At 33.5% G+C, this 72089-nt stretch overlaps 3 protein-coding genes and 3 pseudogenes across 4 annotated transcripts in view; 2 read left to right on the forward strand and 4 right to left on the reverse strand.

The window, feature by feature from the left end:
- Positions 1 to 16441: 16441 nt before the first annotated feature.
- Positions 16442 to 19503, forward strand: LOC120198206 (annotated as a pseudogene).
- A 46-nt stretch (positions 19504 to 19549) lies between these two features.
- On the reverse strand, positions 19550 to 32271 carry LOC120198593 (serine/threonine-protein kinase CTR1-like). 2 transcript variants are annotated; one of them, XM_039199901.1, is made up of 15 exons: positions 31182 to 32271; positions 30742 to 31040; positions 30509 to 30653; positions 23822 to 23937; positions 23381 to 23589; positions 22898 to 23296; positions 22750 to 22790; positions 22224 to 22292; positions 21745 to 21845; positions 21568 to 21652; positions 21388 to 21486; positions 21234 to 21302; positions 20774 to 20905; positions 20530 to 20624; positions 19550 to 19778 (listed from the first exon to the last, which is right to left on the reverse strand). In XM_039199901.1, the coding sequence occupies exons 1-15, from the start codon at positions 32022 to 32024 to the stop codon at positions 19667 to 19669; spliced, it is 2814 nt and encodes a 937-aa protein (XP_039055832.1). In that variant the 5' UTR covers positions 32025 to 32271; the 3' UTR covers positions 19550 to 19666. The 2 variants fall into 2 exon arrangements, with proteins under 2 accessions (XP_039055832.1, XP_039055833.1); XM_039199902.1 differs by lacking the exons at positions 19550 to 19778; positions 20530 to 20624 and having other exon boundaries at positions 20784 to 20905; positions 21234 to 21279.
- A 1468-nt stretch (positions 32272 to 33739) lies between these two features.
- Positions 33740 to 37015, reverse strand: LOC120198207 (annotated as a pseudogene).
- Positions 37016 to 46062: 9047 nt separating this feature from the next.
- On the reverse strand, positions 46063 to 49499 carry LOC120198240 (XIAP-associated factor 1-like). Its single transcript, XM_039199594.1, has 6 exons — positions 49423 to 49499; positions 49250 to 49311; positions 48094 to 48229; positions 47830 to 47967; positions 47613 to 47734; positions 46063 to 46375 (listed from the first exon to the last, which is right to left on the reverse strand). Exons 2-6 carry the CDS (start codon positions 49291 to 49293, stop codon positions 46207 to 46209), a joined length of 609 nt encoding a protein of 202 aa, XP_039055525.1. The 5' UTR covers positions 49294 to 49311; positions 49423 to 49499; the 3' UTR covers positions 46063 to 46206.
- Positions 49500 to 51251: 1752 nt separating this feature from the next.
- LOC120198601 lies at positions 51252 to 55341 on the reverse strand (annotated as a pseudogene).
- Positions 55342 to 60464: 5123 nt separating this feature from the next.
- Positions 60465 to 72089, forward strand: part of LOC120198599 (transcription factor bHLH93-like) — a 15212-nt gene continuing 3587 nt past the window's right edge. The window contains exon 1 of the mRNA XM_039199910.1: positions 60465 to 60469. The gene's annotated coding sequence lies outside the window, so the exon portion shown is untranslated. The remainder of the gene's footprint in view (positions 60470 to 72089) is intronic.

The raw sequence follows: 72089 nt of genomic DNA on the forward strand, positions 1-72089 counted from the left end.
AAATCGGTTGATCCTTTACCTTTTTCGACGAACCTTTTCGTCTTCCGGTGATCGTTTCCCTCTCGAGCCGAGATTGACGTTGCTCTTTAATTTTTTTTTTGGGCCTGAGAAAATGCTTTGCTTAGTTTTGTTTTGGTTATTTTGCTATTTGGTTGCATTCGGTTTTGGCCGAATATTGCTTATCTTTTTTCTGATGTTTTTTCGTGGATTAGATGGTATATTTGCCTATTTTTTCTTGTTGCTCCTTGGTTTCTTTGTTTTTTTTTTGGTTTTTTTCTCTGTGGTTGTTGTGTCCTGCTAGGCTTCACCGGAGGCTTTTTATAGCCTTCGAATCCTACTGTTGTAGCTCCAAAAGGGGTAGGATTTTATCTAATTTCTTCATTGGACATCTGATCGAGTGATGTTCTTGTGAGTTGTTACCCCGATCTTGAGATTTTTCGACCAAAAATATCGGTCGATTTTTTTAACCATGCTTTCGAGTGGCTTCCACGCACGCTGCTACTAGCAACTTGGTCCCTCTGTGAGGCCTAGTGCTAAAGTTTATAACCTAATTTAACTTGGGCTGGGTCAGACCCTATCCTCCCAACCAGGCCTTCTTTGTTGGGTCAAGCTGACATGGTTCGATTAAACTCCGTTTCTAGACCCATACCTCTAGATTTTTACTGGACCATTTGAATATGAAAAAGAAAATAAATAATATATATATATATATATATATATATATATTAAAAAATGAATAATATATTATATTTCAAAATCATATAATATGTTTTCAAAAAGTATATATATTACATATGTTTTTCAAAAACTATATATATTATATGTTTTCAAAACTATATAACAATATGTTTTTTTAAAAACTATACTATATATTTTCAAAAACTATATATTATTTTTTGACAAAACTATATATTATATATTATCCTGTTGAAAATATTTTGATATTTCGATATAACAAATTAAGATAAATGAATTTTAAGATTTTCCAATAAGGTTTTCTAAGTATATTCGATATAATTATTCAAATATCAAAATATTACTCCAAATCTTTTAAAAGTCATTTTTAATCCTTACTCAAGTGTAAAATTAAGTTTTAGTCTTAAAATAATTTCAAAACAATTTTACAAAATATTTCGAACCATTTCAAAGCCAAATATTCCAGATTGCTCAGAGGGAACCGATTCTCCCCTAAATGGTTCGGCTCCGAGAATTCCAGTATGCTCAGAGGGAACCGATTCCCCCCAGGGGGTACCGATTCCCCCCACTGTTCAACGGTTGAATATTTGAATTTTACACTTAGGGAACCGATTCCCCATAAGGGGTACCGATTCCCCCCACGCTCTAAGCTGTTGTATTAATTGTTTTTCACACTTAAACGGCTCCAATAACTTCATTAATGATCCCCAACTTTCAGAAGTGATTCAAGGTGTATTTAAGCAAGCTTAGAAGTCATTGATCAAAAACAAGAAACATCAAGCAACTAGAATCAAGAGAGAATCAAAGAGAAAGCATAAAACCTCAAGTTTGAGCATTTCAAGCCTATTTTTCATTCAATATTCATTTTGTTTTCAAGAACACTTATTGTGCTCAATTGTATTTATTCTTGAGTGTTCTTCTTTGTTCTAGAATTGTGCAAACATATTTTCCTTGTGAGGTTTTTTCTTGTAAGTTTGCAAATTTGTAATCTTCTCTTTGAGAAAAGAGTGTTCTCAAGAATTGGGGTATATTCTTGAGGGAGTTGTAAGGTTATCTCGTTGGCCTCAAAAGAAAGAACAAATTAGTGAATTTGTTGGAAAATTCTTAGCGTGGATAGCTAAGGTAGTGGACATAGACTTTGGTTGATAAAGTCAAACCACTCTAAATCGCTGTGCAATTACTTTCAATTTTCTGCAAAAGCTTCCACAAAATTTTAATTGCCAATTCACCCCCCTCTTGGTTGATTCCATCAATCGATTAACTCAACAATTGGCATCAGAGCCTAACTCATTTGAAGGTTTAATCGCCTCTTAAGTCGATTCGGGAAGAGTTACATCGATAATTAAAGTCATCAATGGCCTCTACTTCAAACTTCGACTCCGGTCTCAATTCGATGCCCGTCAACAAGCCTCCTTTCTTCAATGGGGCTAACTATGCCTATTGGAAAAATAGGATGATGTGCTTCATTCAAGCAAGTGACATGGGAGCATGGAATATCGTTGAAGAATGATACATCAAGCCTCTCACTCATCCAAGATTGTGGAGTGAAGGAGAGACAAAAATGTTCCAGCTCAACTCCAAAGCCATCCATATCATATTTTTTGCTCTTGGACCAGATAATACGGAAGAGTTCATCTTGTACAACTGCCAAAGAAATATGACAAACTTCAAGTCACTCATGAAGGTACCGATGAGGTAAAGAAATCTAAAATTAGTATCTAACGCATAGCTATGAAAATTTCAGGATGAAACCAAATGAAGATATCAAAGCTATGAAGGATGGATTCTCAACGATTGTCAATGGTCTCAAATCATATGGAGATATCATTTCAAATGAAAGCTTGTGAGGAAGTTAGTTTACTCCCTTCCAAATCATGGCAATCAAAGAAGACGACAATCATCGAGTCTAAGGACTTAACGTCCTTAACTCTTGAAGAACTAATCGGTTCCCTCCTCACTCATGAAATGATGCTTGAAGATGAGGTGGACCTCGATAAGATTGACGAAACACCGAAGGAGAAGGAGAAGAATAAAACATTGGAGTTGCTCTCAAATCCACAAAAGATGAGAGTGATTCTAATGAAGATGAAATGACATTATTTTCCAAATGATTCAGAAAGTTGATGACACCCAACCGAGGAAGAAAATTCAAACGTCACGAAGGCTTCAAAACTGAATCGAAGGAGAAATACCCGATCATTTGTTACGAATGCAAAAAGCCGGGGCATCAAATATGATTGCCCACAATTGAAGAAAAGAGTTAATCCAAAAAGAAGCACAAGGCTCATGTAGCTACATGGAGCGATGAAGAGGACAAGAAGTTGCAAACTTGTGCTTGATGGCTATCGGGGAAGATTCTAAGGTAACCTCTAACTCATTCGATTTGGATGAATTATCTTATGATGAGTTATTAGATGATTATAATGGGTTGGCTTCGGATTATAAGACTCTATTTTCAAGATACAAAAATGATATTTCAAAATTGAAAAACGAAATAGTCTTATATCCAAGACCAACAATGAGCTTGAAAGTAAGATCAAAGAATTGCAAATCAAAATTAATGATTTTGAAAAGAAAATACTGATTTGCATAACTTACTTTCAAAAGTTCATGATGATCATCAAAAGAAGATTGATGATTTTAAAACTTCTTTTAATAAGGTTGGAACAAAAAGTTTTGAAAAATGTGAGAATTCAAAATCCAACTTTGTTAAGAAAAGTTTTAGAAGTACAATCATAGAAGTCCTCAACGAACCTTGAATGGTAAAATTGTTAGGAGTATATGGGTTCCTAAAGAATTCATTACTACTAAAGATAAGGATGTCCTTTATAATGGATACCAAAGGGGACAAGGATTTTAGAAACTAATGAATATGGACCCAAAAATTTGGGTACCAAAAATTAGAAATTAATCTATGCTTGTAGGAAAAGAGCATTGCTACAAGCACGGGAAACAAATCCAAATTCATGGTACCTTGATAGTGGATGCTCGAGACACATGACCGAGGATAAAAATCGGTTCATAGAGCTTAACACTAAAAATGGAGGAGAAGTGATTTTTGGGGATGATTCAAAAGGTCACATTGAAGGTATAGGTACAATAGGTAATACCTCTTCTATACAAATTAAAAATGTTTTATGTGAATGGATTAAAGCATAATCTCTTGAGTATTAGTCAATTATGTGATAATGGATTCAATGTCATATTTGAAACTAATGGTTGTAAAGTCATTGATTATGCTTGTTGGTCATAGAATAGGAAACATATCCATGGTGCATTTAGACTCTATAGAAATGACTAATTTATGCCTAGTTGCTAAGGATGAGCATGATAGTTGGTTATGGCATAGGAGACTAGGACATGCTATCATGAGTGTTTTGCAACGGTTAGTTTAAGGAGAATTGGTTTGAGGCATGCCTAAACTAAAATTTGATAATGATAAAATCTGTGATGCTTGTGCTAAAGGAAAACAAAAGCGAGTTTCTTTTAAATCCATTAATGATGTGTCAACTAGAGTATTACAATTGATCTATATAGATCTTTTTGGGCCAACTAGGACTACTAGCTTGGGTGGAAAACAATATGATTTGTCTTGGTAGATGATATTCTAGATACTTGGGTTCTATTCTTAAGTACTAAAGATGAAGCATTAGAAAATTTCATCACATTTTCAAAAGTAATCCAAAACGAAAAAGGTTACTCTATCACTAGTGTTAGAAGTGATCATGACTGAATTTGAAAATCTTGGATTCAATGAGTTTTGTAATTCTAATGGTATTAGCCATAATTTTTCAGCACCTAGAACCCCTCAACAAAATGGAGTTGTTGAGAGGAAAAATCGAACTTTAGAAGAAATGGTAGAACCATGCTTTGTGAAAATAATTTGCCAAAATATTTTTCGGCGGACCACAAATATCGCTTGTTGTTGTAAATCGAGTAATGATTAGGCCAATTTTAAAGAAAACTCCATATGAAATTTTCAAAAATAAAAGCCTAACATTAGCTATTTTCATCCTTTTGGATATAATTGTTTTGTTTTAAACAACGGTAGAGAAAACCTTGGCAAATTTGATGCTAAAAGTGATGAAGGAATTTTTCTGTGTTATTCCTTAAATTCTAAAGCTTATCGAGTATTTAATAAAAGAACTTTGGTTGTAGAAGAGTCTATACATGTTGTTTTCGATGATAATCTCCTTCCGAGGAATGATTCTTGTTTGAATGATGATGTAGGTATTATAAATACAAATGACGTTAGACATGACGTTGGAGAATCATCATCAAAGAAGAAAGAAAAATGAGGAAACTCATGATCCTCTTGAGAATCCAATCATTGAAGAAAGGGAAGTATCTTATCCAAGAGAGTACAACTATGTCAAGGATGGTGAGATTATAGGTGATCCATCAAAAAGGGTAACAACTCGATCTTCTCTTAGAAATATTTGTAACTATGTTGCATTTATTTCATGCATAGAGCCTAAGAATATTAAAGAAGCATTAAATGATGAACATTGAATTATGGCTATGTAAGAAGAATTAAATCAATTTGAGAGAAGTAAAGTATGGACATTAGTTGAAAGGCCAGTAATAAATCTACTGTAGGTACTATATGGGTATTTAGGATTAAGCTTGATGAGAGTGGTAATAGTGAGAAACAAGCTAGACTTGTTGCTCAAGGGTATACTCAAGAAGAGGGCATAGACTATGATGAAACATACGCTCCCGTAGCTAGGATGGAAGCAATTAAAATGTTATTAGCATTTGCCTATTTTCATGAATTTAAACTATATCAAATGGATGCTAAAAGTGCATTTTTAAATGGTTTTATAAAAGAAGAAGTGTATATGGAACAACCTCCAGGTTTTGAAGATTCAAAATTTTCGGATCATGTTCTTAAATTGACAAAAGCACTTTATGGTTTAAAACAAGCTCCTAGAGCTTGGTATGAAATTGTCAAATTTTTTAATTAAAAAGGTTTTTCAAAAGGGAAGGTTGACACTACATTGTTTTTAAAGCATATAGGTAATATTTATTAGTAGTTCAAATTTTGATGATATAATATTTGGTTCTACTAATGATGTTCTTTGCCAAGAATTATCTAAGCTAATGCAAACGAATTCGAAATGAGCATGATGGGGGAGCTCTTATTTTTCTTGGACTCCAAATCAAGCAAAGAAAAGATGGCATCTTCATCAATCAAGCTAAGTACGTCAAAGATGCTCAAGAAGTTTGGATGGAAAATGGAAACCTCATGACACTCCAATGAGCTCTTCTACAAAGCTTGACTTGATGAAGGAGGTAAATGTGGATGTTAAATTATATAGGTCAATGATTGGTTCTTGCTCTATCTAACTGCAAGTAGACCAGACATTATGTTTAGTGTTTACTTATGTGCTAGATTTGAATCATGTCCTAAGGAATCACATTTACTAGCTATTAAGAGAATCTTTAGATACCTTAAGGACACTCCTAGTTTAGGACTTTGGTATCCTAGAGACTCTAGCTTTAGCTTGCATGCCTTTTCTGATGCGGATTATGGAGGATGCAAATTAGATAGGAAAAGCACCTCTGGTACTTGCCAATTCCTTCGAAATAGCTGATTTCTTGGTTTTCAAAGAAACAAATTGTGTTGTATTATCTACCACTGAAGCCGAATACATTTCAGCCGTAGTTGTTGTGCACAAGTTTTATGGATGAAACAACAATTTTTAATTATGAAATTGAAGTAGGTACCTTCCTATCAAGTGTGATAATAGTGCTATTTGTCTCACTAAAATTCCCATCCAACACTCTAGAACTAAGCACATTGAAATAAGACATCACTTCATTAGAGACCATGTCACTAAGGAAGATGTAGTTCTAGAATTTTTGATACTTTGCATCAATTAGCGGATATCTTTACAAAACCTTTGGACAAGGAACATTTTTGGACACTTAGAGAGAATTAGGTTTAACTGGCCTATCTTCACTTAGTGTTTAAAATAATTTTAGCACTTTTAAGACTAAATGAAAAAATGCTTATAATAGTAATTTCTGATTACATTCATTGCTATGAGTTAGGGAGTTTATGATTCTTGATGAAAAATTAACTTTGTTCAAATGTAGTTAAGGATTAATTTGATTGATTGAACATATTTAATTTTTGATATATGAGTTGCAATACCACTAGAAAAGGTTAATTTAGCATTTGAGTGTTTAAAATACAGATTTTTGAATTATAGGCAGAGGGAATCGATACCCCTTTAAGGGGAACCGATTCCCCCTTTGAATGGGAACCGATTCCCCCTAGGGGAATCGATACCCCCATGGGGTTCTGGTTTTTAACCGGGCAAAACACCAAAAAATGTTAAAACCCTCTCTCTTACCGCCGTTCCTCTCTCTACTCTCTCCTTATCTCCTTTTTCGCCTCAAATCAACGTTTCTTATCGGAATTACTTCAAATATCATCTTCTAAACTTGCTAGCATCATTAAAATCGTGCAAACAACATCAAAATCCACTCAATCTCATCTTTCAAGGTAAATTTTTCTAAACTCTCTATTTTATTCATTTTGAACATAGGACTAGTTTCAATTAGTTCTAAATAGAAATAGTGATCGGGCATTGCTTATTAGTTTTAGAAACTAAATTTTTACAACTAATTTCATCAAAAACACAAGATTTTTCTGAAATTTTTGAAATTTTTGAAAAAAAATATTTATTGTGTTTTGATTAAATTATGTTGTTATGAAAACTATACATATATTGATTTCAAAACCTTATTTTCAATAAGTTTTTCGAAAACTTTGCCATAGGATTAGTTTAAGAGAACCTTGAAATATTGAGAACTCAATTGAGTTTTGGGATTGATTGAATTGCATATATGTGTTTTCTAAATTGCAGGTTATCCATTCTATTCCGATTTCCTAAACATGTCCAATCCTAAACGTGCTAGGTCATCATCTGTCGTTCAAACCAACAACCAAATCCACCTCCAAATCCTCGTCCTATTCCTGAAATTCCTATTCCTAATCCGTTGATCCTAATATGACTATCCAAACTTGTGCTTCAATCATGGTCCTAGAAATCATCGTTTTTGGTATTATCAATATTTTGACTCTTACAAATTAGAGAAGAACGTATCCTTCTCGTCAAGCTATGATAGATATCGATTTTAGATATCTTCCTCTTTTACAAGAGTGGAAATTTGATAACTTTGTGACCTGAACCTATATTTTACCATCAACTTGTTCACATATTCTATTCTAACCGTTTGTATTAAAAACCGAGCTCAAACCAAAACCATAGCAGTTCGTTCCTATCTCCTAGGACAATTCATCCATCTTGACTCGGCTTACATAGCTAATGAATTAGGATTAGATAATGATGGTATATCAAATGAAAAATAGTTTTAGGTTCTCGTTATAAAAGAAGGATAGTGCGAGTAGGTCTAGATGTCGTCTTTCCTCTCAAAAATAAATTAATCTTCTTTCCTTAACGAGAGCGGGATGGATAAAGAATAAGGACACCGTGAATGGGTTCGATCTTCTGAAAATACTCGGAGCTAGCTCTTCTCAAGCTCACAGAAGCTGACGTCGATCCCGAGCTTGAACAATGCAAGATATTGACGAAGCCGACGATGAGCCGTAACACACGAGGAAAAGCTCAACAAGAAGATCATGTGCCTCCATATTTTCAATATTTATGGAGACATTTGATTTCCATTATGCATCCTTGGATTCTCGCTTCACTTCCATAGAATCTCACTTCTCGACTATGGAAGCTCAAAAATTGGAAATTCTCCGGGAGATGCGTGCAAACAATGAAGCAACCAACACTCGTATTAATGAACTCACTCATGAATGGAGCTATGCGAGCTCATTTCCCACCTCCCGATCCTACGGATGCTTGAACTTTAATCTTTGCTTTGCTTGTTTGGATTGAACTTGGATATTTGCATTATTATTAAAACATTTTGAATGCTTTTGGATTGTTTATTTTTTTGTTCGAACTTATGTTTAATACATTTGATTTGGATTCGTTTTATTTTGCATCTTTAGACATATATGACCAATTATCCATACATGTTTATGAATATTGAATTATGGAACTAATGGCTAACGTTTCTCTTGATTGTGATCTTAGCAGCTTAAGCTATATATAATCAATTGGCTAAATGATTTCAAAACCTTATTTAAAATCTTTTAAAATGTCTTTTTGATTTAACAAAAAGGGGGAGAAGTGTTTTAAAGGAGAGAAGTGTTAAAGTAAGGGGGAGTAATTTTTCAAAAACGTCGTTTTTGATTTCAAAATCTTAAAATTACTAAAATGTTTTGTTATATCAAAAAGGGGGAGATTGTTGAAAACATTTTGATATTTCGATATAACAAATTAAGATAAATGAATTTTAAGATTTTCCAATAAGGTTTTCTAAGTATTCGATATAATTATTCGAATATCAAAATATTACTCCAAATCTTTTAAAAGTCATTTTTAATCCTTACTCAAGTGTAAAATTAAGTTTTAGTCTTAAAATAATTTCAAAACAATTTTACAAAATATTTCGAACCATTTCAACGCCAAAAATTCCAGATTGCTCAGAGGGAACCGATTCCCCCTGAATGGTTTGACTCCGAGAATTCCAGTATACTCGGAGGGAACCGATTCCCTCCAGGGGGTATCGATTCCCCCCACTGTTCAACGGTCGAATATTTGAATTTTACACTTAGGGAACTGATTCCCCCCACGCTCCAAGCTGTTGTATTAATTGTTTTCACACTTAAACGGCTCCAATAACTTCATTAATGATCCCCAACGTTCAGAAGTGATTCAAGGTGTATTTAAGCAAGCTTAGAAGCCATGATCAAAACAAGAACATCAAGCACTAGAATCAAGAGAGAATCAAAGAGAAAGCATAAAACCTCAAGTTTGAGCATTTCAAGCCTATTTTTCATTCAATATTCATTTGCTTTCAAGAACACTTATTGTGTCAATTGTATTTATTCTTGAGTGTTCTTTCTTTTCTAGAATTGTGCAAACATATTGCCTTGTGAGGTTTTTCTTGTAAGTTGCAAATTTGTAATCTTCTCTTTGAGAAAAGAGTGTTCTCAAGAATTGGGGTATATTCTTGAGGGAGTTGTAAGGTTATCTCTTTGGCCTCAAAAGAAAGAACAAATTAGTGAATTTGTTGGAAAATCCTTAGTGTGGATAGCTAAGGTAGTGGACGTAGACTTTGGTTGATAAAGTCAACCACTCTAAATCGCTGTGCAATTACTTTCAATTTTCTGCAAAAGCTTCCACAAAATTTTAATTGCCAATTCATCCCCCTCTTGTCCGATTCCGTCAATCGATTAACTCAACATATCCTATATTCTATATAATATAAATATAAAAAATCATAAAGTCTCGGACGACTACAAATATAAAATTAGAATATTTGGTTATGAAAATCAAATTATCCAAAAATAAAAATTGATCAATTTTTTTATGATATATTTATTTTAATATGTTACACTTTGACATTAAATTAAAAATATTTAGATAAAATTTAGAATTATTTTCGCCACAGAATCTTTTTTTAAAAAAAACTTTATTTTTATCATATTATTAATATAATTAATATTAAACATTTTTTAATTATACTTTATATTACATACCCTCGTGTCACTCTTTAAAATATTTTATTGTGAATTATTAAATACTAAACATTTAATGTTTATTTTCTATTTTTTATTATTTATGATATTTTTAAAATAAATTATATAAATAATAAAATTAATATAAAAACAGTAAAATATAATAAAAATATAGATCATGAATTTAATCTATTGAATAACTTTTTTAATATTAGAAACATGTTATAAATTGAATAATAAAATTAATAATATTAGCTCTTAACTCATTCATTCTAAAAACATAGTATATTTAATAACATATTTATCATTAAGGATAGACACATGAATTTATGTCAATGGATGTGAACTTAAAAAGTTATATTAAAAATTGTAGGGTGAAGTTAAAAATTATTAGGAAGTGCAAAATTAGATAATAAATGAAAAATACAAAGAAAAAAATTCTAAAATACAAGAGAATTTAAATTTTTTAGGGTAAGACCACACTCCCAACACCCCTCTATCCATCCATGTTTATCACGATATTTTAAGTTTAAGTTGGAGTGCGAAAGCGGAGGTATCGACGTTAGAGAAAATGACCTACAATAAAAATATGTTTGAGTGAATTTAGGGTTAAGTATCTTAGGGTCAGAACAATAAACTGAAACAATGAGAATGACGTTTGAATTGAATTAGAGTCAAATGGAGTATAACGATCATATTAGGTTTATACAACATGCTTTTATAACCTAACATCATTGTAATATCTCTTAAGACATATAACATGATTTGACACACACATTACGTATACCTTAGATTCTTACACACTTAGTCAATACCTCTTAAGAGATGATCGCAAACGAACTTAATAGTACCAAATTATTAATCACAAATTTGACAAATTATTAATAAATCAAATCAAATAGGTTATCACACTCAAAGTTAAATTATTCATAAAATGGTTGTTGTTTTTATGGATAATTGCATAAACACAAATTATAAATACCAACACAAGTTAATACTATTTAGAAAATCAAATTAGATAATCATAATCAAATTTATTAGTGTTAAGGTGACTTTAAGCCTTTCCACTGTAGGCAGTAAAAATATATTTTTATAAAATAAATTATGAATATTTAGAATTTTAAAAAATTATGATTTTTATTTTTTAATAAAAATTTAAAAGTATTAATATAATATTTTAATTATAATTTAAAAATCAAATAAAATACTAAATTTATATAATATTGAGTTAAAAGAGTCTCGTCATCAATTCATTACTAAATTAATTGATGAACGGGGGGAAAACAATCTCAATAATGTTACTGATGATTTTGTGAGATTTTAATGACATTAGTGATCATATTTAACATTTCATAATTGATTGACCAAAACAAAAATATACTAATAGTTCAAGACTAATATGAGTTTATCATTTCTATTTTTATTTTGTTTTATTCAGGTTCGTATAATCTATTTAAGGGTTTAAATAATGTTTTGACGCCTACAGTTACTTAAAGTTTGTTTTATTCAATTTGACCCCGAAGTTACAAAACATCTCCCACGTCAATCAAACAACAACAACAACAACAACAAAACCCAATTCCCATATGTATGGGGTAAGGGGGAGGTAGGGTAGTAGGCTGCCCCCAACGCCAGGTTGAGAATAGCTTCCGTGAAAGACCTCCGGCAGTCAGAAAATTAAAAATATAGATAAAATGCAATGCATGTATAAATAATTACATAAATACATAGCTAAACAATCTTCATATGCAGTCATTAATATCATATGTGCTTCTGTAATGGGGAGTAATCCCTGCAAAATAATCCCTGCGAAAGAGTCTCTGCATATAGACAGAAACCTAAGACCCGGCTAAAATTAACAGAGGAAACATGATGAGAATGATACACATGAGACAACGATAGCAAGCCCAGTTCTAATCTTTCATAAATACCAATAACAGAAAAGTATAAAAAGTAAAAGTCAAGGAAATAACTACAAATGAATTTAAAAGAAGACAAAGATGATACACCCTATAGATGTGACTCACACTACTCGACTACCCTAGTCTTAAGCCTCCATAATTTCCTATCATAGGTCATGTCTTCGGTAAGGCCTAAATCCCTCAAATCAGATCTCAAGCAGTCATCCCACTTCCGCCTTGGTCGTCCTTTCCTTCTGGCACCGTCGACTGTAATCGACTCTACCCTCCTGACCGCATCCGACGGTAGTCGCCTAAGGACGTGCCCAAACCACCGTAGTCTTCCCTCCCTCATTTTTCCGGAAACAGACATCACCCCTAAGGACATCCTAATAGCAGAGTTTGTCGTCATATCCCACAGAGTCCTACCACATGTCCATCGAAGCATTCTCATTTCTGCGGCCTCTATCCTCCTTACGTGATCCTTCTTGGGTGCCCAACATTCTGATCCATACAACAGCGCTGGTCTTATTGCCATTCTATAAAATTTTCCCTTAAGTTTTAGAGGCACCTTCTTGTCACACAAAACTCCAGTAGCAGCCCTCCACTTTAGCCATCCCGCCTTTATACGGTGTGTAACGTCATCATCTACACCCCCATCTTTATGTATCATAGACCCTAAGTACTTGAAACAATCCTTTGAGGGAAGAACGTGTCCTTCTGTGCATACTTCTACATCTTCATCATTTTGGTTCCCACTGAAGTTTGAACATAAATACTCTGTCTTTTCAATATTGATCCTTAAACCTTTTTCTTCCAAAGCAGTCTTCCAGGTAGCCAGTCTGCTATTCAACTCAGATTTTGTTTCAGCCACTAAGACAATGTCGTCAGCGAAAAGCATACACCAAGGTACACCGTCTGGTGTCGCACAATAGATGTCGTCCATAATCAAGGCGAAGATGTAAGGGCTAAGAGCCGACCCCTGGTGGAGTCCGATTTCCACCGGGAATGCCTCGGTGTCGCCAACTGTAGTCCTGACGTAAGTAGTAGATCTACAGTACATATCACGAATCGTCCGGATATAGCAGTTGGTATCCGTCTCGTTTCCAAAGTCTTCCAGATCGTATCGCGAGGAACGCTATCATAAGCCTTCTCAAGGTCAATGAACGCCATGTGAAGATCTCTAGACTTTTCCCTATATTTCTCCATAAGCCGTCGAAGTAGATGAATCGCCTCCGTGGTAGACCTGTTTGGCATAAAGCCAAATTGGTTTTCCGAAACCCTAGTGACTTGTCTCAACCTAGCCTCTATCACCCTTTCCCATAGCTTCATGGTATGGCTGAGTAGTTTAATACCTCTGTAGTTACCACAACGTTGGGGATCTCCTTTATTTTTATAAATTGGTATCACCGTAGACTCTCTCCACTCCTCTGGCATCTTGGCAGTCTCTAAAATAATATTAAAGATGTTGGTCAACCACTTAACTCCCTCATCTCCTAGGGCTAACCACACAGTGATAGGAATTTGATCAGGACCGACAGCTTTCTCCCTTCCCATCTTTCTAAGAGCCATTTTGACTTCCTCAAACCCAATCCTACTTGTAGGGCAGTCATTGGCCGTAGTATGATGGTCGGTTGACCCAACAACGATATTATCTCTACATGGAGAGGCACCGTCATTAAATAAGCCAAAGAAATAACTACCCCAAACCCTCTTAATATCCTGTTCTTTCGTTAAAAGAACACTATTGTTGTCCTTTATAAACCTAATGTTACCTAGATCTTTTTCCTAGTCTCCCTAGATTTTGCAAGTCTGAAGATGCCATTTTGTCCTTCCTTAGTGTCTAATCTCTTGTACATTTCCTCATATGCCTAATCCTTTGCTTTAGCTACCGTTTTCTTGGCTTCCCGCTTTGCCTCCTGGTATCTTTGTTTAGCTCCCGACCTTTCTTCGTCGTCATTGCATTGAAGAAACTCCTTGAAGCAAGTTTGTTTTGTCTTCACCTTAGTTTGGACTTCGTCGTTCCACCACCACGATTCTTTATGTTCCTTGGCCTTCCCCGTCGACAACCCAAGGGTTTTTTTGCCCACCTCTCTGATGGAATTTGCCATATTTTTCCATAACATATCTGCGTTATTTGAGTTTGTAGTTTCAAAACCTGTATTAGACAAAAGCTTACTCCTAAAGTCATCAGTTGTCGCTCCATGTAAGTTCTTCCAGAGGATCCTAGGTTTACCCAGTTTAGCCCTCCTATGCGTGCTCCGCCCGTTGGGAGCGCGGAACACCAAAACCAACAATTTGTGTTGTGATGCACATGCCTCTTCAGGGAACACCTTACAGTCAATGTAAGCCCATCGTTCCCGATTTCTAACCAAGATGTAGTCGATTTGGGTACAATGTCCCCCGCTGTGAAACGTAATCAAGTTCGCATCTCTTTTATTAAATAAGGAGTTAGTGATCACCAAATCGTGAGCAGTAGCAAAATCAAGCAACGTACGCCCCTCATCATTCCTGTTACCATAACCGAAACCCCCATAAACACCGTCATACCCGTCGATTGCACTACCTATATGGCCATTGAAGTCTCCCCCTATGAAAACTCTTTGGTCCTCCGGAATGCTCCTAAGTACAAAATCTAACTGATCCCAGAAGCAACGTTTCTCCCCCTCCCCTAGGCCAACGTGTGGAGCGTACACTGAAAGGACATTCACCACTTCCGCTTCTATAATAGCCTTAATCATCATGATCCTATCCCGGTATCTACAAACTTCAACAACATTTTCCTTGAGACTAGAGGATACCAAGATACCCACCCCATTTCTAGCGTTATCTACTCCTGAATACCACAACTTGTACCCATTACACTCTCTGGCGCGAGCCCCTTTCCACCTAGTCTCCTGAATACATGCAAAATCTATTTTCCTATTACTAAGTACGTCGGTCAGCTCCAGCAGCCTAGCATTTAATGTGCCTACATTTAACGAACAAACTCTAAGTCTAGTCTCCTTGACACCACTCCGTTGAGCCCTCCCCCTATACGCCCTATGGGATCTAAAAGAATGACATGACCTCAAGTAATCATCTATAATCGAAGCTATGAGGGACTATGAAAAAGAAGATCCAAAGAAGAAACCTTTCTGAAAATCCTCAGACCCGAGAATGCAACACCCAAAAAGCAAAAACAGTTTATAAATATTTATAACAGATATACTCAATTTGAAATATAAATAATGATATAAGATACTAGAGGTATAGGACAATGAAAAAAAAAATGATCTAGTAACTCCTACTCAGAGCAATATAGCAAAATATAGATCCAGTAGTGCCTTAAAGGTGAAGAATGAAGATAAAAGGAAATCCCTTGATAACCATCAATTACCAGTAGTGTATTAGCATGAACTTCACTTGGATTATTCTAGAGTACAAGACAAATAATTAAACTACGCAGAGTCAAATATTATCCTCCGAAATTAAGCAGCAAAAGGCACGAAAATTTGAACCAAGTAACTACAGAACTGAAGATTAAAAATAACTAAATTGAGATCACAACTCGAGAGAAAGAACAATAAAACCCCAATAAAGAAAATAACGTGTAGACCTAAAAATAATTGAAAATAATTCAAAAAGGAAAGAAAAAACCCAAATTCAAATCCCAGAAACCAGATCTAATCCAATTCACCAAAACGAAAAATCAAATCATACTAGCACTTGAACAAAGAAATATGATTCATTCAACTCAAAAATAATCAGGGGAAAACTGGATCGAGTGAGGAAATTTGGTACCTTTCTCGAGGATTCCAATGGAGGGGATTTGGAAATAACTAGAAAAGGATGTTAAAATCAAGCTTACCAGCAAGAAAATCCAAGCTGAAACTGAAAATCCTGTGAGCAAAAGCAGATCCAAGCTGCCGAATCACTCACAAATTCTCAGATTTTTCTCTCTTCCTTCTCCTGTATCGCACGGCTTTCTTTAGGAACTGTAAATTTCCGTCACAAAAAAGTTACGTGGTGCACTAGGATCTAGGAATGTACAACTTCGTACAGTATATATAATTTAAAATGAGACAAATTCTTCAAAAAGTATAAAAAAGGATTATAATATTGGGACTAAATTGAAGTAAAAACACATTTAGATACCAAAATAGCATTAGGTTCAAAATATCATTTCAAAAGAAAAGAGAAAAGAGGAACAGAGCAATTTTGCCGTAGGCAACACACAGAGGAAAGCCAAAGAAGAATGCATGGTCGTTCTCGCAAAGCAATCAACCCGGAAGACGAAGCAACTTCTGCTGCGAAAGCCCAGAGCTTCGCGATCTCCAAACTCAATTCTTCTCTTATCACCGCGATAAAATGTACCCTTTTATTTTATTTTTAGGTTTTTTTTTTCTAATAATCTTCTTTAACATTTTCTCTGATTTGTTTTATATTAATTTTGTCTCCAAAGAGAACGTCTTGCCAGAGGAGTACGAGTTTATACACCAAGCTATATTTACCGACCCTGATGATCAAAGTGGATGGTTTTATCATCTCTGGCTTCTAGATCAGACTGTTACAACTGACTCTTCTCTCCTTGTTTCTTCTTGGCCTCCTCATGGTTCTGATGTTCTTTTACTGGGAAATGGGTGCCATAACAGTTCTAATTTTTCTCCATTCACAACTTTGCGCTCTGATTCAGGGTCATTTCCAATTGTTCTTTATTTTAATCAACATGTTGCGGGTGTAAGCTCATCTACTGTTGTTTTTGAATACGGGTTTAATAAAAGTGAAGATATTGTTTGGAAACCACTTTCACTGAGCCACTCACAGACCGCACAAGTTTGGGTTGCACATTTAAAATTTCCGAGTTCAGAGCTTCATTCTTCGGTTAAAGTTTGTGTTGGGCATTCTGAGGGAATCACTTCAAAAAGAGGGCCTCAATATAGCTGTCCTTCAGTATTTTCATTTAAAGTACATGCACAACCTACACAAAGAGATTCCCCTCAAGGTTCCGTTTCAGAAAGTATTTTATGGAGAGAAGATAATTTCAAGGTGTATGGAACACAATCTGAGGAAGCAAGCCCTACTTTCTCCTTTGATCAACTAAATATTAGGACTGATCATGAACCGACTGCATCAAATTGGCAGGCAGAGGCTTTAACCAAAGAGATCGACTGCTTCCGTGAATTATTATCATTGACGGACTGGTAAACCTATTTAATTTAATAAGTACCTTATTGAACTTCTTAGGAAGTAAACATTGTTAATACGACTCCTCATTTTTCTTTGTCCTGTTTTTTAGTAAAATCGGAAAGCTTACACTTTCAAGATTGTTGATGGCTCGTGATGCAATATCATATTCACATGCTAACAAACCGGTTCATTCCGAAGTCCTTGAATTGTATAGTGATTTGATGACGTTGGATTGATCACATTACCAAACTAATGTAGTTACTTCCAATAATTTTAAAATGAAAGTGTATCCTATCAAGTGAAACCCTAGAAATCTGAGCAGGCCTAAAATTTGAGAATGAGAGAAAAAGAAATATTCGTCAATTTAAATTCGTCGAGAAAAGATTGTTAGAACTTATAAAAGATCCGATCTCGACGTCTTTAAATAATCGAACATCCTACTTCTTTCTAAAAGGATTGGTAATTTTTAATTTAATTTGTTTTATTTTATTTTATCATCATTCATGCATTTGAATTAATAATGAATTTTAGAATGAAATAGTAATATTTCTTTATTTCGATTGGAGTAAGAACTAATTGCTTTAAGGAATGAGAGGTCTTTTCTTCTCGATAGAAAATAATTAAATATTTTCGTTTTTCGTCCTAAAATTCAAGGGTGTTATTTAAGGGATCTCAAATTGAATTAAACTCGAACTTGTAAATTCCATTGCAAAGACAATTAGTTAATCGACTAGATACCGATTTAAGGCGCTGTGGGGGTGCTAACCATTCCCCATGCATAATCGACTCATGAACTTAATTCTTTGGAATATAGACCTATAAACGTTGTTTTAATAAAATTAAAATTATTATTTTTATTAAAATGACAACAGTTTTGGGTGTCAATCACACCCTAATCAAATATCGGTGGAGACTCCTCGAACCGTTTATGTAATTTTAAAAAAGATACACCAAATTAATCGACACGAGACTTTAAACCACACTTAATTAAATTTATTAAAGAAAACGTTTCGACAACTACAAGGATGAACATAGTTTAGTTTTACTACAGCAGGTGGGTACATTATTTCTCTGTAATTTTGTCACCAAAAGCATCAGCATTTAAGTTTTTAGTTTCGGAGTATTATTATTTCTAAGGCCTTGTATAAGTAGCCAGATGTTCTATACAACTTTGATTATATTTGTTTTACCTGTAAGGTTATTTCATCTGGAAAAATAATCCCGAGGAACTGTTAAATATATGTATATTTGATTTGTAGTTTCTTGAGAAAAACTTCTCCAGATGGCTAAACTTAGGTATTAGAAAATTTCTGCTAATGTCGGTCCTTCCGTAGTTATGATAAGATGTATTTTCCCACTCTTGCTGTAACTTTTGGTATAAGTTTGTTAGATTTACATGGAGGCTAACAGCACGCCTTTTGTCTATCTATTCTGTAGGTGACTTCTAAGCGGGAGTCTTTGCTGAAACATTGCTATCAGTTTATGGAATCACTTTCATCAATTATTTACAGTCCTATCTGTCTCCGGTTGAATAATTTATCGCTATCACGAATAGGAGCTTTCGAGAAATTATTGTGGGTCCAAGTACTAGATCTCAGCCACAATGAACTTCATTCAATTGAAGGTATGGTATTGACAATAATGTTCAAAATATTGTTTGTCGAGTTGGATATTGTTCAATCATTTCCTTGATCTTCTCGTAACCATTGGTGTTTCTTATATATTCATGTCTTCACAGTCCCTTACCCTACTCTTCTTCATCCCCTTTTATGCTTAAAATTACAAAAGAAAAAACCCTTGAATTCGTATTTGTAAACTATGCTGAAGTCGTTAAGAGTATTGGATATATCATACAATCAGATCGGCAAACATTCTAATGACAGAACAAGTTACTTGTCCTCTTCTCCTTTGTCTCGTTCAATTGGAAACGAATTGAACAACGAAGAAACCGTGATCGGTGATGCTGCTCTAATTAACCAATGGGAGGCATTTTTCGTTTTTAAAGAGTTGAAGCAATTAGATATCATGGGGAATGCAATTGCTGATGAGAAATTTAAGTCGTTTCTGACCAAGGTTATGCCGTCGCTTAAGCAACTGGATGTTGAACTATTGCAAAAGTTTTCAATTTGATTTCTTGGTAAGTTCACATTATTGGAGACATCTTTTCTAACTTCGCTATATATACACACTTTTTTGGAAAATTGTTACAGAGCTCAATTTTTAATGGGATTAACCATCTTCCAACCGGGTTAAGATAGCACCTACGGTTGTGTAGGATCAAATAGGGCCACTCTCATGCGAGGGCCACTCTCATGCGTCCCATCTGTATCGACTGCAACGGCGACTTTAGCAACTTCCTTAGTGCTTCTACAATGTTAGCAAAAGATGGCCGTTGAGCAGGATCGCTGCAAATGTAGGCATCCGTAGTTAGAAAAATGCAACGTGGAAGAATAATATGAGATGCCCGTGAATCACTTCATAACACATATTAGAGCCTTTACTGACAAAAACCTCTTGTCGTCATATTTAGCACCCTTAGAACCTCTAGTGACGCAAGTCGCAACTATCCGTCACTATAGTGCACTTATATTGACAACAAAATATTATCTAGGTTTGTAGGGTTTAGATTATACGTTTGTCCAAATTTCACTAGTCGCAAACCCCAAATTAATCCCAAATTGACAGATTTCTTACCACTTCTCAGTTTTCATTTAAATGACACCATAAGTCATTGTACCATGAGTAAGTTTATAATTGGATCATTGTATTTCAAAAGATCATAATCAAATCAATCTATTTATTGATTGTAACAATCAGATTGTTACATGCTTAAATGAAAGTGACCTGATTGTTATAATCGATAAATATAGTGATATGATTACTCAGTTGCAAATTTACTCATAATACAGTGACGCGGTGTAATTTACCCTCTTTTTAGTTTTTTCTTTTCCCAAATGACTATGGTAACCTGTCAAGGAAACATCTAAAGCAAGGTGGCTGTACACCACCTACCCAAACACACCCACAAATAACCCCTTCCTGTCATTGTTTTTAAAGGGGAATGCTCGCTTGCAAAAGGTAGGTCTAGGCATTTACAGAATGTTTAAGCAAGTTGTCATATAAATGGAAGTGCAGTGAAGAAATAAAAGTACTCACTCAACCCAACAAGAATACATGAGAGAAGCCAACTTTGGGGAGATAGTAGGAGGAATGGCCAGCCTCCTGTTCTGGAAAGCTACAGCACCAACCACCTATAAAGAAAGGGGAGAATCAAGTTTACAGCAAGGAAATGCTCTTTCGTTGCATTTTATTTGCACAACTCTTTAAAAACAATAACAGTGACGTTTATGATTGTATAAGGCAAGAAAAGAAAACCCATAATGGAAAATGGAAACCCCACCTGGGCAGGACTGAGTCCACTCCATGGTTGTTGCATTGTCACAAGCTCCCACAGGATTACTCCGAAACTGTAAACATCGGATTTCTCATTGGAAGGCTCTCCACGAAGGACTTCCGGAGCCATCCATTCAGGCTGAAAATAAAACAAGACAATTTGCATGCTGATTGATGGAAATATCCAACTCTTAATAAAATCATAGTAAACTTGACAAGGAAAGGTTTATGATGGTCAATATGATTCTTAGTGTTCCAAAACAGATTCTTATGTCATGTTTTGACATAAACCAGATAGCATTTGGAAACAGTTGGTGAATAAAGTCATGTCAAATCAAATAATAAAGTTATTTGAAACAATTAGCTCTAGAACCAAGCTCAACGAACACCTATTGGTCTTGCAGACATTCTACTGCTCGTGTGTGCATCTGATTGTCTTTGTTAAAAGGCAGTTACGCGGTACTTACAGTTCCCGCAACAGGTTTTGATGATACAAAAGTGTCGGCTTTGAACCTGGACAATCCGAAATCACAGACCTACATAATGAAATCAGAAGATGAAGCTATGCGTTTAAAACAACAAAGACAGAATTCCTTGTGATGAAAAACCCTTTTATCATACTTTTACCGTCCAGTTCTTATCAACCAAGAGATTGGGTGATTTAAGGTCCCAGTGTACTATTGGAGGAGTGAGGCAATGAAGGTAGTTGATTCCCTTGGCCTGTTTTCAGTATGAAAACATAAATGTGTGCCGAAAGGAAGCAGAATTAGTAGATCAAATCAGTAAGTAAATAGTACGAACCACATCCAATGCCATGCGTAATCGCCTCCTCAGGTCGAGTGTTTCCCCTGCAGCAGGCCTGTGAATTATCCGGTATAAACTGCCCCTATTTGCCAAAAATCCAGGTCTTAGAGATGCATATTATTTCAGAAGAAAAAAAAGTTTAGTTCATTATCGAAGTGAAATTAGTTGATTTACCTTGGCAGATACTCTGTCACAATTGACAGATGAGGCCGCTTTAGAACAGCACCCATGAAAAGGACCACATTTGGATGTCGAACACGTTTCATTATAGCAACCTTAAGAAAATGCATCATAATATAAGCTATAGTTGTACCGGATGCCAATATATTCTCACTCAAAGATAGAAACGTAATAATTACATGACGACAATGTTTCATATGCTCCCTCAAAAAATGTACCACAAGGTAAGAGTTCTTCAAGCACAAGATATTTACAACCAGAGGTATGCTTTTGACCATAAATATATTTCCAACTCTTCATGTTTCTTGAAATCCTTGTATTTGGTACTCATGCCCTATGCATATTCGAACAAGGATGCATTGGGAAAGTGGAACCATTATCGAACATGGATACATTGGGAAAGTAAAACCAGCGAAAATAAACATGAAATTATAACACAATATGCAAAATAACATTTTTTATCCATTACAAACCTCTCTCAAAAACTCCTCCAACTGATTATCATGAAAATCTTCATCAGTGAAGACCTTGATTGCAACATCCTGCATTAGAACAGCAATTGCTATTGCTTAAGGCGATTAAACATTTTGTCAAAAGACAAAAATCTCAAAGATATAAGGTCTATCATGAAAGAAAATCAACACGTGAGCATGATATATAAACTAATCCTTCATGGTACCTTAAAATCATGTGTTACTCTATCAGTTGAAGACAATACTCTCAGTCTTTAATTTAACAAGATTTATGATCTTGAATGAACAAAGTCCTTTAGGTCAGGTTTAAATCTGAGTACTAGAAAGAAATTTACACACTTTATTAGACCTTAGAAAAATAAAAGAGATCAAATATTCAACAAGCTTAATTGGAAAATGATGGCAAATAATGCATAAGAGTACTGCAATTTACACCGAACTCATTAGTTAAAAAGAAAGATGAATATCAGAATCATCATGAAATTAGGACATAAATGATATTTAATTGCAATAAATAAATACTAACCGATCCATGCCACACAGCACGATGTACCGTTCCAAACGAGCCTGCAAAATGGGATTTGAAGCAGCAGTTAGTACCAGCTTCACCGAGGAGCCAAATGCTTAAATCAAAGATGAGGAAAATTATATTAATCAAGAAGAAGAAAAATTACCAGCACCAACATGTTCCTTAATATGCAATTCATCCCATGATATCTCAAGCCAATCCATTGCAAGAGAAGGTTCAAGATCTAGATAACTTGAGGTGGATACAGCAGAGAATCTTCCTTGATTATCAAGTTCAGCCCCTGACTCCTCCAAATCTGACTGACTAGGCAAGTTGATTTTTGATTGCTTCACACCATTTACCACTGAGCTTCCAGATACAACAATCTCTTTTCGAAGGGTTTGTTCTATGGCAACTTTTTCTCCATGGAGTCCAGAATGTTCATGTATTGTTGCTCCAGAAGCTGTTTCAGAAGGCATCAAAGATGATTCCTTTCCAAAACAGTCTTGATCAACTTGTTTCTTTTGACTTTCAAGCAAATCATTGTCCTTCAATTGTTGAACAACTGCAGGAGATTGATCACCACTGTGTAATTTGGTTTTGAAAAGTTTGGTTTATTTTGCTGAATTTGTGTCCAAACTTCACGTACCAGAATGTGGAGGATTCTCAGAAAGATAACTTGGATGCTTTGAATCTATAATCTGACCATATGATGCATTATCCAAGCAAGGTAGTTGGAATTCTTTTAGATGAGAAATTCGAAATGGTGAAGGCAATGATGAAAGAAATTCTCCATTGATAGAGGAATCTGGACCATGGATATTTCCAGGCTCCCCAACTAGATCAACAACATATTCCCTGTTTTAAAAATGTATTCGTCTCTGAGCAACAAAAGAAAAAGAAAAAAAAAGAGAAAAATTTGAAGACAGGACTGTGATGGTATCAAGTCTAAAAGATTTAGATTACTAAGAAAACATAAAACAAACTAGGTCAAAGAATAACTAATTTCTTAATGGAAGTTTTTTCGAGACAACATAAACTTATTCCTTATTTTCTTAACTCCCAACATTCTAAAAGTTAAGTATCTTACCTTGTTGACTGCCGGTCATCTTCAATTTTGACAAGGCATGAAGAACGGTGATCCGCTGCACAATAATTGCATCCTCGAGCAATCCTACATGGCAAACCTATATAGTCGGCTAATGTCTGCATATACAGTATATCACATTTGTTAAAGACTGCCAAAAGAAACATTTCTGCAACATCATTAAATATTACATCAACATTAGAAGGGTGATCAGGCCCTTAGTGAACAAATACATTTTACACATCAACATATACATAGAAAACTACAGTCAAAACACTCATCCTTCATCTGATATCCTGATCTAGCAGCATAAAGCCATAAATAAACAAATTTATGCTGCATAAATTCATCATATGGCACATGGTTTTAGAAGGCAAATCCATTAAAAAAGGTGAAACCATGTGACTAAGCAAGAAGGAAATTGGCCTGATTCTCATTGGAAAATCCCTTGAGAACTAAAAGGTTCACGAAACCTTGTCAATTCACCATAGCAGGCTACAAATACCTCATTGAATGATCATGGAATAGAGAATACTCATAATTGACTGCTATATAATTCTGGGAGTCACTGATGCTTTTAATTTTTAATTTAGTGGCAATACTGATGCTCCCTGTTAAGACATTCATATATGCTTTAAAAAATTATTGTACTTCAGGACATCATGGCCATTGCTACGGAAACTTATATAACAAAGCATTTAAAATAATATAGTAATAATCTTATCTAAATTGTATGTAACTGTTATATGCATAGCTTAGTAAATCATTCAAATTATAATTCATGTGATGCCTCCTGCGGCAAAGCGCTATAGAGAATAGGTTGAAGCCATTTTTATCAAGACCCGGGTTGGGTTTGTACACTAACTACACTGGATAAATGAAACTGTAGATATATATAAAAGCCCTTTCAAAAACCAAGGTTCTCAAAGAAAAATACCCAACCCTCTTTTCCAAACTTCCCAAAGGTAAACTGCGTGCCAACTGTTTAACATCCCAACACAGACTAAGCAACAATAGCTAATCTTCCATTTCAGCTCATTATACTAGCTCCGTTCAACCTACTACTTAAATTAAACTTTCTTTTGACAAAATTTATAAGGTGAACCTACAAAGAAGCCATTGCCAACACTAAAACAAGGAATACTTTTCAATTGTTATTCAAAGCCACATGACACTGGAAGCATAACCCAAGCGAGTATCCAACCACTGACTCAAAGTATACTAAGTACCTTTGCAAAACAATGGTTTGATTTTGAAGCAACAATGGTTTGATCAACAAAAAACGTTCTTTGTAATTTATAAAAATAAAAGTAGGGTTTGTATTTGATGCACTCAGTCTATACATAGTCAATGACCCTTATGTTGGGAAATAAACCAAGTACAAGTAATTTCTCTATAACCAGATTAGTGAGAATGCAAAATAAAAACGGAAAAATAATACTCGAAATTGATAACGAAGTTCAGCCAATTGTGCTTACGTCTCCGGACTGCTGCAGATCTTTTACTAAGAGAGAAAATTTACAGGTGTTTACAAAACACTCACTACTCACCAGAAAACTCTCTAGTATTAGGAGAAAGAAATGATTTTTGGGATGGTTTTGAAGCTAAATGAGCTAGGGTATTTATAGTTGCAACTTAAGGACTTAATCTTGTAAATACCCTAAAACCTAGGGATTAATTGTGATTATCCCATTATCATTTTTCAACAAACATCTACCAAACTTTGAAAAACTATTTTTCAAAGAAACATTTACCAAACTTTGAAAACCATTTTCAAAGAAACATTTACCAAACTTTGAAAACCATTTTTTCAAAGTTGGTTACCAAACTTGAAAACCATTTTAATACTTTCAACAATCTCCCACTTGAAGACTGATTTTAATCTATCTTCACACCTCGATCAATGCAACAGCTTTTCTAGTCTTGTTACTCTAGCATGCCAACTGAAGTTGAACACAACTTCAATTTGTCTGTAGTCACCGTCTTTGTCAACATATCTGCCGGATTTTGAGCTCCACTGATCTTTTCAAGTTTCAAAATCTCATCTTCCAGAAGAGACCGGATAAAATGATATCGCAATTGTATGTGCTTTGTCTTGGAATGAAAATACGGATTCTTTGCTAGATGTATAGCACTTTGACTGTCGCAATACAAGACATTGTTTTCTTGTTTCTTGCCTAACTCTTCCAAGAAACTTTGGAGCCAAACCATCTCCTTGCTAGCTTCCATAACAGCGACATATTCTGCTTCAGTTGTGAAGAGAGCAACTATCTTCTGTAGTTGAGAAACCCAACTTACTGCGGTTCCTCCTAGAGTATAGACATACCCTGTAGTGCTCCTTCTGATGTTAACATTTCCGGCTAAGTCAGCATCTACATAGCCTGTCAGTATCGTATCTCCACCTTTGAAACAAAGTGCTTTGTTTGTGGTACCCCGCAGATATCTGAGTATCCATTTGACTGCTTCCCAGTGTACCTTGCCCGGATTATTCATGTACCTGCTAACAGCTCCTACTGCTTGAGCAATATCTGGTCTGGTACAAACCATGACATACATCAGACTTCCAATCGCTGAGGCGTACGGCACCTTCACCATGTGTGCACGTTCTTCCTCCGTCTTTGGTGACTGTTCTTTGGAGAGTCTGAAATGAACACCTAAAGGTGTACTTACTGGTTTAGCATCTTGCATGTTGAACCTGGAGAGTACTTTGTTGATGTACTTAGCCTGTGATAATATCAAAGTCCCTGACTTTGTGTCTCTCTTGATCCTCATCCCAAGAATCTGCTTTGCAACACCCAGATCCTTCATAGCAAACTGCTTTGACAATTTTTGCTTCAAGTTTATAATCTCTTGCATGTCTGAGCCTGCAACGAGCATGTCATCAACGTACAACAATAAAATAATGAAGCTATTATCGAACCTCTTGATGTAGCAACAATGATCTGCTTGGCATCTGGTAAAACAACTGCTACTCATGAAACTATCGAACTTCTTGTACAACTGTCTAGGAGCTTGTTTTAAACCATACAAGCTCTTCTTCAACCTGCATATCAAGTTTTTCTTGTCTGCCTCTATGAAGCCTTCTGACTGCCTCATATAGATTTCTTCCTCCAAATCACCATGAAGGAAAGCTGTCTTTACATCTAACTGCTCAAGATGTAAATTCTCTGCAGCTACAATTTTCAACACCAATCTGATTGTAGACAGTTTCACGACTGGAGAGAAAATTTCATTGTAGTCAATACCTTCTTTTTGCTGAAAACCTTTGACAACCAATCTCGCTCTGTAGCGTTTGCTCCCATCGTGCTCTTCTTTGATCCTGTAAATCCACTTGTTGTGAAGCGCTTTCTTGCCTGGTGGTAATTCAGCTAATTCCCACGTCTGATTTGACAAAAGCGAGTCTATCTCATCTTTCATGGAAGACTCCCACTTGACTGAATCCTCCACTTGCATTGCTTCATCATAGCACTCTGGTTCACCATTGTCAGTCAGCAACAAGTAGTGCAAAGAAGGAGAATACCGTTGGGTTGGTTTAAGAATTCTGGAGGAGCGTCTTAGTTCCGGTGTGTCTGGTTCTTCTTGAACTGCTTCAGGACTGATCTGAACATCATTTCCAGAAATCTCTTCAAACTCAGTAAATTCCTTTGTTTCAACTTTGGTATTGGAGCTGCTTGATTCTACAGTTGACCTGTCTTTGTACATCACATTCTCATTGAAAATGACATCTCTGTTTCTAATGATCTTCCGATTTTCATAGTCCCAAAACCGGTAACCGAACTCATCACCGCCGTAACCAACAAAGGCACATTTGTTGGACTTAGCATCAAGTTTACTTCTTTCAGCAGAGTCTATGTGTACATAAGAAATACAACCAAACACTCTTAAGTGTGAAAGGTTTATTTCTTTCTTGCTCCAAACTTCCTCTGGTATTCTGCCATCCAAAGGAACTGAGGGCCCACGGTTGATCAGGTAAGTTGCAGTGTTAATAGCTTCAACCCATAGAAATTTGGGCAATCCGACATGTATCTTCATGCTTCTGACACGTTCATTCAGAGTTCTGTTCATGCGCTCTGCTACGCCATTCTGCTGCGGTGTCATGGGAACTGTTGTCTCCATCTTGATCCCATTGTTTGCGTAAAAATCTCTGAATCTCCTATTTATGTACTCTCCTCCATTGTCAAACCTCAACCGCTTGACTTTCATACCACTCTCATTTTCCACCATGGCCTTCCATTTTCTGAAGGTATCAAAGACTTCTGATTTTTTCTTCAGAAAATAAACCCATACCTTCCTTGTAAAATCATCGATGAAGGTGACATAATATAATGAGCCTGCAAGAGATGGAACTGGAGATGGTCCCCATACATCAGTATGAACTAACTCTAACTTTTCAACCTTGGGTGTCTTACCGATCTTTGCAAAGCTTACTTTTTTTTGTTTGCCAAAGATGCAATCCTCGCATAGTCCAACATCTACATTCTTTAGATCCGACAGCTTCCCCTTTGACAAAAGTGTCTTCATCCATTTCTCGCTCATATGGCCAAGCCTTTGGTGCCATAGGTTTGATTTTCCATCAGCATCTGCTACTGCAATGATATTCTCTAAATTTGAGGTTACATAGAGAGTACCAGTCTTCTTACCACGAGTAATGACGAGTGCTCCTTTGGTAATCTTCCATTCACAACCTGAAAAGGTTGTACTGTATCATTCTCCATCAAGCTGTCCTACAGAAATCAAATTTCTTTTGAGACCAGGAATATGTCTCACTCCTAAAAGCTTCCAGGTGGTTTGGTTTGGCAGCTTTAGTCGGATGTCTCCTTTTCCGACAATCTTCAAGGTTTCATCATCAGCAAGATGAACCTTCCCAAAATCACCACTGACATAGTTCTCCATGATTTCTTGGCATGGAGTGGAGTGGAGTGGAAAGATGCCCCTGAATCCAAAATCCATGATTCAATCGGACTGTTGACGCTTAAAATCATGGCATCACCTGTCTCCTCCGTCATGTTGGCAGATTCCTGTGCGCCGATATTTTTCTTCGGTGCTCGTCAATCTCTTTTTAAGTGGCCCTTCTTGCCGCAATTATAACAGGTAAAATCTTTATTTCCTGTTCTTGATTTTCCCCTTCTGGATTTCAATCTGCCACGATTTGAATTTCTTTCTGAAGTTCTCCCTCTGGACTCCGTGTGCAAGGCTGAGAAGGTTGATGCTTCACCCGATTCTCTCCGTCGAATTTCTTCGCTCAGTACTAGATCCCGAACATCGTCGAATTTTAATTTGTTGTTTCCCGAAGAACTGCTGACTGCTGTAACAGTAGCATTCCAACTGTCTGGTAAAGATGATAAGAGAATTAAAGCTCGAACTTCATCATCAAATTCAATTTCCACTGAACTCAACTGGGTTGTGATTGTGTTGAGTTCATTTAGGTGTTGTGCCAACGATGCCCCTTCCGTCATCCGCAAATTGAATAATCGCTTCATCAAATGAACTTTGTTTGAGGCCGATGGCTTCTCATACATACTGGAGAGAGCTGTCATAAGACCCGTCGTGGTCTTTTCTTTTGCTATGTTGAAAGCAACATTGCGGGATAACGTCAGTCGGATAACTCCGAGGACTTGTCTGTCGAGAAGAGCCCAGTCTTCATTCTTCATGCACTCTGGTTGTTTTCTTGAGAGGGGTTGATATAGATTTTTATGGTATAGAAAATCTTCAATTTGCATCTTTCAAAATCCAAAGTCCGCGCCATCGAACTTTTCAATTTTCACCTTCCCTTCGTCTGCAGCCATCGCTCCCACTCGAATCTGGCTTCGTTTGGATCGTTTCTGACAATTTTTGCGAACCGCCGTATATTAGAACACCTCCGTCGACAAACTCGTATCGCCGACCGAATTTCACTATTCACGAAATTCACTATTCACGTGAATAGTAACCCGAATAGTAACCTCACAAAAAATTGACAAAAATTCACAACCCAAAAGCTCTGATTACCAGTTTTTGGGAAATAAACCAAGTACAAGTAATTTTCCTATAACCAGATTAGTGAGAATGCAAAATAAAAGCGGAAAAATAATACTCGAAATTGATAACGGAGTTCAGCCAATTGTGCTTACGTCTTCGGACTGCTGCAGATCTTTTACTAAGAGAGAAAATTTACAGGTGTTTACAAAACACTCACTACTCACAAGAAATCTCTCTAGTATTGGGAGAAAGAAATTATTTTTGGAATGGTTTTGAAGCTAAATGAGCTAGGGTATTTATAGTTGAAACTTAAGGACTTAATCTTGTAAATACCCTAAAACCTAGGGATTAATTGTGATTATCCCATTATCATTTTTCAACAAACATCTACCAAACTTTGAAAAACTATTTTTCAAAGAAACATTTACCAAACTTTGAAAACTATTTTCAAAGAAACATTTACCAAACTTTGAAAACCATTTTTTTTAAAGTTGGTTACCAAACTTGAAAACCATTTTAATATTTTCAACACCTTACCATGACACGTCAAATAAACAATATTAAAATTCCTTGAAAATAAATATAATTATATCCTTCGTAAATCACAAAAGGAAATCCCTAAAGCACCTCCATTTTTATTTTGGTGTGTGTGTGTTTTAGTTAGTCATTGATGTGGAGTGAATTTGTGCCTTAGTAGAAGTACAAAAATAAAAAAGGCATTTCTTTTGATACCTTAAAGAGGATTGCACGATGCCTGCAGAGTCCCATGGAGAGGCTGCCAATGGGTAGCACAACACACTTCTGAAAATCCCTTAATCTCCTGCTTGCCACTTTCCAGCGTTTGTGAAGATCCCCATGCTCCACTTGAAAGGTTCCTCTGATTTTAGAACAGTTCAAGCACCAATGGAAATAGATAATAATCAGTGAAAAGAAATAAACCACTAGCAAAAACCAATATAACTTACCCCATATAGATTGCAACAAGCTTTCCAAGCTTTTCAACCAACAGAAGGGGATTGTCTGAACAACAATATAATTCCTGTGCTTTATCTTCAAGCTCTTTGAGGCGCGTATCCAGGCGTCTATCAACAAGAACAATCTCCATAGAGGCGTCGCTGGGTTCAATCTCTTTAAGAGACATCAAAGGTGGTAAGCGTCTTCCTTCTTCAAATTCATTACACATCACCCATAAATATGGATTCATCCCAAGAATGTTATAAAAACCGTCTGATATCTTATCACTATATGATAAACACCCGCTAACCTGCAAATTAAATATAAACCCATACATTAATGCAAAAATCATGAAATGATTCAAAACTTAAAGGAGATTTGAATGTGGAATGCCTAATTAGAAGATAATTAAAAAAAACTATATATTCAAGTGGAAATGATGAGAAAATACCCAAAGACGATAAGAAACAATTTCTGCATCGGCGACACCGGGTCCACAATACTCTTGTAACAGCAAGGGTTCAGCGAGGAGACTTGCTTGAGAAGTAAGCCTTCTAACCATCGTAAGTTGTAAATAATAGCTCTCCTTTGACTTGAGCGCTAAGTTATCTTTACTCTCCTCCTCTGCTTCCGGTCCCTTGACTTCCCTTGTCACGGGTACAGTCGCCGAGGATGACGATGGATCATCCTTAGTCCATGTACCTTTAAACTCACTGGATACATCGCCATCCAATGTTGAACCAGGAAACAAACTCCCTGCATAACTACTACCACTTGAGAACCTCTGGAGTGACACCCGACGATCAACGCTACGATCGTTGATCACGGCGTTGGTTTCTGGAGGAGGAGGAGGGGAAAGCGTCTGCGGCGGAGCTGGTTCCGGAGGTAATAACAACTGGCGGTCTTCATCGTGATCGGTAGTTGAAGAGAGACGTCGAGAGGAAGGTTTCACATGACGTGATCGGTCAACAGTAGCTTCTCTTCCGATGAACCAGTCGATGAAAGCAGCTATCTGTTGCTTTTTGGAGTAAAGATTTCCACCCGTGAAAAGATCCGTCTGAGGAGTGCTGTTGTCGTGTTTGTTGGACTCAACAACTGGCGACGTCGTGAACTCTTTTGGATCATCAATTCTCGAGATTAATTTGTTGAGGTCATTTTCACCAACAGCAGCATTGTTCGTTGGTGTTTGGTTGAGGGGCTTTTTCCCGTGATCATCCAACATTTGTTTGGAAGATACATCGAACCCAGGATCGGGAAATTGCCTCGGGAAGAAGTAAGTCGTTCGGTGAGGCATTTTCTCACGGGCTTCACCAGATCACTTATCTCTCTCTCTCTCTCCTTTTTCTTCCAACTGATCTGCGATCAGGAAGTATTTGCTCACACCGTACAAATTTTGCAGAATCAAAGAACCCGAAGATCACCACAAACGCAACCTCTATGAAAACAAGGATACATCAAAGATCAAACGAATGAAAAAGAAACATAAATTTTGTTTGGATTCGGAAGTGCAAGCGGAAAGAAGGAAAAAAAATTGGGTGAATGCAATACATGGAATAATAGGTGGGAAACTGAAAGAAGTATTAAAATATAGAGTGGGAGGGAGAATTGCGCACTATGGTCTCTGGCGTAGGATAGCGGCGAGTGAATTCAGTGTAGGGGGAGAAATGGGAGCTTATTGGACAGATTATATTATATTATATATAGTAGGGCTATGGGGAGCATGCAAGCTTTCTCAAATGACGAAAATATCCTTGAATATTGGTTTCAATTACGGGATTGAAAATAGCCACAGCTATAGATTTGATAAGTAAACTATTTATACTGAAATTTGTTATTTTGGGTATTTCAAATTTTGAGTAGATGTTGGCAATTTGTGGATATTTTTATCAGAATAAAGACGTTTATATTTTAATTTTCTGTTTTGGGATAGTGTTCACAGACTCATCTAGATTATTCCAAAGTTGTTTAAACTAATACAAATTGTTAATTCCGAAATCTTTTGACTTAAAACAGGATCAGATTGTCGCGGCAATTCTTGATAAGGATTAAATTAAAATGTAATACGATATATATATATATATATATATATATATATATATATATTAAAAACCTATATAATAATCATTAATCTGCAAAATGTATACGAACATGTAATAATTAAAACGATGATGTGAAAAACAACACAAAAGGGGGAATTATTTTACTAGTGTAAACTAGACATTTGAATTATTATTTGTTAAATAAAAATATTATATCTTATACTCTTTGCATTAACTATTATAATTTAAAAGTGATATTATACATATTAAAAGTATAATACTAATCATATTTAAATATTATATAGTTAATATTTTATTTTTTATATCGAGTTGAAAAAAAAATCTTCAGTATCAAAATGATATTTTTCTCACCAAACTATTGGGACTATAGGAATTTAAAATTTGATTTTACACTTTGTAAAATAGTGAATATTTTTAAGGACCACTAAAATAAATAAAAAAATCAAATACAATTAATATATTAATTTTATATTTCATAATATATTTTTGTATTTTATTATATGCAATCGTATTTTAAAAATTATATCAAATTTAATAAATTTAATAATACTTTTAGTCCAAAACATATATTTGTATACTGCGTTTAAATTTAACTTAATCAATATGTTGTTGATACATAATAACCAGTCAGCCTGTAAAACGATACTGAATGCTTCTCGATAGATCTAGCTTTCAACAAAAGTAATCAACTCTTATAGGATGTTTTTATTTTATTTAATGGATTCCATGTATATTATATAGTTTGCGTGGCTAACTCCCGAGCAAATCATGACTACATTTTATAACCAGTAACAATTTTAAAATCTAGTAAGTGACGCTCTTATTTTTCTTTAAAAGGTTATCGTTTGGCACCATGGAGTGTTGATACCGGCAAGTGTTTGTTTTTGGCTACACACTTGTGATGTACCGGAATGAAAGCCCAAGTGCATTTTCCTTGACTAAAACTTGTTCAAACCTGTTTTCTAACATCAGTTTCATGGATCTCTGTAAAAAAAAAATATGGTTTCTTGTTTCCTTTCAAAGATGTAGGGCCCTCTAATCGAATGTAATCATACATGATTCCTTGGAAAGGACTAGTGCTTTTCGGTTGAGTTAAAATATGATGTTATCGCCTTCGTGAAGTAGATTCCCCGGAATATCGACATTGTAAAGCAGGTAAAGTCCATGGATGCCGTGTCTGGCTATTGTGGCCGATTTGTCCACTTGAAAATAGAGGAGAGTTTGCATCCTCGTTGACCCTTACCTGAAGCTCAGCAGCATGTGCAGTAGCCAATGCTAACCGCAGTTTGTACCTTTTGGTTTCGTTCGTGGCACAGTCTAGTTTGAACTTGATCTGCCATGTAGTTCCTCGATACGTATCACCGTCATCCTTTCTGCAAATCGAAAGAAAGGTTGGTATATTTTCCGGTATTCGGAAATGTTGATCGAAAGAACCCGTATTTTAGTGGGGAATACCTTGTGACCAGAGCAAAAAACCAGTCTTTTGTATAGTCACTGACCCCAACTGTGTAAACCAAATCTCCATCAGGATATAAATCTGCATATCTTTCCCATAAGCCATACTGCCTAAATCTGCAAGTAATGATGAACCTATTTATGCTGCAAAGGAGGCCGAATGACCCGAACCTGACTGCGGCCTACATGAAGCTGTAAAATTGGAGGAAAAGAAGCTAACCTGTCGGGATGATTAAAATATAATTTGTTGATGAACATGGGACTCGGATCAGGAACATAAAATTCCGTGACAGTTCAGTCCGGGATTCCGATTTCCCACAATGTAGGACCGTCTCTCGGAGGCTCATATACTAGATCACCCATGTAAGTATCATACCCTGCAGCAGTATGTTACGAAATATATACTTCATGACAAGATCTTAGAAGGTTTTAATGGGAAAAAACAGATGCAAAACTTAAGTAAAAGACCTGCAGTTGGGGTGATGATAACATCATATCTGTAATCTCCGATGAAACCGGGGACCCAAGCATATAGATTATAGTCGCCGGTCCGAATATTGTTAATGCAGAAATAGCCATCTTCATCAGCTCTGGTCCACAATTGATAGCCCTGATATGTGATAATGCTGATCATGTGATATTCAGATTTAGACTAAACAGATTTCAGTATCCGACAATATTTGAATCAAAGTCGAAAGGAATTCGGATAACAAATGTCTCGAATTGCAGAAACTACCTTGACTTCACTTTGCTAAGATCCAACATCTCCAGGGAGTGCTAAGCCCACATAGGCAACATTGGCAGGTATGTTCTCATTGCAAACGTATCTGAAGATCAATTCAAACAAAAACCAAGTGTTTATCCGGTAGCAAACGGCGAATAAGAAAATGTATGTTCAATTGTTCATAGTCTAAATGATTCGTAAGTATATATCTTTGAATAAAACAGCCCAGATTAGGTGAATTGCCTATCTTTCACTAGTCTACCACTGACATTGCCTCTTTGATCAGAATGTGGAAAGTTTTCTGAAGCAGGAAAAGTATAAGGCCAGCTTTCAACTTCAATCCTCATCTAAATTCAAAGTAAATTTTATTCATTTTTCTTGTAGTATTCTTATCTGACACCCGTGATAATACATCTCGAAATACGGGTACAGAGTTGAAACGGATGTTCATATCCGACATTGATTCTGAGTTCGAGTAACATAGATTAAACCTTTAAGAAGAAAACTAGAGTGTATTTGAAGCGGAACCTGTTCTTTAGCATCTTCCCAGGGTGAAAGTGGGTCATCTTCAGGATCCGACAAAGAATTAAGGTAGATAGAAATGGGGCCAAAGACTTTCTTCCAAGGCTCATTAGTTCCAAATTTCAACAACAAATCTTCTCCTGAATGATGAACTGTGCATAACCTGATCAATTGGTCGTAAGATTGTAAATAAAGTAAGCATTATTGTCATTTTAGTGGCACAATTTCAATGGAAGATATTCTTATTTTTACAAACCGATATAAAGCAATAGCAAGCTTACAGCAAGGGTGGTCGGCCCGACTTGTGAGGTAAGGTTCTGCTTGAGAGGTCCGGCAGGTCGAAACTTGTCCCTCGGTGTTATTTGCCAAAACCCCACCGGCGAGTCATTGCAAATCCAGCCATGGACCCTGTTGTTCTCGCATGAGTATTGATACTTGTCATCAACCTAGACAAAGTCGGGGATCAAAAATTTGAAGTATTCATATCCCATACATATCTGTTCGACTCGTAAATTTGGAACAACCTCGTCTCTAAACTCAGGTTCCACTGGATCAATGAGCAGGACAGCTTCTGGATATGCCAGGGTTTGGCTTCTATAAGGTAAACGGTAATCAGGCGGGGGCATGTATCTTTGTCTGTTGTCTGCCATTGCCATGTAATGAAACCTGTGCATTTTAAACAGGTTTCAAACTTGATTCATAAAGGAAAACTGGTAATAGAACACATACATACGTATATATATGTATATGCATACTTGTCTTTTCTCAGCTTGAATGCAACCCTGAATCTGTCAAGGATGAAAGCAGGCCATTCCCTCAAGTGCTCGAAAATCGTATAGGTGTAGAATCCTGAGGAATTACTAAGCATTACAAACCTGAAAAACAAAACATACTCAATTTGCTACAATCTCCCCTGTAACGTAACATAGTTCAGAAACAGTATGCTCCGAGTCTGATGTGCTGGTACCTCTTGTCGATGTTCAACGGACTGATCCCATGATCGAGTAATGAAAACTCCACTTGACTCTCATTCTCCACTACAACCTCTAAACTTGTTGCCTCAATCCTCCATAACCACATAAGAAGATCTTTGTTACTCGGATCGTTGGTTTCCTTTGAAGCATCCGTGTCCAAATTTACCGTCAAATTTACCCTTTGTTCCTTTGCTTCCTGCTAGATTCCAGACAAGGTCCCAATACCCTCTATCAGCTTCAACGTTTTCAACAGCAAGCAAATTGTCAATGCCATTATATTGAATACCGGTGACAATGCCACCTGGATTTGATATTGTCACCTGCAGTGTACCTTTATCCATCACCACCTGCAAAATCACAAGCCGGAATCTAATTAAACTTAAAGATTGAACATTTAAACAAAGAGTTTGTCTTAAGAAAAATTCTGAAACAGAGGATTAAAACAAAGAGTATATACGTATTTATCTTGGACATATAACTGCACCCCCAGAGATGACATTTTCAAGCTCGGTGGGAATGTAAATCTGAAGAAGAAGATGGATAATGGGTGTGAAGACCCAAGATTGTTTAAATTATGGGTAGAAACGTAGTAAAAGAGTCTGTGAAACCCGTGACAATAAGTTAGGTTTTTGAAAGTTTAGGATGTTTTCAGGGAGAATGTAGACATGTGAATGAGTTAATATTATATTTCACCTCTCATTATCACCATTTATGTATGTCTTCCATTTATGTACTGAATCATTAACTTTCCTTTTAAGGTTTTCTTTTTCCCCCTCCTTTTACATCACTCTAATTTGGCTTTCCAAATTTCCTTGGAGAATGTAGAGAAAACAAAAATTACTCATTTAAGTTGGGAAATTATTTTCTCAATTAGGGTGAAATAAAGTACAGAAAAAAAGTCGGTCGGATTACAGGGTGTCTTCTGTATAGCGATTGAATTGAACTACAGCAAAAGACATGTAGCGTTGAGCTTAAAAAATTTGTCATGTCTTCCGTACGTCCTTTTAAAGACGTTATTTCTTATGTGTCTACCTCTACACCATTCAATCTATCCTAATTAAAAATAATAATTTTCTCACCCTCTCTATGAGTCATTCTTTTTTTTTCAAATCATTATCTTTTAAATTTTACCGAATTTGAGTGTATCTTTAAATTCTTTATACATGATAACGAATATAAGTCTAACACGTTTACTTTGTCGTGACTGTAAGTTTGATGCACACATATTTTATTCAAAGGCGTGCAAAAGGTAGAAGGAGACCAATGGCTTGAAGGATTGGTTTTGAACCTTTGGATTTCTTACATAACATGTCATGGCCGATTTGACTTAATTAACACCCTATAAAATTAATATACCCGATATAACATGTTCTGACGAATATTTCTCTAACTAACACCCTTTCGATTGAGGTGGCACAAAAGACGTAAGGCACGTTTAAAGGGATACGCTTTCTAGCCACGTCTAAAAATAGGGTGCTAATATTATAAATATTTTTAAAATGGTGCCAACATGTAATTAAATTTTATTAGGGTGACATTTATGTAAAAACGCCAACTTTATTTATTTATTTTTTGTTGTGACAAAAACTTTTTAAAATCTTTAAATATTCTATTGCAAATTATTTTATAACTCGACAAATTTTGATTTTTGTATGAAATTACACAATACATGTAATCTAGTATATGAAAACTTTGAGGGTAAGTAATTTAAAATATGAATAATTTTAGAAACGTTTTATAACTAGTATTTTTTTATAAGATGATAATGATTATGATGATAAGAAATATTTTATAATTTAAAAAAATATAAATTTCATATATTTTTGAAAAATTTATTGATTTTTAAAATTAATTGTTTAAAATATAAAAAATATTAAAATAAACTTTTAAGGGATCAAATAGATTATTATTCATTAATTATTAAAATATCAACTCTATTATTAAAATATTCTTTCTAATGTTAATTTTAAAAAATATTAAATAAATATTAAATTCTAATAAAAAAGAATGCAAAGCTAAAAAAAGTATTACCTCTTTATTTAAAATATTCTTTCTAATATTAATTTTAAAAAATATAAAATAAATATTAATAATTAATGAATAATAATTCATTTGATCCCTCAATTATAATTAAAAGTTTATTTTAATATTTTTTATATTTTTAAAAGATTAATTTTAAAAGTCAATAAATTTTTTAAAAATATATAAAATTTATAATTTTTTAAATTATAAAATATTTCTCATCATCATTATTTTATAAAAAAATTATTAATTATAAAATTTTTCATATTTTAAATTATTTATCATCAAAGTTTTCGTATACTAGATTACACGTATTGTGTTATTTCATGTAAAAATCAAAATTTATCGAGTTATAAAATAATTTACAATAAAATATTTAAAGATTTTAACGTGAAACATTTTTCCACAACAAAAAATAAATAAATAAAGTTTATGTTTTTACATAAATATCACCCTAAAAGAATTTAATTACATATTAAGTACCATTTTAAAAATATTTATAATATTAACACCCAATTTTTACACGTGACTGGAAAACACATCCCTGAAAATGCGCCTTACATCTACATAAGCAAACCCAAGTAAAGCGCATTACATTTTATTACAGGCCTAAATCATTGCAAACTCGAAGCCCAACGAGCCTCATTAGTCCATAGTTACAAGCTATCAAGCCTATTACACAACATCAGACCCAAGTGTCTCGGTTTGACCAGTATCCAGACTGGCCCAATAACTCAAACAACTTTTAGGGTTTTTGAAACCCTAAAATAAAGCCAACGCCGTCAACATCTCTTCAGCCTCCCAGACGTGCACCGAGCCATTGACGAGCCGTCGTCGAAGCCATCCCGAAGCCATCATCGAGAAATCAAGCCGAGACATCCCGAGTCACCACTGAGCTGCTACCATCGTTATCAACATGCAACCACCAACAAATCAAATCCAAAGTCAATGAAAATCTCACCAAACGCAGAAAATTAACATGCAACGACAAAGGAGATTACGGGGTTAACCTAAACCCATTACTTTCATACCAAACACAAAGAAATTTTTAGATACAGTCATGAGGATTTGGTGAAGGGACCAAGAATAAATCAAAGGTATTCGAACAGAGAAAAGGGAGAGAGAGAAACACCGAGAGATTCGGGTTCAAACCAAAAGAAAAATAGAAAAGAAGAAAAATCGAGAGGAAAACCACGAACCTATTCGGTGAAAAGAAAATAGCCAGTCAAAAAAATAAAAAAACAAAGGAAACGAAAAGCCTTACCTTTGGAGCCCTCACTACCACCGTGAGCGTAACCAAGCCAAATCCTCGAATTTTCAAAGGTAATATCTGAGTTTGGGTTGTGGATTTAGGGCCGAGGGTTTTCTTGTGAGGGTTTCGGGTTTATCTCTCTCGGTGGAGGGAGAGAAGAGAAAGAAAGTGGAAAAGATTTGGTAGCTGAGAAGGCTTCCACTTTTTCTCGTCAGAAAAGGAAGGAGAGGGAGAGGAAAAAGAGAGGAGAATGCGGCTGTGAGTAAAAAAGTGGTTTAGGGTTAAGTGAAAACCCTTAAATATGGTATATAAATCACGCATCGAACGGCGCCGTTTTGGGCCTTAGGGTTTCATGTTATCTGCACATGGGTGAATCACGCAGGAAAGTTCTCTGGTTTGTAAAAGTTACTTTCTGGTCACTTTATAAAAATGTTATATTCCTATTTCGATCTCATTAATTATTTTATGTTCTATTTTAGTCCTCATCAGTCTACTATTATTTATTTATATGTTCATACTATGGGCTTTTGATTTTGCACAATATTCATTTTGGTCCTAGGCATATATTAAGATTAAAGTTGTGGATTTCATGTTCTGGTTCTTATATTTAGCATATTATTCATTTTAGTCCTGTATTTAGTTCTTTAGTGCCTAGGGTTTATTACCTATTAGGTCCTTGATGTTTTGTGTTGGTTAGTTTTAATTCCTAAAATTGTTGTATGAAATGTTTAGGTTTCATTTCCATTAGAATTACATGTGCGTTTATATTTTTATGCATGTAAAATATGTCAAATTGTTATTTTTTTTATATGTTAATCTGATTTGTTCAATTTTTATTATTTTTGTGTTCAAATTCATTATGTTTGTAAATTATTACTTATGTCTTAATATGTATGTTAATATGTGTATTTATTTGAAGCACCAACTCTCACTGCTTACTTTTTCTCCTCCTTTTATGCTTTCTGTACGGGATTATTCATCGGCAAAATTCAAGGCCATTTCGAACTTTGTGTTGCACATGCAAATGTCATTGTCATTCACGATTTAAAGCATGTATGTTTATAGTTTTGAATTTGTTAATGCTTTGGTGTTGTCCAGAATGGATTCCATTAACTTTTACTACTATATATTTTATTGGTTTTGTTTAAAAGATGGTATTAGTTGAGATAATAGCATGGTGCTTGATTTCCTTCAGTCTTTGTAGCATCTTTCACTTTTTGTGAGTTTGAAATTTGAAATTTTGGGGTCTATTACATATTTAGGTTTCATTACTTTGTCCTAGTATGATCCAGTCCTTTTATTATGTAATGCCTTTTTATTATTTATTATCCTAGTTAAACTGTTAAATTAATAAGTTTTTGTTCTTTATGTCATTAAATGCCATACATCGTATATATGTGTATGTGTTTAACTAATTTATCCTAATCCATACATGTTTATATGTACTAATTATTTCCATGTATTATCTTATTCCATTCATATTAATTTAGCTTATAAATTATCCTTTGTATCAATAAAGTGTGTTTGTCATAATTAAAGTGTTTAAATTATCCGAATATTTTAAGAACTCGTATTTGTAGAATGGGCGTAGAAAGTATCACTTGATCGAAGTGGTACAATCTAATACGACGTTTGAACTAAATGAAACTTGAAATAAATAAATTTTAGTTTGTTAATTGCTAATTCATTTTTATTTTACACCGAATAATGCAAGTTATGTATTTTATTTTTCGCAATCGTCAATTTGTAATTTATATTCGATATGCATTTTTTACATATTCGACGATAGAATATTCTTTAACAATGATAAATGGTTGAAATAGCTTTCCCGACGGAGGATTGCAAATTTTAAGAATTTTTATCGAGTTAAAGGATTTTCTGTAATTAATTAATTCGAGATAAATTAATTAAATCTCAATAAATGGTTCATAATTTAACTTTATATTTGGTTCATCATTTCTTTCTATTATTTACGACAACGTATAATCGACACAGTACCAATTTTGGGCGTTGTGGGGTGCTAATCCTTCCCAACCGACTTCCGAATCTATTTAATCGAATCTTTGGTAACGTATACCAAATTTTGTCTTATAAAATGATTTTTTTTTAAATTGTTTTAAAAGACTTTTTAGGTACTTGATCTACCTAACTCAAACGTCGATGGCGATACTATCCAAATTTTCCAAAATCACCGAAAGGGTGTTAGTTAGGGAAATATTGGTAAAACATTGGGCAAAAGTGCCCAAATAATGATGTGGGAATTTTTAATTCCCAAACTAATACACTCATCTGATTAATTCCTGATATAGGGTGTTTTCTACTGGGTTTTGGGATCTCTTGGGTGTTGGATTGTTTCTTGGATCTCTAGGCACATTTAATTGAGATTTAGGAAAAAAAATTTGGCATTTTTACACAAATATCATCTTAACATAAATTAATTACTTGTTAGGCACTGTTTAAGAATATTTTACGGATCTAACAAATTTTTAAATACTTTCTATAAAATTATTCTCGCATTAAATTACACAATACAATTATGTCTACCAATTACCACTTGATACTTTTTTATGTGTTTTTTACCCTTTCAAAATCTTATACGTATAGTATATTCTAGGAAAACTTTGAGGGTAAGTAATTTAAAATATAAATAATTTTATAAAATATTACGGATCATCATCATCCATCCCACTGACCCAACTGACTGTTCACACCATCTATCTCATCCTATAAATACCCCACTCTCAACTATTTTCACCACACCAAATCATCTCAAATTCTCTCAAAAACCAAACCTCGTTCAAATTTTATTTATAAGGTATATTTTATTATATTTAATATTTTGTTAGTATTTTATTTAATTATTGTATTATTTAATTTTTTTACTATTTTATTTAAATATTTTATTTTTTACAGTTATAAAATGGAAAGCGGTCTGCTTTGTTATATTTAATATTTTGTTAGTATTTTATTTAGTTATTGTATTATTATTTTTTATTTAAATATTTTATTTTTTACAGTTATAAAATAGAAAGCGGTCTGCTTCGTTATATTTAATATTTTGTTAGTATTTTATTTAATTATTGTATTATTTAATTTAATTTATTTTATTTTATTTAAATATTTTTTTTGCAGTTATAAAATGGAAAGCGGTATGCTTCGTTTGGATGAAAATCTGTATAAGTTAACGGAAACAATGATGTTGAATATCTGTACTGAAGCGACGATATTCTCCTAGTTGAGAGGATTGATGTGAATGTTTACGGGTTGAGAGCGTATTTATAGCCTAGAGAAAAGTTTAAAAGCCGAGAAATACATATATAATTATTCAAGGCGCGACCCATGCACCGTGTCTATCTGGTGCGTGTGTCAAAGGGTGTTAGATCCGGAATATTATCTCAAAGGGTGTCTGAAACGTAAATATTTAAAGAAAATGTGATTTTTTGGTAAAATCTCCAAAAAATGCATAGTAAATATAAAAATATTAACTAAGGACATCGAGTAATCCGAAAATTTTAGCCCAAAGACGTCGAGATATCCTGGGGTCTTTAGGTGATTACTGTAGAAAATACGTTAGATCGAGAAATAATGTTGAAAGCACGTTAATTTGGAAATTAAACACTCCATGTAGGAGACACTTTTGCCTAAAACAATATTATATCTGGAATTATAGGTCTATATGATGTTAGTTAGGTCAAATCGCCCATGTCATGTGCTGCTCAGAAGCTAAGGTGGTTTTTCCAAACATCAATTAGCCCTTCAATAGAGATAACCTTTTGAAAGGCTATTTTTTAAGAAGAAATTTTGTTTATATAATATGTCATCTAAGCCATTTTAACACTGACGTCATCCAAGATCAAACTGTAAAGAAATGAAAATATTAATTCAAAAATTATACAAATTTTATTAGAAAGAAATTTTAAAACGCTAAGGGTCTGTTTTTTTTTTGGGAAAATCAATTATGTAATTGGTTTTCCCGAAATCTCATATTTGTTTCATTTAATTCGTTTTTCGAAAAATATTTTCTCGTATTTATTTTACATAATTCATTTTTCGAAAAATATTTTCTAGTGTTTGGTTGGAGGAAAACTGGTTGGTCAATGTAAAACATTTTCCTGGTCAACGTAAAACATTTTTCTGGTCAACATAAAACATTTTCCTTGTCAACAGAATTTCCTTTGTATTTTCTGAAAAATGACTTATTGTCTGATTTTCCGTAAGTTATTTTCCTGGTCAACAAAATTTCCTTTGTATTTTATGGAAAATGACTTACGGCCTGATTTTTCGTAGGTCATTTTCCGAACTTTTCACTTCAAAGAATAAATACTCAAAATAATTTTATTTTATGAATTTAATATTAATAAAATATTTTAATATCATTTTAATCAAAATATCAATTATTAAAATATTTAAAATATATTTATTAATATTTTTAATAATATAATAAATTTTTAATATTATAATAAATAATCAATTATATTATAATAATATAAGATATTATATTTTTTTTTAATAATATATAATATTATAATAAAATTTATATTATTTATTAATTTCATAGAAATAATATTATTAATTATTAATAATGAATAATATCATTTATATAATTATATTAATATAATAATAAATAATATTTAATAAAGATATTTAAAATACTAATTAAATTTTTAAATATAATATAACACTATTACTTTAATAAATAATTATATAATTTATAATATTTTTATTTCAATAAAATATACCAATATCAATATTTTTATTAATAAAAATATAAAAATAATATTTAATAATAAAAATTATTTTATATTTTAAAAATAATAATATTAAGTTTTATGATAATAATATTATTTATTGTATTTAAATTTATAATAAATAATTTTTAAAAAACTCATCAACTAGTTAACTTTAGGTGTTTAAAGGATTTTTTGTTAAAAATTGATTCCTAACGTTACACTTTTAGGTGCATAGACTGTAATGCCGTTAAATTTGATCGTTAAGTGACATGTATCATGCTTATAAAATTTTAACAATTTTATTTTAAAATAAAAACTTAAAAATTATTTTAGAAAGTACCCAATTTTTTATTAAATTTAAAAAAAATCCAAAACTCTAAAAACCATAATACCAAACCCCTTTACCCACGTCAGTCGACGCTGATGTTATGGTCGCCGCTCTTTACCGTCGAACACTCCATTTAATCGGAGTTCAACGCACAAAGGGAGAAATCGCCGCTTGAATCGTCAGAATTGTCACACACTGTCAAAATCATTTAATCTCTGTGATCGTCGATTTTCCACTAAAATCATTGAGTGAAGCATGGAGGTTCGACTAGTCACATGCCATTGAGGCTTCGGCTGATTGGCGGCATTTGACGATGGTAAGGGATTGAAATTAAGATTTTTCTTTTGCAGCAATTCAAATTAAAAGTTTAAAGATCAAAACCAATAAAAAATATTAAAAAAATAAAAATAAAAAACCAATATAATTATATCAAAACTTTAATGTTATTGTCAAAAGGAGAGGCTGCCTACTGCCACCGGTTTCTACCAAACAACACTATTGGCAGAACCTTCAACGTTGTTGTCAAAAGGAAAAGCTACATACCACTCATTAAAAATAATCTACCTATCGCACTTGTTTTCCTAGAGCATGAAGATTGTATGTATTCATTTCAATTCAACCCTATCTGAGTTACTATTTAATAATTAATTTTTATTTAAATCTAATTACAAATTTATATAAACGACAGATCTTTTCAAATAATAAACTTAATTCACAATTGTCCCTCCAACCTTGTTTTTTCAGATCTTAAACTTTTTCTTTCTCATATTAACCTTTAAATTATTCTCATTTATCCATTTGACATCCAAAGAACAATTTAAAGCAATGAAAACAAGTCACAAAAATAAAACCACGTAGCACAAGTTAATTAGTCCAAATTGTTCAAAATTGCAAAAATGAGAAAATTGGTATACTTTAAAGGCCAAAATAGAATTAAAAAATTAAGCTGCAAAAAAGATTAAAAAAACAATAGGAAAAACTAATTTATGGGCTGAAGTTGAATAAAAAAAAGAAAAAAGAATTATAAACCATAGATAAGTGTAGTCATTGAACCACTGCTTAATATTTTAATCAAATGTTATATGTTCTTTTTATTAAAACTAAGGCGTGCAAATAAATTAATGGTAAATATCATTGCTTAAAAACCGATGCATGTTCTCATTCAAATTTATATTTAAGGCAACACTCACAGCTGATCAGTGCATATTATCATCAGGATCATGCCAATTAGGGAACAAGGTTCAAATATCAATACCACATTCATATTTTCGATACATTAGCATAATTAGTTTTATTGTGTTATAACTTCGAATAAAACGCATTACATTATCACAATCTGAATGAGTTTTGATGCCAGCATAATACGGAAATGGAATGTGCAGTTCTCTAGCTGATTTACATGAAAGAAACTAATGTACCTGACTGTTTTCTGTTTTCTTCTGGAAAAATAATGATCCTAGTAGAACAGCCATGCTGGTTATTGCAATCGTGAATAGAATTCGTCTCCTTGAATAATCTGGTTGCTCTGGTCTCTGCCTTCTCGGACTGCCTTCTTCTCTTTCAATTGCCCTCACATCCCTAAACGATTCCAAATAAATTGATTAAAACTAATGACAATACTAATTAAAATCAATTATGAACCACACCCTAATTAGAATCAATCTAGTTGCACATCACTGAAATAGAGGTACGTTCCTTATACAACCAGGTGACACAAACACTATTACACTAGATAAATTGTGCCATATTTCCCTACTTACAGGGGGGGTCCTTGTGACTGATGGGATGTAGGGAAAATCATATACTAAAAACATCTTACGAAATCATTGATTGCATAGCATGGCTAGATTCTCGATTGAAATGGATACTTCTTAAGGTATATCCGTGTTGGGAATATCACACCCCAAATTAGGACATAAAATTTTCTTAAAATTTATTTTGAGGACTAAATTAAAATTTTAATTAAATTTGGAGACCATAGTAAAATTTTGATTAAATTCATATCCAAATTAATAAAGCAACTAAAACTAGAGAACCTATAGTGTAAAAATATCATTTTTTTAATTTGGGTTTAAAGGCCCAAAAATTAGAAACTTTCCATTTTTAGAAAGTTTAAACCCTTATCCTCTCTCTCTCTCTAACCTTTCCTCTTTTAGAAGAAAATCTTTAATCAAAGTTTCGTCGCCAATTATTGTTCTGTTTTCGACACCTCGCGCACCATCGTGTTCATTGGGTCATCCCAAGTCCACCGGTGTCCATCTTGTCTTCGTTGCCGCTGACGTGTGAGGGGTGAGGAAGATCAAGTTTCCGACGTTGCGAAATCAAGCTCTCTGCCATTCACCGCTGTGAACCGAGTTTGTAAATGTCTCAAACCCCTTAAAATTCATATAAACTTTCCGCAATTTTTTCGACCCTAGAAGGTCTCGCACGCGCCCACGCGCCGCCGCTGTGCGTGGGGAAAGTCCACAGCTTGATGGGCTTCTAGAAGCTGCCCGATCTGACCCAACTCGATCCGACCCGAACCAAACCGGTCAGCCATTGACCGTTGACTTTTTCCGAAAACCTCCATTTTGACGTTTTTCGACGTCCTAAGTCCGATTTTGCGATCCATTTTGCCAAATTCTAACCCAAAGCCCTGAATCGAGCCCATTAATTCGAAAATTCTTAGATAAAAGCCAAAAGTACAACTTCACTTCATCGGGCATCAATAACAAGCTTAAAATTATAAATATATATGTGTGTGTGTGGAAATGCACCAACCGATTAAATATCTACCCTAACAATCCAATCAGAAATTATATCATAGCATATGCACCTGGAAGTTCCCACATTGTTTTCTGCAATACCAGTACACGTATTATCATGGTTATATCTTTCTCTCAGTCTAATATATCTGTTACAAAGATGACACAGCTCTGTCCGGTTCCCACATACTTCCTAAAATCACAAAGCAACAGCAACATTGTAATAAGTTCTCGCCTAACAAGTACCATTACAGTCCTTCCATTTGAAAACAGATTTAGAATCAGTACCTGATGCTCAGCCAGATCAATTGCGGGCAATGGAAACTCGCAAAACTCACATGTAACATTCCTTTGGGGGCAATTTTCACCTTTATGAATAGCTAGAATGTTGCGGTCCATTGTCTCACTGCACAGTGAACAGGCAACCTGCTTGCACAGATATGTGATCATAGCATCACAAATGTTAAGACATGCATCATGCTAGTTTTTTAGATGTGCACTTATACATAACATACAAAATCGGTTCATTTCAAAAGAAAAGAAAAGACCTACCGGAGTGTGGGTGTTCAAGAAATGTTCCTCGGCATGCTTTTTTGGAATCATGTCACCACAAACTTTACATTTTTCAAGATTACGGGAGCAGTGAGTATAATGCAAATCGATGTTAGAAGAAGGTATGGCCCGGTCACTGAAAAATTCAGAAGGTAAAGAACGTGTTAAAAGTTCTACTGTAAGGGATTTTTTTTAAAGAAAAAGTAAAACCTAAATAAATTAATGTTAGATAAATTAATGATAATTAATGTCTTGTCATTCTAACTCAGGTCAGTGCACTAAAATAATGCATTTCTATATTGCAAAAAAGATTAGGCAATTGATGAACCTCGGTAATCTTTGACACAACTCATATTTCATCTTCCTAAGGAAACATTAGAGCATACTACGACGTATGTATAAAATTGCTTCATGATAAATGTGAAAAGGAGGAAGCTTCGAGCTCCTTTTCAACAATATGCAAATGCTAAGCACACTTTCAGGTATCAAGTGGAACACAAATGTTTTTCTTTATTAGTATAAAGGAAGACGTAACCTAGATTCGGTCATCGATGGTGAATGCCAACCTCATACTTCCTAGATCTTACCTCTTACGGATAGCTACGTGAACTACCTGAGCTAAGCTCAAGAGTCGGGGGTTCAGACTGGATTATAAAGTATTGTCAACGCAGGCTAGCACACCACCAAAATGTAACCAACAGTTATGTTGTAAGGTTAAACATACTCTAGTCATAGCAAAATTTCAAAGTTCGTTGACTTTTAAACTAGGGACAGAGACAAAGGCTGTGATCACATGAATCGAAAACAACGACAAAATCATAAAACAAACAGAATTTTAGGTCCTACGCCAACCCAAAATCAGAGGGTAATTCAACTAAATCCACTCCCTTCTCAACTTAATTTGGCCAATTTAGATTACCAATAATTGCTTTCACTTTGTGCATCAACTAATCCACTACTACATAAACTCTAAGCAAACCAAGTAACAACAATTCCTCCAATCCGCCAATATAAGCTCAAATAAACAAAAATCTCAGCTGCTAAAAGAATAAATAAACATAACTGGAATCGTAAATACAATAAAAAAATGTAGCACCGAAATCCTACGAATCAGAATTAATTCTAAAAAACATCATAAAAATATACTAATAAATACCAGTGATTGCATGTAAGGGTGGTTTCTTCCGAAGCAATTGCCATAGCGATCCGTTTCAAAAACTTTGACCGACAGAAAAAAAAAATTAGAAAAAAAATCAACGAAAAATAAAAACCGAGAGGGAAAATTTCATAAGGGGAAACTAAAAGAGTGATGAATATGATTAAGTTAACCTGCAAAAAAGACTTTGATTCTCCTTGAAACTCACCTCTTTCTTTCTTTCTTTTAAATTTAATTCTTTTTATGTAGTATTAAATTGAAAACGGAATTAGAACGAAGAGTGAGAGTTATTTTGATTATTGCTTTGATTGAACCAACTGCTTTAAGATGATTAACTTTGGAGCTCGGACATTGGGAGTTGGGACCATCGATATGCCCACCATTCAGCATTTTCTCCCACGCGCCTTCCAAAAGAGGTGAGGTGCACAGCTATTTGCAATTTGGGCCCTTGCTATTCTAACTTTTTGGGCCTTCAGCACAACAGTAAGATCTTCAGAGGGAATAAAAACCGGTTTAATTGTTCATTATTTTTTGTTAAAATGCTAAAAAAATAACGAATTGTTTTGACTTTTCAAAAATAATATTATATTTATTAAATAATATATTTTAAAAATACTTATATAAATATATAAAAAATAATCTTTTTAATATTATATTTGAAGATCAAAGTTAAATAGATGATAGTACTACACGTATATAAAAGTTTAATTCAAAAATAAAGGATAAAAAATAAAATAAAATAAAACTTAATAAATAAAGGTTCATGGACCGAGTTCATTACAAATCTTTTCTTTTTTTTTTTACTTTTCTTATCGAAGTCTTAAATTATTTGAAAGTATACGTTCTTTAGAAAATTTAATATAAAAACTTATCTTTAAATTATTATTTTTATTTAGGTAATTTTTATTACAGCAGTATTTAAATTATTATTTTATTCTAATTTTATCTTAAAAATTAACATCTAATAAAACTATATCATGTGCCACATTCTTATTGTTTAGGATAATAAAATATAGCTTATGTATCATTTATGACCAAAAAATAGTTACTTAAGTAAAAAAATTTATAAGTCAGTTTTTATATTGAACTTATTTTAATTTTAATTTCATTTAATTTAAATAATTTTTATTATGTTTGTTGCGTTGAAAACACATTATGTGTAAATAAAATAAATATTATTCTTTAGTGTTATATCATAAATATTAAATTTATATCATATAAATTATTAGATATATTTTCAAAATTAAGAATTGATTCAATTTTTGGATGTATTATGTTTAGTTTGTATTTAAATTTTTTTGAACAAAAGTTAAATACTTATAGCTTAACAATAAAAAAACGATTTTGTAGTTTGATAATTAAAATTATTAAATCTAAAGAATTATAAATTATATTTTTTTTTAATTTTTAATTTTACAAATATAACTCTCAATTAAATAAAATAATTCGATGAATTATTTTAAAAAAAATATAAGTTTAAAATATATTTTATAAATTTAAAAATAAATTGTAAATTTCAAAACATTTGAAAAATCTAAATTTTTATTTTTTTGAGAATTATTGTTTAAAAGTATTCAGAAATACCAAAATGAAATTTTAGTTAAAATTTAAGGGTCAAATGAAATATTTTAAATTAATTTAGCTTTCTATGTCACCTCCTTAACGGTGTGATGTACAATTTTTTTAACAAAATTCAAAGTTTAATGTCCATTTTATAATTTTTAAAAATTCGTTGACCAAAAAAGTTATTTTAACATTGTTTAATGATGACTAATGAATTTTATATTAGTTGATATTCGTAATGTATATCAATGCATGATATTAATAGTACATATAGATATGTAGCATTTGTTGTAGATTCATCTTTATTTAAATATATGATACAAAAGATAAGGTTCGTTCACATTACGTAAAACTTTTAAACTTACACAAGCCATGAATATCACCATAGTCCATAGGTTATAGATGCTTAAAAACAACAAGAATCCAAATAACATAAATAGGAGGTAGGAGTTCATATTTCCATTTATAAAGAATGGACAACCAACAAATAACTGTTTGAATCATTTGATCCCACTCATCTGACATACTTGAAGAATTTAACATATCTATGAAAACATGCACTACATATTATGTTACCCGGACTCGAGTATTAAATATCTCTAATACGGGTATACTTTAATCATTTATAAAGTTTTTCCATACCTTTGGAGGATCATGCTCACCACTCGTATCCAGATCAGACATGAATACTTTAAGAAGGATCATACTGTGGATATCAGACTCAGGTTCCCGCTTCATCGTCTCTTTGGAACTCGGAAGAATAGCTACTTGCCTGCTTTGTCATTCGAAAGCTTCTCATTGGCAACATCGCTGGGAAGATCAGGCCCGCTAGGGATCTTCCCAGGATAGTTGGTTGTTGCACGATCTGATCCCAACATACTGAAGCAAAAATGTTCAGAATAAAGTTCATACAGTTATGCAGCGATTAAGCAAATTACTTATGTTTCAAGGTTTCAAAATGTCATACATACCATCTATCGACCAAAACTACGGACCGGAGCTCACAATTCGCAAAGCTGCAACGGGTCGTACCAAATTATCATATTAGTCCGTGAAATTCCAAGGTTTTAAATCATCTCTACAGGAAAGCTCAGATTCATACTACTTAACAGATCAAAATTCTGACCATTAAACTATGCCAGTCAGTACGGCAGAGAGTTGCAATCCATTATAGAGAGGACATGGACTTTGGACTCAAGATTTCAGGTTATCAGTAATTTCAACTTTCAAAGAAAACTAGACTGCTCTATCAATAAACAGTTAATTAGCAATTGTAAATTTGCAGAACTCACTGTGTGCATATTTCACTCTTCACAGATGGATGACAATCCTTGCAAAAACACCCAAGGTTTGGTACAAGAAGCCACTGTGAGTAACAACGGCAATTTCCCTCTCTTCTCGTGTCCACAGCCTGCCGCAAATGATAAATGGATTAAAAAATGGTTGGGAGGATGTGAACTAGCCATCGAACGAAGCAATTTTACTTCAAACTATAATCTAGCCATTTCTGTCATTCAGATTCATAGGCAGTGTCAAAATATGAGTTTGGTATTTTAATGGAGCGAAGAGTTCAGTTAACATAGCCATTTCCAGGATTGACTCCAGTTCTTCATTTTTCTTGAAGTACCAGTGCCTAACATATACCTGGATAAGGGTATGGGGATATGATCTTCCAAAGACCCTACAAGAAAATCTTAGAAAAAAAGAATATACCTGTACCAGAATCATACTCATATCCCAGGTAAAACTCTGATTCAAAGTAACATAGGTTGTGTTTATCAGAAAGAAAAAAAAGGAAACTTTGTAAAGCAGATACTAAGGGACCACTCACCAGTTCAAGAATTTCATTCCTCTGGTTGCAATTTCTTCATCCTTTTCTCTATAGTTAGCTTCCCACAAATTATCCTCATTGCTGTCAATCTGAAAGACAAGAATTCCGCCAATTAACCGATATTGAATTTGCAATTATAACAAATTCCAATATAGGCAAAGTGAATGAGAATCATTAAGCTCCACGACAAGTTACTTGCCAGAGAAAAATCAATCGCGGGAAACAAAGGCCGATATTCGCTGATGCTTTTTCTTCTATCACATGGATGGACTCCCTGTTGTTCAATGGTTCAATAAGGAAAAGGAAATGAAAATCAGATGAGAAACGCATGGTATGAAAGTTCAACCAGAAAAATGAAGATATTCTGGGCAATCAGTATTAGCTGTAAATTCTACCAAATAAACTAACTCATAAGTTCCAACTTATATTTACATAAAATGCACTAGAATCTGGCTATCTGCCAGGTCCATTCATCTTTAGATTCAGAATTTCTTAACTGGCATGTGCCATGGAAGCCATTAAACAGATGACAAGTATTTACCAGTGAACCAAAAAATATTGGGGGTTATGTTCCGAGTCTCCAACACATATGAAGTGGATTAGGCTTTAGGTGTCAAAATCATCCAATTTCCAGAATTTATAATGATATTCTTAAACCATTAAATGCTGTGCTCTATCATGATTTGAAAGAGTTGTGTTGCTCCGATTCTTCATTTTCCTTGAAGTACTCGTGCTCGATGTATATCCCAATATGAGTATGGGGATATAACCCTTCAAGGACCCTCCAAATACATGAAAAAACTTGAATAAAGATTAAAGATAGCCTGTCAGACATGTATCCATTTTCGACACTTTCACCCGAGGATTATTACAATCTTGACATCTATGTTGAGTCTGTGACTAATATCAAACATATTTCAATGCATACCAAGTTTCTATGCTCATTTCATGAATATTTCGCAATACTTCATGCATTTTGGGAGCAAGATCACTGATAGGAAATAGGAAACAACACATGAATACAAACAGGGCATCTGAAAAATCTGCATTAGAAAGAAGAAAAAAGGGAAATCTAAATTGAATCCTGTAACCAAAAAGTTATATGGTTCGAATACATCAGTTATTCCAAAAGCAAAGGTTTGAGGTTTGATAAAGTATGTTGATGGATATTGAAAATCAATGTTTAATATCAAAAACCTAATTTTTTTTTGCATGGCAGACTTTTATATCAGAGAACAAGGGAGGAACCTACATACACACTAAATGAGTTTTGCATATCCATTTGGGATCTGTTTATTTCCTTGCTATGCAAGCATGAAATTGAAAATTTATATTCATATTACACCACACAAGTAAATACTGCAACGGCATTAAAAAGATGTAAGCAGAAAACACATTAAGTTGAAATAAATACTTTCATACGATGTCTACCATATATTGCCAGAAGTGGTTTTCATTATTCTCGTTACAAATAAAAGAAAGTCCAAAAGAGATCTAGTTAGTTCTTTTAGAGATTCAAGGATGTACCAAATGTTCTCGACAAAGTTCAACAGCTACAAACGGCGGGCAATTCAGACTTGAAATTGCAGGACGGTTACTTTCCCCTGCATTTTCTAGCATCAATGGAGGTACATCTATCCCATCTTTATACCCTTCACCACCAAAGACTCCCACTGCAGTTTGCAAAGTCCTAGAATGCCAAAATTTCTAAAATCCATTATTCCCCGACAGCTATAGCACTAGAACTGAGGAAAAACTAACATTTAAAAATGAATTATTCCTTTATTAATAAAAGCAGCACGAGTGTTTCCATTTTCAAAGCAATGAACATTCAGCACCAAACATAGTAGCTGTGATTCTTAAATGGATTTAATTGATTATTTTGTTTATGATGAAAAAAAAAACTAATTGAGAAGTTATTTACCTGAGCAAAGGAGAAACAATGACCAATTCAATTTTCTTAGAAAGCCCAGTTTCATGAACATGCTTGCGCAGATTATCAACCTGTTGTAATGTTTCGTACACATAGAATGAACTACATCATTGACATTCATTCAAATAAATCCAATTGCTAGATTTTGCACACATTTTTATTGGGAAAACTATTAGAACAGTAATCAAACCAATGTGATTTTTCATTGGCGTTCATACAAACCTGTTGCCAACCAAGAGGCGTGAGATGGGCATCGAAAAATTCTTCAGATAAATAATTGGAGAAATCTATGTCCCCTGCTACATTATGAATCCCTTGAGCATGCCTCACCTGCATTAAACAAAAAAAAAATCCATGTTTAAAACCCATATCGACCCATCAATTCTAGTTCCGATTCTCAGCGAAGATCATTGACTAACCAGATGCAGAGTTTTACAACGATGCAGAGGGTACAATCCAGGACTGCTCGTTACATCCATATCTACAATAACCCAAATAATGAACAAACAATTTCTATAACTAACACCATCAAATGCAACAAAATCTTCAAAAAAAAATCACCCAAAAAAGAAAAACGAGGAATGTAAAAAAGGGTATACCCGAGAGAGAAGCAGAGGTACAACAGAGATAAAGTTGTTTTGGCTTTTTTGGGTTTGAGAAACGAATGGAGGAGATGGCAATACTTAAGAAGTAAGAAGATGGTGGGGGTAATCGAATAATGTTAGGAGTATTTAATATAGAAATGGTCATTTTTATTAAAAAAAAAAAGTTTAGTTTATTTTAAGGTAAAGTCTGTATTTTCTATGCTGGTGTCTGCTGGGTTAGAGAGCTTTGATTCCATCCCTGGAAATACGTGAAGATGGGCATGGCTTTTGTTTTGGAATTTGGATTCTGAGGCTGAGACTCTACGCCCCCGCTTTGGCATATTCGATATTCCACATTTCCACTTCTCCCATTGCTTTGCGTCGTTAACTTTTGCTTCGTCTTTTACTTCTTTGCGCACACAAATGCAAAGCCTCCCAGAGTCCCATTGCTTTGTGTCATTAACTTTTGCTTCTTATTTTACTGCTTTACGTACACAAATGCAATTTAGGACGTGGACCAATGAAACTAAACGATTTCACGTTTAGTTTAACTATCACTTGAATCATTGTCAATTTCAAAATTAAATAAATTACACTTTTTATTATTATTTATTATTTAACTATTAAAGTTTTAATATATTTTTGTATTCTATCGCTCATCTCCATTAGTGATGGACCGAGGAGAAATGGGTAGGGACGATCGCCCTCCATAAAACTTTCATATTCTCTTATATTCTAGAGGTTATGAATTTAAACAACTGCGTTTACAAGGTATATATTAATTAATTAAAAAAACTTTGAACAAACACTACTTGTAACTACCCAATCTGTTAAAGAAATCACCAAAATAAAGTCCAATAATACCACTTGGTTAGGTTCCCTTTTGGGCTTATTGTACAATACAAGTTAAGTACTTTGAAATACCAAAACATATGGGATCTTCGAGTGAACAACTTGTGCTTGTTTTGTCAACATCAGGAATAAAGCATAAACCACCTTTTCTTCGAGTAAACGTATATTATGTCCCCGTATAAGAATTTAAAATTATTTAGATATTATATCAAAATATATTTATTGCCCATTTTGGCTATTTTGGACTGTATTTTTATAGTTGCTTTGGACCAAGCGTGAGATCATAATTAAGTTTTGAAATTCATCATGCTTTGAACTTGACCAAATAGGCCTGTTTTGCGCCGAGGCTGAGTTGGGCCAAAATTCTCAGATTGAGTACTTCAAAGTTGTTTTATTACATATCCTTCCAATTTAATTTAATTTATTTACAATATCATAATTTAAAAATATAACTTATTTAAAGAATTAAGTGTCTAATTTTATTAAATCAATTAGTTAGTTTATTATTATTATCGACCTAACACCATTTTATGTTTTCATATTTTATATACAAACAATTATATTTATTTAACATAAAAAATAAATGAATGTATTTATTATTTTAATATATAAATTTATTTTATAATTAAATCATCACGTACCAATTAAAATCAAAATTTCACTGAATTGATTATATTAAATAAAAAAACTAGTATCACATTCAAGATTCATGATTGTAGATATAAACAAAACCAGATTTTAAACAGTAACATTGAGATACAGGTTGTATTGCGTGTACCGTGCATTGTGTTAAAAGTGTTCTACAAATATCTGTTTCGCTTTTGTACTCTTAGCGAAAAAAGGTTATGTATTTTAAAAGATTACGTTTGTATTAGTAAAATCTTTTGTTAATTCATGAGTTAAATTTAATTGGATAGTGTGGCATTAATTTTTTTTTTTTTTTTTTGAAAAGTAGAAGCTTGTATGTTATTTCTAAGAACAAAACCATACAAGGACAGTGATGTTGGTCAATTCCTCGTTAAAAAAATATCCATAGTCTTAAATGGATGAAAAAGAGTGCCCAAGACCAGAGCCGAACCAAACAAAAAGATTGAACACGGATCAATTCAAGCCAAATACACAACACACACCACCAACCAAACCAGCAAGCATAATAGTTCATCCATCAATCCAGCCCTCATAAAACGTTCCAAAAATCAGGGAGAGCAGAACAGAAGTATCCCAAAAAACAAGTAGCAACACTGAACCAGGCCATCACGCGATAATCACAGACTTTGGTCGAACTCCAAACCAACCCCAACTTCTTTCGAACACAAGCAACCTTTACCCCCCAAGCAACTATCCAGTCAAGGGCCACGAGGCAGGAGAGGCCACCACCATGGCTCACCGTCAATGATAGCCATAACACACTTCTAGATAACACACTACCATAATTCTGGCTAAAAAACCAGCCACTAGGCATCATTATAAACTTGAATCAAATCAACTCTTCTATTAATCCCTTTTTTCGCCAATAAATCTGCACCCACATTATACCTTCTCTCCCTATCCAAAGAATATATCCACAACACCTGTCCATAACATCTTTGCATGAATTAACAAGCACCCGAAAACATTAATAATATGTTGTTTTAAGTGATTTGATAAATTTATCTAATATATTATAATTTAATTTGAATCATTGTAATTAATAGGTTAAATCATAATGAATCAGATTATCATAACATATCATTAAATAGTATTATGTCATTTTTAAATTTACATAAATTCTTTCATTTTTATTTAAGATATGATTGAATTATTAAATATGAAAATCTTGTTTTAGAATTTAAAATATTTATGAGATAGGTCTAAAATTTACATATAAAATTTTATTTGGTATGACTTTACTTTACACATTAAATTTAGATTTGGTTCATATTCTTGAACTAACAACATTGTTGCTCCACATTGTTTGTTGTTTATATACTATGTGTTAAAATAATTATATTTTTAATATGAAAATTAATAGTTGTACTTATTTCTAAGAAATGAACGCTTGATATGTATATATTAATTATAGTTAAAGTTTATTTGTATATTTACAACAAATCAAATGTTGTGTATTAAAATTCAGTTGGTAAGACATTATATTTTTTATAAACAAAATTTAATATTAAACTTTGAATATTAAAAGATATAACTACGGACCTCAAATATAAACAGACATATAATCAAAATATATAATAAATTAAAGCTTATATATTACAGATTTAATATTTAGGGTAAACTACATATTTACATAAACTATTATTTTTGTTCCATTTTGTTACTCAGATTTTACTTTTTTTATAAAAAAAAAATTATATTTTATGTTTAGTTTAAGTTTCAATTTGGTAGTTCGTTGTTAACAAATTAACAAAAATGTTGACGTATTTTTTTTCTTCCAATGATGACGTGGTATTATCTTATGGTGACACGTCAATATCACCGTTAAGTTTTTAACGGCGGGATACCAAAATGAAACCTAAACTAAACGTTAGGTTTATTTTTGAAACAAAATAAAGTTTGGTACTAAAACAGAACAAAAATAATCATGTATTAAATATGTAGTTTACCCTAATATTTTTTTAATAATATGAGTTGAATATAAGGTACTATCTGTTTAGAATTTTCTAAAAAAATTGACAATGCACACATGCTATACATAAATAATTGATTGAATTTTAAACTTTTAGAAAAAATAATAATTTTTTTATCACTAAGGCTGCTTGATAAATTCTAACATGTTAAAATCTCAAGTGATAAATGTATTTATAATTTTTACTTCAAAGGGCAACCCACCAGTTAGAACTTAGAAGCCATTACGTAATTGCAAAATTAAAGGAAACGTTGAAATTAACCACAAACTAATCAACCCTCCCTACCTAACCAATCTTTTTAGTAATTCATTTTTCATTAGCTTAATTATTTTCCGTAAAGCAACCATTGAATTCTTTTAACACAAATTAGCACACTCAAAACCTCATATATCACATTATTAATCTTGTAATTCAAGTCCTCAATTTAAGTCTAAAATACCGAATTTTTACTCGTCACTGTATTATAACTAGCCCTACATATTTTAATTTTAGGGCACAAAATTAACTCAAAGTTGGAATCAGCAGCCGATATGGGACCGGCCAGACCTAAAGTTCGGGTGGAGCCACTCACATCACATGTTGGCTAGCATTATCATCACCAATTACATCGGTAGTTAAAACAGGATATAAAGAATTCAACCTACAGTTGCCGAACGAAGTTAGGTAGGGAAAGTTTGTTAGCTCCTTCCCCCCTTTTTTTAATGCAAATATTATTTAATCTCTTTTATTTATAGGATAAACTACACGGGTGGTCACTTGGATTTTCAGTCTATCTTATTTTGATCATCAGTTATGAAAAAAATTAAGTTCTGGTCATTTTTGTTACTACTTAAGTTTGGGTGTCAATTTAGAATTTTTTTTAAAACCTATATTAAACCCACAAAATTAAATAAAAATCATCATTTTTTTTAAGGTTTGAGTGTTCATTTGAAATTCCAAAACAATGAGAAATATTCTTCCAAAAATATGAACAATGTACCTCGAAACTAGTATCATCAAACAACCAACAAAGGAAATCAAAGCATTAAAGGTTGTGTCTTTAAATGAATTTTCATTGATGTTAAATAAACCAATCGAGAAGAAAGAAAAGATAAATATGAACGATTTGGTATTGATCTTACTATGAATAACGACCGATGACGAACGATGATTAACCAACAACGAAGACGAAATGGGTTGACAACTTTCTGCCGAAAAGAACAATAAAGATAACAATCACTTTATCATGTCATTAATGGTTTATCCGTCCAAAGATAAAAAGCAACCGATTCAAAAGGATTAGTGGCAAAATTGATTGTTTTTATAATTCAATTATCAAAATGAAATAACCCTTAAAATTACGTAACTAATGATATATTTTATCGTGTTTATTATGTTTGTTTTTGAAAAATTTTATTTTCCCAACTCTAATGCGAAAGAAGAGTTGGATCTAGACGTGTCTTCTGATAAGTCAATGTGACTGAGATTTATGTGGTTTAAGTTTTTAAACTCTCTTTTCCTTGTGCAGGAAATGACTCGTGAAGCAATGTCCCCTTCCTCGTGATGTATAACCCTTATTTTTTCTTCAGAAGTTATGCAACCCCAAATATTATTTTTTGAAATTAAATTTTAAATTTTTAAAATTAATTGCTAAACTATTTCTTATAATAAATAGTATATTAGATAATTAATTTTTTAATATATTTAGTGAAAGTACGTGTTGATACTTGATGGTAATATTTAGGTTGTGATTGCTATTGATAGTTTATTCCTTTAAATATGGGTTAAAAACTATAATTTGTGATTAATATCGTTTGATTTAGAGAATAAAAAGAGAGAAATAATTGAACAAGAAGGGTTAGGAGTTTCTGTCTTCAATTTTGATTGGGAGATTTTATAGTGTCAGTGTCAATATCAAACCTAAGGTCATGATGTGTAACATCCCAGACATCGGTTAGTGATCAAATTGTGAGATTTTAGAATTCAGTGACTAAATTAGATAAATTAAAAAGTTCAGGGACTTAATTGAAATATTTTGTGTAGGATGAATATTAAAGGAATGAGAGCTGGAAGGGCAAAAAGGTCTTTTAGCAAGGAAATGAATTAAAAATTTAGCCATGGGATTTTATAACACGTGTAAAGGGAGTTTATGGGATATCATCTCCATAAATTTCTCTATTCTTCATCATTCTCTCCTTATTCTTCTTCGTGAGCCATTTAATAAGGTAAGAACTCCGTTAGTTGAATAATTATTGTAAATTAGATATGCTTTAGATTCTTGAAAGGTTAGGAAAACTAAAGGAATGTTTAAAGTAGTTTAAAATCCAAGGTATAGTAAGTTATGGATGATTGAAGGTAATGAGTTTTTAAGTGAAAATTTGAATAAAAGGAAATAAATAAATTTGGAAGCTGGATTTAACTTGTCATAAGCTTGAATAAGAAGTAATAAGTATTAGAACTGAGTTTGGATTATATGGAAAATTTAGTAAGATTCTTAGTTTCAAGAATTTGAATAAGATATTGAAGTTTATAAGGTGTTAAGATGATAAAAGATAGTTAAAGTGATTGTAGTTGAGTTTGGTGGTATGAAAGGAACTTTAAAGGTGGAATTAAATAAAGAGTGGATGATTTTCGGGTGAAAGTAGTCTGTTCTGGGTGGGTGGTATTTGTACCGGATGAGTTGGTACCGATAATACACAACTATTATATGTTATAATATTACGTAAGTATCGATATTGCATGAACAATATCGATACCCTAAGGTCCTTTTAGACAAACATCTTCATGAGGTATCGATACTAAAAGGGGTAGTATCGATACCATGGGTACCAATAGCATAAGGCAGGTATCAATACCATTTTTGAAGTAAGGATTACAAAATTGAAATTGGGTATCGATACTCAAGTACGGTATCGATATCATTATAAGAGAAGTATCGGTACTGTATATTGGGTACCGATACTACTTAATAAGGAAAAATGTGAATTATGTCTTTTAGATAGCTTAAGTTATTAAGGTCGAGTTATAATGTTAAGAATCCTGATAATTGTTATGGAAATCATATTTATGTAGATAACGAGCATAAACAAGTTCTGGGACAGTTGACGAGTAATATTGATCAAGGAAAAGACAAAGAGATATAGGTATTGCTTGAAATAGTGAAGCTAAGTAGAAGATTTATAGTATGATATTGAAATCAGACTTGTGATAAGTCTAGTTCCAACATATTTAATACATGATTGCATAAGTATGAGCATAATCATGAATGTTATGGTGTAAATATGTCTTGATTACATTATATGATATGATGTATGACATGAACTCTTATGATATGCATTATAAGACAATGATCTAAGTGATTATGTATGAGAAGTTTACATGAACTATGTGATAAGAGTTATGAACTTATATGTCTATGAGATATATATAATATGTGAATTGTGAAAAGCCTATGTTATGTAGATGAGAGATATAGATATAGTTGACATGCTAAGAGTCGAGGGTTCTACATGGTCCTCCGGAACATATATGCGGTTCTTTGAAACACATATTTGCTTCTTTGGAATATATATATATATAGTTCTTGAGGAGATTTTTATGTGGTCCTTCGGGACATTTTATATGGCACTTCAGTGCATTTGTACGCGGCACTTCGGTGCATTTCTACGTGGTACTTCGGTGCATTATATACGAGCTGTGGTGACAGTATTTGTGCACAACCTCAATGCACTCACATACCTTAAGTTCTCAGAATTGTATTATGGGCTAATGAAAGAATTCATATGAATTCATATTTGATACTGTGATAAGCTTATGTGTGAAATGCATTATTATGTAAGTTGTATTGAATAATTATATGATTGCATTGCACCTCACCTCATTATAGTATTATTATATATTATGCCTCACTAAGTCGATGACTTAGCGTGTGAGTGTTTCACACGTAGGATCCAAGAAGTTAGATGAGCAAGGATAAGTAGCTGAGATAGCATCACTCCTACAAATATCAGATCAGAAGCAACTTAAACAATAGGTTATTTTATTATGAAAGTTAATGTTGGCATGTAATCAAAAGTTTAAGTTGTATATGCTCTGATTACTTTTGTAAGTTTTTGTATTAAATTGATGTAAATTATTGGATTTCTTAATATAAGTTTATTTTTTATATTATTTTGTACACGTATATTGTTTTAAAAGGCAATGTGATATCTTGAACTCTTATTCTGGTCTGGTACGAGTTGGGGGTGTTACATTTAATGATATAAGAGCTATGGTTTAGCCGATTCTAGGCATAAACCAGAGTCTAGAGTGTCTTTAAAAGTATACATGCTAACAAATAGTGAGAATTTCTGATCTGATATAGTAATAAGTATGTTGTCTTGCTAATAGAATTATATGTTTATTTCTTAGTAGATGTCCAGACACGATAGCTCCCAAAGTGAAGCAGGAGATAATAGGCTAGCTAAGAGTAGTAATTCACCTACTCTGGCTAGGCAAGGTGAAGAACATGCACCTCAAGGAGTGCCTGTGCAAGATTAAGATACTTTCTTTAAAACGTTGGATGCTATTCTGACGCGTCTCCAACCTTCTGCTCCATCATCTCAAAGAATAAATGTGGCAAAGGAGTTAAAAGGATTTAGAGCTCCCGAATTTAAGGGAGAAGTCGAGAAAGGTCCGGTTGTGGTCGACCTCTGGCTTAATGATTTGAAGATCATGTAGGATAGTCTCCACTGCTCAGAAGTAGAGAAGTTAGATAGAGCGGTTTCTTTGTTAAGGGGACAAGCTAGGATATGGTGGATGAATGTCACCATGAGGATGGAAAATGATCAAGTGATTTGGTCTCTATTCTTGAAAGAGTTTAAGCACAAGTATATTGGAGATCAGTTTATCAGGAAAATGAAGCAAGAGTTTATGAATTTGAAGCAGTTGAATCGTATCATATATGAATATGAGTGTGATTTCAATAAGTTGAGTCGTTTGCTGTTGAGTTTTTTCATACAGAAAAAGACGTTTGTGAATGGTTTGTGGAGGGTTTGCGCCATAGATTGAAGGAAATGTTGATAGTATTAAATTTGTCCTCATTCTAGGAGGTGGTTAATCGTGCTAAAGCTCTTGAAATAGCTCAGAATGAAAGGTTTAGGGAATAAAGAGTTCAGACATCCAAGATAACATGTGATTCTTCAATCTCAACACCATCAAAAAAGGGGAAGAGATTCAGGATTCCGACCTTAAGCTAGATCTGAATCAGTGGCATCTTCAGCTAGAGGATCAACTCAGATGAGAGCTAGACAGACGCAATCAGTGGGATATGGTGCTAGGAGATCAAGTCAGGGCCAATCAAGACAGTGTTATCATTGTGGGAAGAATCGCTTTGGGATGTGTCGGATGACCTCCAGAGCATGTTTTCGATTTGGGAATGCCAGACATTTTATCTGATATTGTCCATCAATGGCTGGCGAATCTGCACCATACGAGATAGTTGTTTCTGCATCGCCACGATGACAAGTAAGAGGTAGAGGGAGAAATCAGTCTGAATCATCTACACAACCTGAACTACACTCAACTGTGCGGGTGTATAATATAAGGACAAATGAAGACCGTGATGATCCAGAGATTATAGCAGGTACTTTTCAGTTGTTTGTTAAATTGGTATTAGTATTGATTGATTCAGATTCCACTTATTCATAAATTAGTAGTAAAGTAGTACAGGAGTTGAGAATTCCATTAGAAACTACAAGTAGTGAGGTGATAATGACTAATCTTTTAGGGCATAGTGCTCGGGTAAATAGAGTTTGTAAGGGGTGTCCCATAAGGATTCAGGGAATTGATTTCCCTGCTAATCTGATGGAATTACCCTTTGATGAGTTTGAAGTAATTTTAGGGATGAATTGGTTATATCATTACCATGAAAATATCGATTGTAGACTGAAAAGAGTAACCCTGAGTAGTTCAGAAAGAATAGAAGTGAATGTGATCGGTGAAATATTGAATCATTTAGCAAATGTAATATCGACAATGTTAGTAAGGAAATTGTTTCTCCAGGGATGTCAGGGTTTTTTTTTTGCAAATGTGATTGATAACAGAGCTAAAGAGAAGAGTTTAGAAGAAATTCCAATAGTCAGAGAGTTACTTGATGTATTTCTTGTGGAGTTGCCAGGATTACCTCCAGATAGAGAGGTGGAATTTCAAATAGAAGTGATGCCGGGAACAACCCCCTATTGCTATAGCACCTTATCGTATGGCTCCAAAAGAATTGAAAAAGTTGAAGATTCAATTGCAAGAATTACAAAAGTTGAAGGTTCAATTGCAAGAATTACAAAAGTTGAAGGTTCAATTGCAAGAATTGTTAGAAAATGGATTTATAAGACCAAGTGTGCCACTTTGGGGAGCTCCAGTGTTGAAAAGAATGGTGGTTCAATGTGTCTCTGCATTGATTATCGACAACTCAGCAAGGTGATCATTAAGAATAAGTATCCCCTCCCAATATTTGATGATTTGTTTGATCAGTTAAAGGGAGTTTCAGTATTCTCAAAGATCGACTTACGTTCTGGTTATCATCAGTTGAAGGTTCAGGAGAAAGACATTCCGAAGACAACTTTTAGAACGAGATATGGTCACTATGAGTTCATCGTGATACCATTTGGAATAATAAATGCACCTGCTGCTTTTATGGATCTCATGAATATGATATTCCAACCTTATCTGGACCAGTTTGTAGTTGTTTTTATAGATGGTATATTTGTGTACTCGAAGTTCAATGAAGATCATAATGCACATATGAGGATATTTTTACAAACCCTAAGAGATAAGAAGCTTTATGTCAAATTGTCTAAATACAAGTTTTGGTTAAATGAAGTGACTTCCAAGGGGGGCATGTGATCTCTGTAGATGGAATTCGGGTAGATCCTCAAAAGATAAAAGCTATTTTGGAATGAGAAGTTTCAAAGAATGTGTTTGAAGTTCGGAGTTTCCTTGGGCTTGTTGGTTATTATCGAATATTTGTTAAGAAATTTTTGATGATAGTTCTACCTTTAACAAAATTGATGAGAAAGAATGTATCATTTGTTTGGACTCCCGAATGCCAAGGAATTTTTTACGCATTTAAAATAATTTTAACAGAAGCTCCAGTATTAGTCCAACCCGAATCTGGTAAGAATTTTATGGTTTATAGTGACGTGTCCCATAATGGATTGGGATGTGTATTGATACAATAAGGAAAAGTGGTAGCATATGCATCCAGACAATTGAAACCGGATGAAAAGAACTATCCAACGCATGATTTGGAATTGGCTGTAGTAGTGTTCGCTCTCAAGATTTGGCGCCACTACCTATATGGAGAACGTTATCATCTGTATACGGATCACAAGAGCTTGAAGTATCTGATGACTCAAAAAGAGCTTAATTTAAGGTAAAGAAGATGGGTTGAATTCTTAAAGGATTATGATGTAATAATCGATTTCCATCATGGAAAAGCTAACATGGTAGGAGATGCTTTAAGTAGAAAAATGTTTGCAACTTTACGAGTTTTAGATGTTAGATTATCTTTAAATGGAGATGGTGGTATTTGTGCATAATTAAAGTTTAAACCAACATGGTTGGATCGAATTAAAGAACTGCAAAATAAGGATGACATGTGTTTGAAAAGATTGGAACAAGTAAAGAATAAAGAGAATAAGGATTTCGAAATTAAGTCTGATAAGAATTTGTAGTATAGAGGAAGAGTGGTGATTTCAGATGATGAGGAATTGAAGAAGGATCTATTGACATATGATTATTGCAGTCCATTGACGATGCACCCGGGTGGAAACAAGATGTATATGGATCTGAAGAATCGGTATTAGTGGCCAGGAATGAAAAGAAATATCACCGAATTTGTGTCTAAATGTTTAACATGTCAACAAGTCAAAGCCGAGCATCAAGTTCCATCAGGATTATTGCAACCACTTTCCATTCCTCAGTAGAAGTGGGAACACGTGATGATAGATCATGTTTCGGGGTTACCTCTGACTCCGAACAAAAGAAATTCAATTTGGGTAATCGTTGACCGATTGACCAAGTCAACACATTTCTTACCAGTCATAATTGATTTCTCTATGGAAAAGTATGTTGATTTATATATTAGAGAAATTATTAGATTATATGGAGTGTCTATTTCCATAGTTTCTGACCGAGACCCTCGATTCACCTCGAGATTTTGGAAGTCTTTGCATGGAGCATTGAGAACTCGACTGAATTTTAGTACATCTTTTTACCCTCGGACAGACGGACAATCAGAACGAACTAATCAAATATTGGAAGATATGTTGAGAGCATGTATAATTGAGTTCAAAGGGTTGTGGGAGAAGTATTTATCAATTGTTGAATTCGCTTACAACAATAGTTATCAGTCCAGCATTAAGATGACACCCTATGAAGCATTATATATGAGGAAATATCGTACGTCATTAAACTGGTATGAGCTTAAAGATAAAAATGTTCTTGGCCCAGATAGAAAAAAAAAGTTTGGGAAATTCAGCATAATCTCAAAGTGGCATTCGATCGGCAAAATTCATATTTTGATTTTTAAAGGAAAGAAATTTAATTCGAAGATGGAGATAAAGTTTTGCTGAAGGTATCTCCCTAGAAGAAAGTATTAAGATTTGGTCGGAAAGGAAAATTGAGTCCTAGACTCATCGGGCCATATGAGATTGTTAAGAGAATAAGACCAGTGGCACATCAGTTAGCTTTTCCACTGGAAATGGAGAAAATTCATAAAGTTTTCCATGTGTCCATGCTTCAAAAATATAGGTCTAATCCCTCTCATATTGTTACACTGGAACAAATAGAAGTCCAACCAGATTTGACTTATGAGGAAGAACTAGTGCAAATATTGGCATATGAAGTCAAACAGTTAAGAAATAAAACAATTCCATTGGTTAAAGTTTTATGGATGAATCATAAAGTAGAGGAAGCAATGTGGGAACGTGAAGAAGCCCAAACATCGGGTTAGTGATGAAATTGTGAGATTTTAGAATTCGGTGACTAAATTATATAAATTAAAAAGTTTAGGGACTTTATTGAAATATTTTGTATAGGACAAATATTAAAATGATGAGAGCTGGAAAGGCAAAAATATCTTTTAGCAAGAAAATGAATTAAAAATTTAGCCATGGGATTTTATAACACGTGTAAAGGGAGTTTATGGGATTTATCTCCAGAAATTTCTCTATTCTTCATCATTCTCTCTTTCTTCTTCTCTGTGATCCACTTAATAAGGTAATAACTCCTTTAGTTGAATAATTCTTGTAAATTAGATCTGCTTTAGATTCTTGAAAGGTTAGGAAAACTAAAGGAAGGTTTAAAGTAGTTTAAAATCCAATCTATAATAAGTTATAGATGATTGAAGGTAAGATGTTTTTAAGTGAAAATTTGAATTAGAGGAAATAAATAAATTTGGAAGCTGGATTTGACTTGTCATAAACTTGAATAAGAAGTAATAAGTGTTAGAACTGAGTTTGGATTATATGGAAAATTTAATAAGATTTTTAGTTTCAAGAATTTGAATAAGATATTGAAGTTTATAAGGTGTTAGGATGATAAAAGATAGTTAAAGTGATTGTAGTTGAGTTTGGTGGTATGAAAGGAACTTTAAAGGTGGATGATTTTTGGATGAAATAAGTATGTTCTGGGTAGATGGTATCGGTACCAGATGAGTTGGTACCGATACTACACATATATTATAGGTTATAATATTACGTAAGTATCAATACTGCATGAACAATATCGATATCCTAAGGTTATTTTAGATAAACATCTTCATGAAGGTCGAGTTATAATGTTAAAAATCCTGATAATTATTATGGAAATCATATTTATGTAGATACCAGGCATAAACAAGTTCCGAGACAGTTGACGTGTAATATTGACCATGGAAAAGTTTAAGTTGTATATGCTCTGATTACTTTTGTAAGTTTTTGTATTAAATTGATGTAAATTATTGATTTCTTAATATAAGTTTAATTTTTCTATTATTTTGTACAAGTATATTGTTTTAATAGGCAATGTGACATCTCGGACTTGTATTCGGGTCGGGTACGGGTTGGGGTGTTACATGATGCCTACGGGTGGCTGGTTGAATGGATATGGACACCAAACAATAGATTTAACAATAGATTATATGGGTCAACCAGATGTCATATCAAGAGAAGGTGATTGGTTAAAGAGTATGAGATTTCAAAAACTACAGTCTACTGATGAAATCTTTGGGAGGCCTTCTCTTATTCCTAAGGCTTCGGTTATTGTAGGTTTTGTTTGTAGAAGAGATTTGAAGAAGCTATAACAGTACTAATATATTAATCGATAAATATTGGTTGATTGCAGTGGTAAATACACACTGACTTCTTTAAATAATTTTTTTAAATTTTGAAGATGATATTACCGTAATCGTCCTTCGGGTGGGCCCGGAATTGTGCTTCGACTTAAATAAAAATTAGGTTTATCAGACACCTCAGTTTATTTTCTTACATGATCTGTATCTTACCAAAAATATGTAGAGCTCGGGAGTCGGTTATAGTTAAGGAATGATTAGCACCCTTGTACTACCCTTTCAGTGCTAATTTAATTTCCAGTTGTCTTAATTAAGAAAATTGCAAGTTAAATTAGAAGTAAAATTCCATCCAAATTACTTACCTCCGATCGATTAAAAATTACCCCTAAAAGGTCAAAAAGATTTTAGATTTGTAAAGCAAAAATATTGAATTGGTCAAATGAAAAGATAAAGGTTAAATTATAATACTTTAAACAAAAAAGGAAAAAATACATACATACATACATGCTGAGAAATAAATGGAAATAATGTTAACAGAATGAGAAATAGAAATAAATAGAACAACCACAAATCACACATATTGAAAACACAAAATGATAAAAAGACGAAGTAAAGAAACAAGTCAATTAAGCTAAAAATAAAAAAAATGACAATTACAAAATTAAGTACAAACAAAGACGAAAATCAATTAAATCAAAACAAAAAAAAAATATCGAATCAAAGACTCATAAAATATGACAACCTTTAAAAAATAATTAAATGAAAACATGAATTAAATAAAGGAATGGCCAATTTTAAAAAAATAATAAAATGAGTGGTAAATTTAAGAAGAAAATCGTAATTAAAATCGAATTTAAAGCACGAAATTGATTTTAAAAACAATTTAGGGACCAATGCTGCAATTTGATCCTACCCGCGTGAAAATACGCGGATCCTCGGGGGATCCGAGCGGGTTTTCAGGTCTCTATAAAAACCCTAAAAATCAAAAACACAATTTATTTCTCATTTCTCCCTCAAAATCGATCAAAACGGTTTTTATAAAAAGCTCTGAAACGTTCTTCGCGAATGAAGAACACATGGTCGGTGTTCATAGAGAACCCAGATTCCGACAGTGCTTTGCCTCGCCGATCGTCGTAGATCGGCGCTGGTCGTCGTTCATTGACGGTGAGCCCAAATTTTTTTTGCATCTTTCGAAAGCCCGTTTCTTCCTCTCTTCGAAAATCTCATACGTTCTCGCAAAAAAGCCTCGGGGAGGGCTATATCTGAGAAAGACTTCTCGAAACCCCTCCCCTCGATCATCGACTACTCTTTTTCACCAGGTTTTTTTAATCAAAAAGGAAAAAAAATAAACTCAAACAAACACATGCAAGTGCAAAGCCAAGAAAGGTAAAAAAATTCATCTTTTATTTGCCTTTTCTTTTCGAAAGTTACAAGTGTTCTTTGCTTCGATCTAATCTATTTTTTAGTTTAACTTTACATGCATTTATAGCCTTAGAAAATCCATGATTTGAAGTTAGAATCCTATTTTGATTGTGATTTTGGTTCTCTGTTTTTGATTCCCACAATGGTTTCGAAGTTTTCGGGATGTGGGTTATTGCTACTGGGATGAGGACTCTCCAAGAGTCCTCAGGCTGACCGACGATTCATCCAAGAGACGTGTAGCGTTGAAACCCTACAATCTTGTACATGTAGATTATTGGATTGGTTCAGATCCAACAGATCTGGTGATGCGACGCTGATATCATAAGGGTAAAACCCTAAGATCTTGCATATGTAGATTGTTGGATTGGTTCAGATCCAACGGATTTGATGACGCGATGTTGATATCAAAAATGATAAAACCCTAAATGTGTTTGGGCTCACGTGGATGGGTTTACTTGTTGGGCTCCTCGCTTTAAGCCCCAACATACCCTCATTCTGGACTTGGACTTCTTGTTGGATCGAATAACACAAAGAAAAAAGATAAAATAAAAATATAATAAACCATAATATAATATATAACATATGTAATATAATACTATAAAATAATATATGTACAATATAATATACATATAATATATATATATATATTATATTTTCAACATGTTTTTAAATATATATATATATATATATATTATGTTTTCGAAAAATGTTTTCAAAACTATATATTATATATATTTTCAAAAACTTATATATATATATATATATATATATATATATATATATATATATATATATATATATGTTTTAAAACTATATCATATATGTTTTCAAAAAGGTTTTTAAACTATATATATTATACATATTTTTGAAAAATGCTTTCAAAACTATATATTATACATATTTTCAAAAGCATTTTCAAAACTATGTTTTCAAAAACTATGTATTATATATATTATATGTATAAACCCTGGACGAAAATGAGTGACTACAGATATTATTAAAAAAATAATAAATAAAAATTATAAAAATGAAAGAGTGTGTGACTTTCTTTCGCAGAAAAAACAGTACATAATACCACCTTAAACAAAAGGATACATAAAACCCTAAAAACTAAAAAGGGGGGCTTGAAAACAGAGATCTTAAACTCTTCACTGATACAGATATGGATCCCATAACATTGAATCCGGTACTACCCGACAAACTTGAACAGATAGGAAGAAATAAATGAATGAATGTGAGAAGAAAGGGTGGTTTCGTTCAGCTCCAAACAAAACCCTAAATAAAATATTGTGAGCTGTCAAAGTTGTATTTTGGTAAATGTTTGGAAGCGAATGAAAAATCGCCTAGTTTCGTTTGTCGTGGTTGCCCATGGTTTTCCTTTGCTGAAATGAAATATATTAATGTTTTCTCTTCCAATATATATATAAATGATAAATTATTTTTAAAAAAATTACAAAAGATCAAATGTGTTCGACAATTTCATATTTAATGACGACTAAGGCTTATTGTGACACACTAAACATCAAGAACTGGTCATTATCCATGTTTAACTTCAATGTGATCCAAGTTGTTATGCTTATACATGTTTAGTTTTAGTAATTTTTTCCTTCAAATTAAACATTCAACTACGGACTTGATGCTATTTTGATTGTAAGTTTGCAACTTACATAGATAATTCGCACATACAACATAATTAAATTTGCAGAGGATCTCAACTCTATACTCAGAGGATCCGTTCCAACCTTTAAT

The sequence above is a fragment of the Hibiscus syriacus genome, unplaced genomic scaffold (assembly GCF_006381635.1).
Source record: "Hibiscus syriacus cultivar Baekdansim isolate YM2019G1 unplaced genomic scaffold, ASM638163v2 tig00117056_pilon, whole genome shotgun sequence".
Taxonomy (NCBI): domain Eukaryota; kingdom Viridiplantae; phylum Streptophyta; class Magnoliopsida; order Malvales; family Malvaceae; genus Hibiscus; species Hibiscus syriacus.

What these genes read in the sequence shown, in the direction of transcription:
- LOC120198593 (XM_039199901.1), bottom strand. Translation starts at nt 32,024, where the DNA reads ATGCCTCACCGAACGACTTACTTCTTCCCGAGGCAATTTCCCGATCCT. An exon ending in GTGCTGTGTGGCATGGATCG is followed by an intron (nt 22,293 to 22,749) that starts GTTAGTATTTAT and finishes GTTCTAATGCAG; the next exon opens with GATGTTGCAATCAAGGTCTT. An exon ending in CAAAACCTGTTGCGGGAACT is followed by an intron (nt 20,906 to 21,233) that starts GTAAGTACCGCG and finishes TTTTATTTTCAG; the next exon opens with CCTGAATGGATGGCTCCGGA.
- LOC120198240 (XM_039199594.1), bottom strand. Translation starts at nt 49,293, where the DNA reads ATGGCAATTGCTTCGGAAGAAACCACCCTTACATGCAATCACTG. An exon ending in TTGATCTGGCTGAGCATCAG is followed by an intron (nt 47,735 to 47,829) that starts GTACTGATTCTA and finishes TTGTGATTTTAG; the next exon opens with GAAGTATGTGGGAACCGGAC. An exon ending in AACAATGTGGGAACTTCCAG is followed by an intron (nt 46,376 to 47,612) that starts GTGCATATGCTA and finishes GGAATCGTTTAG; the next exon opens with GGATGTGAGGGCAATTGAAA.